The sequence below is a fragment of the Chroicocephalus ridibundus genome, chromosome 1 (genome assembly GCF_963924245.1).
Source record: "Chroicocephalus ridibundus chromosome 1, bChrRid1.1, whole genome shotgun sequence".
Lineage (NCBI taxonomy): Eukaryota > Metazoa > Chordata > Aves > Charadriiformes > Laridae > Chroicocephalus > Chroicocephalus ridibundus.
Genome location: NC_086284.1, coordinates 71,060,465 through 71,111,547, shown reverse-complemented (window position 1 = coordinate 71,111,547; position 51,083 = coordinate 71,060,465). Strand labels below are relative to the sequence as shown.

Genomic DNA, 51,083 nt, shown 5'->3' with positions numbered 1-51,083 from the left:
GTCCTATTGCTACACTCCCTGATAAAGAGTCCCTCCCCATCCTTCCTGTAGGCCCCCTTTAAGTACTGGAAGGCTGCTATAAGGTCTCCCCGGAGCCTTCTCTTCTCCAGGCTGAACAACCCCAACTCTCTCAGCCTGTCCTCATAGGAGAGGTGCTCTAGCCCTCTCATCATCTTTGAGGTCATCACTTAGGGCTGCACTGATGCCTGCACCAGGGCAGTAGCTGTTCCCAGATGTGAGACAGCTTCTTTTATCATGCCCTGTGCCACATGGGGCCAGGCGATGCTGCGCTGAAGCCTGAAGTGGCGCTGGAGTCTGTCTGCTCCACGGATGTGAAAACGTTTGTCCATTGGCACCTCTCAGTAGCAGTTGACAGGGGAGGAGTTGCTAAATTTGTGTCAAAACCCAACACTTTCATGCCTCCACAGGTTCTTGCAATGCTTAACTGCACTACCCTGCAGAAAAAAAGTTTCTCCGTGTTGTGTCTCATCCTCTGAAACAGATTTCCTCAGAAGATTAGCTTTTTTTTTTTCACCTTTTCATGTCTATTTGACTATGAAAAGCCCAAAAGGTTGAAGGAGACCTCAGAAGCCACTAATGAGTCCCTTGTGTGAAAGTAGACTCTCTCCTTGCAATGTGATCCACTTCTTGACCTTACGCTCACTGAAAAAAAGGGAACTTTGTGGTGCTGAGGAGCTGTGTATAGTTACTTACTATCATGGATTTCCTCTCTGGGCTCTGGATCAATGTAATGCCCTTCCCAGAGTCCTTCTGGTTTGAAAGTTCCCTGCTTATGTCTTGTTGTAACGTTGTTTTCTGCCATTCCTGTGTGTATCTGAAGGTTGCTAAATCTCTTTTAATTTTGGCTGTCTCCACACCTAAGAAGTTGATTTACTGAACTCAACAGTTAGCTTTTGAAAATAAACTAAATGGACTCCTTTGGCTGAATAATTGTGACAGCAGAGTGTGAAACAGAGAGTGTGGAAGTTGTGAACGTCTGGGACAGACACAGCTTGTTTAGCCCAGGATAGAGACTGGATATTAGGAAAATTTTTTACACTGAAAGGGTTATCAAGCATTGGAACAGGCTGCTCAGGGAAGCGGTTGAGGTACCATCCCTGGAGGTTTTTAAAAGACAGGTAGACATAGTGCTTAGAGATATGGTTTAGTGACGGTTCTTGTCAGAGTTAGGTTGATGGTTGGACTAGATGACCTGAAAGGTCCCTTCCAACCTAGGCCATTCTATGATTCTATGTATCCTCTACTCCAAGACAGAGAAAACAAGCTCATCAGGAGACCCTTCAGCTTATAAGTAACCATCAATAACAGCGGGGAAAGTGTCCTAATGTGAGTTATTATCAGGGGAAAAAGTGGTCTAAAGACAAAACTGGGTAGCGTACCTTCTATGGGAACCAACATAGGCTCCATGGTAGTCCGGGATGGATTTTGGCTTGTCCAGTGCTAAAATTGCGTGACCTCAACTCTTCCGCCAGTAAAGTGCTACAGCTCCAGGTCCTCCTCAGCTTCAACTACTGCAGAGCTGCAACAGCCATTATATATGGTGGGTCCTGTGCCTTTCCTTTTCGAAGTACTAAAACTGCCGTGTAAGGACTGCAGCCCCAGTTTTGTTCTGCTCTGCTGTGTGTTGGGTTCATAAGCTTTCAATGCTGTGAATACAGAAGCCTCGTCCTTACCTGCGTAGAAGCTCATAGGATCCACCAGCGTCCCCTCCCCGTTCCCTAAAACAAAGCCAGCACCAGGTGCCTGGCAGCATCTCGCAAAGCCAAGGGGCTTGCACGTGGTGAGCCCCCGTCTCTCAGGGCGTCAGGGTGATACACTGGCTGGCTAACTGCACACCCGCGGCGGGTCAAGGCGCAGTCACATTCTGAAGAACTAAAAGCATTTTGGTCATTTATTATCTGGACAGACCTGAAAACTAAACTTATCCAAAGTAAATGCAGCAAGCTGCCTTTAAACTGCTAACCCCAACGCAAAGACAACATCCTTCTTTTTCATGCGTGTTGGGACCCTGACGATTTTATTATTTTTTCTCAAGAAGGAAACGGGAAAAGGTCAGTGAAAAAGAGAAGCTGCTGTGTCAGTTGTGACGAGGCTGGCCAACGCTCCGTTGCCTACAGTTTTTCACCATTGCAGCCGTGCTTGATTTTCCACAGGCATATGTCTAGCCGTAACCCGCTGAGTTCCATCTGTTACCATACGCTTCTCCCCTTCGGGCACAGCATTTCCTACGGGAGCTGTGTCCAGTGCCTATTTCCAATTACTCTGTTTCGGTGGACTTGTCGGGTAGCGATGGAGCCGGCGGCCGGAGGCAAAGGTGGGACCCGGCGCCCCGGGCGGATGCTGCCGGGGGTCGCCTTCGCTGCTCGGCAGGCAGGAGAGCATCCCGCTCGCTCGGTCGCTTTGGCAGATGTGCATGATTAATGGATTATTTACTTTTTGCTGCCTGATTATTATTTTTTCTGCCTCTAACCTTTTCACTTTTACAAATTTATTTTGACTTTGAAATTCTGGGGATTCCACTTATAACCTTTATGTTTATTGGTGAAGTAGCTATTATTAGAGTGTTTTTCCCCCCCTCCCTCTTTCTAATTCTGGAGTTTAATTATATTTTTCCTTCTGCCTTTTGGTACAGGTGCAGTAATTAAATGGCATTAAGTCGGTTTCACGATCATTAAGTAGGCTCATTATTGTCCTTTTTGTATATATTTGAAGTTGTAAATAAGTCACCTTTCTAAAGAATCCGCCTGGTAAAACTTTGATGTATCGCCGAGCTAGCGCTGCTGTGGTTGTACAAAGAAATGTCTCGAGTTAGGTACAGTCCCTGGCCCTTTCCAGCAACAGAGAGGTCAGGGGGAAAAGAGAACCCCTGCATTTGAGAATGGGGCATAAGCCTCGCAGGCAGGATGAGCCGAGGCGAGGGAAGGAAGAGGGCAGCAGAACAGAGATTTCGTTTGACTATTCGGGGTAACATTCCCAAAGCCGCGAGAACGTGTGTGGGGGTCTCCAGCCAGAAAGGTAGTCCTAAAATCAGAGTGGGCGCTGGGGAATACCTCCATAATCTTATTTTTCCTCTCCCTTTCCTTTTCTTTCACCTTGGCTGTTGTTCCTTTCCCCATCCTGCCAGCCCCCTCCAGCCTTATCTCTGGATTTTTCACGCCATTTCTATAATTTATCTGCTAAGGCACATGATGCTGATTCCTTCCTTAGTTTTCCTTTGGAGTGTTTCTCCCTCTCCCTCCCTTTCTGATTGCTTGTACACACCAACCAGGCACAGACACGCCTGGGACTCCTGCTCTCTTGTAGCTGGTCTCTTGCATCAGCTCTGTAAAAGTGGAGCCGAACCATCCTGAACCTTAAATAATAAATATGAATATTTAAAACACTCAAATTATTCAGCAACAAGTTTGTTTTTAAACTCAGGCTTGTGAGCTCAGGCCACTTGGATGAGATCCCTGACATTTTCTGCGGGCACAGGGTTTTTTCAGTGTTTCTAAAGTACTATTAAGGGAAGAATGTAATGTGACCTTTTTTATAACACTATTTAAGGGGTGAAACACTAGATATCATATTGATGCAGAGTGCATAATTTCAGAAAGGGTGAATTAATCAGCTTTATGTGACGGGTGCGTGGGAGTGGAGCTTGCATGAATACAGACCACTCACTTTAAATACTGTAATGGAAGACGGCAAACATAATAGAAATGCCCCAAAGGTGAACTAGGGCGAGGAGCAGGGAGGAAGAAGAGGAGCTTCTTCATAGCATAACTCCACAGTGTTAGTGCTCTTCCCAGCACTAGCTAAGGCTGAAAATTTACTCTCCATGATTACACCAGAGGAAAAACATACCCATCTTTTGGAAGGCACATACACAGGTTTGAAAATTTTCTTGTAAGAAAGCACGTAGAGTGACAAGCATGGACCTGGATAAACGTTGCTTCCGTGTGCTACGCACCTCTTTATGCTGCAAAAGATAAAGCTGCCAGTCTTTTTTGAATTCATAGAATCGCCCAGGTTGGAAGGGACCGTTCAGATCATCGAGTCCAACCATCAACCTAACACTGACAAAAACCATCATTAAACCATATCTCTAAGCACTATGTCCACCCGTCTTTTAAATACCTCCAGGGATGGTGCCTCAACCCCTTCCCTGGGCAGCCTGTTCCAATGCTTAATAACCCTTTCAGTGTAAAAATTTTTCCAAATATCCAGTCTAAACCTCCCCTGGCGCAACCTGAGGCCGTTTCCTCTTGTCCTATCGCCTGTTACTTGGGAGAAGAGACCGACCCCCACCTGTCTACAGCCTCCTTTCAGGTAGTTGCAGAGAGCGATAAGGTCTCCCCTCAGCCTCCTGTTCTCCAGGCTGAACAACCCCAGCTCCCTCTATGTGGATTTGCTCAGTCACCTTTACAGGTGCCATCAGAACAAGCAGAAACCTGTTGCTCCTGAGGCCAGGGTGGGTAATTCGATGGAGCAAAGAAGCCAATTGCAAGAGCAGCTGGCTGTGGGCATCACCAGGTAGGCTGGATGCTGTGAGTCAATCTTTTTTTTAAATACACTATTGCTATTGTTCTTCCGTGGGGCACATGGGACTCTCAAGTTTGTATTGGTCTTTGGTGCGTCTCTTTGCCCGTGTGCTTCAAGAAGAGCAGCGTATTTGTTGTATGGGTCTCCCCATGGCTGCCCTGCTTCCCTGTGGGACTTGGCTGAAAGAAAACCTCCACTGGAAAAGACCAAGTGAAGGACAGCCTTGCAAACAGCACGTTTTGCTGTACAGCTGAGGACGTGGCCACGGTTGCCTCCAACTTATGTGCCCACCACAGAGAGCTGGTTCTCTCTCTCCGCAGCACCATGGACCCGCAGCTGGCAAAGTTATACTGGTGAGGACTTATGCTTGTACTGGTGCCTCCTGCTTTCATTACAGCCTGGTTACATTACCACATTACCTACTGGGAAGTACAGTCAGCACAAGCACAGTTTTAGCACCCCCACCATCACTTCGCTGGTAGAGCATGCCGGTGTTCAAGGATAAATGAGGTCCTCTTCTACCTTGGTTACAGTTTTCTTCTCCTCAAATGTTACAAAGAACAGGAAAAAAAAGCTCTTTGTATGCCAGAGCGTTCCCAGCGCTCCGATGGCAGGACAGTCGTGTAAAGCGACGGCAAGTAATGATGCATAAAATGAGCGTATCAAAGTTGCTGGTTTTTTTATGATTTCCATTGCCGGGACTACCTCAACAAGTCACTTTACAAGTTTTCTGTGATGGGTGTGACCCCATGCTGCAGGGAGCACACAACACTTAGGTGCCATGTTACAGCAGAACTACAGTATCTAGATAAGATGTGATGACATGATGGAAAAATATGGAGAGTGCTTAACTTTGCCTCCACCTCCCTCAGCTAACCTCTGCCACAGACACGCATCAGCCCAAATGGGCTGAGAAACCCACAGCCCACAAAATTTGTTGCCTGAAACGGGCATGAACTTCACCCTCAAAACATTAGGCTGAAAAAAGAAAAGGTTCTCTTATTTAGGAAAATATGAAATGAAAACAGAACCTCCCAAACAGGCTGAGTAGCTTTTGCGTTTTCAAAGAATCACAGGATGGTAGGGGTTGGCAGGGACCTCTGGAGATCATCTAGTTCAACCCCCCTGCCAGAGCAGGGTCACCTACAGCAGGTTGCACAGGAACGCGTCCAGGTGGGTTTGGAATGTCTCCAGAGACGGAGACTCCACCACCTCTCTGGGCAGCCTGTGCCAGGGCTCTGCCACCCTCAGGGTAAAGAAGTTCCTCCTCATGTTGAGACAGAATTTCCTGTGTTCCAGCTTGTGCCTGTTGCCTCTTGTCCTGTCACTAGGCACAACTGAGAAGAGCCTGGCCCCATCCTCTTGACACCCACCCTTTAGATGTTTATAAGCCTTGATAAGATCACAGAATGACAGGGGTTGGAAGGGACCTCTGGAGATCATCTAGTCCAACCCCCCCCCGCCACAGCAGGTTCACCTGTGTGATGACCCCCTCAGAGATCCCCTCTCAGTCTTCTCTTCCCCAGGCTAAACCAACCCAGATCTCTCAGCCTTTCCTCGTAAGAGAGGTGCTCCATTCCCTTGATCATTTCTGTAGCCCTCTGCTGGACTCTTCCCAGTAGTTCCCTGTCCTTCTTAAAACTGGACAGTTTTGATGTTGTGTGGGTGGCATGAAAGAAATGAGAAAGTTCAGATGCAGTTGTCACCTCTGTTACCAAATGTTACTACTCGCTACTCTGTCACCCCGCTGCCAGGGCCTCAGGCTAGATCCAGAGGAGCTTGGGCATAAGAAAAGAGGAACAGCCCAGCTCCCTGTGCATTTGCCAAATATCCAACGCGCTCTGGTGTGGAGGGGTCATCGGTTTGGGGTTTCAGAGACGAGGAAGAATGAAAATGAAGCTGAAAGTATGTCACAAATATTATTCCTGTAAGAACTGTTCAGCAATTAAGCACCGTCAGTCCTCACCCCACTCCTCTCAGCCCAAATCTTGCTACTAGAGAGTAAAATGAAGCAAAACTTATAGCAGGTTCAACTCCATTTCCTTCAGTTCGGAAGACAAGGATATCTTCAGGATTCACAATTTTTGATTCAGATGATCTTGTCTGTGACACTCGTTTTGCATGAAATCAGCGCTTGCGATTTATTGCATGCCATAAGCCCGCGTGCAGCAGGGCTGTCCCCTTGGCTTCCTCAGCCTTCTGCAGATACAGCTGGGCTGAATGTGGCAGGACTGCTTACCAATGCCTTCAGACTTCTTTCGGTATTAAGAGAGCAAGTTGACTTAATAGCCATTGTTTCCTTAGAAAAACCATTAAAGCTGACATTTCACCGTAGATACTTCATTAAAATAGCGGGTGTACGAAAACGTTTCAACACAAAAAGATATTGCTGCCTGGTCAAGAGACCTTGAATTCTTGTGCTAGAGCACAGCTTTGCTCTTTATTTAATGCGACACAGCTTAATAAAGTCAGGAACCTCTGTTTATTTTTATTTTCTAGCATTTTAGTGAAGCTTAACATCACACTGCGCAGAGTTTTGATACAAGTCTGGAGGGGAAAATGGTCAAACCTGGGCGGAGGGAGCCCTCCCGGGCAAGGCAGAGCCTGCACCACCCGGAGAGCCACGCAGCCCTTCAGCCAGGGCGGACGCCCGGGGGGACAAGGTGCACCCAAGCAAGGGAGGCAAGCGAACAAGCCGGCCAGGGACCGAGAGGAGCCAGCGGGCACAGGAGAGACCGGCAGCCCCTGAGAGCAGGAGCAGCAGGGCTCATCCCCAAGGGAGCGAGAAGGGGCTGGGTGGAGGGGGCTTTGCAATTTAGGAAGCCACCAAAGTCTGTTCTGAAGCCTAACGCAAAGTCAAAGCCTGACCTGACAAGACACAAGGTGGGGGATTTGTTTGCAAACCTTTAAAACTTCCTCCTCTACCCAAGCTTTTCCCATTTTAAAATTGTTCTAGCTCATGACTGCCCGAAGCCTGGCTTTTGCATTCAGAGCCCTCTTGGTGCTTTTGGGGGTATTCACTTTGAAAAAATGCCCTGGCAGATCTTTTTGGCTGCCTTCGAATCCTATGACGGCGTGGCTTCAATCAAGAAAGCCTTTCCATTTTTCCTCCCGCAGGCAGGTAAGTTATCAGCACGAGGGATTATTTGTACGAAACACTATGCACGCTTGTAAGTGACTTGGTATCAGGCAGGTGCAAAAACCAAAAGCGTAGGATATCGAGGTATCAATAATTCAAGAGAACAAGAGAATTCCTCCCTCCTCCAGGATTGAGAGTCCTTTAGGTTGTCGTTTTTAGTTTTGACCATCATATTCCTATGGCCATTGAGCATTACAGAATGAGCAAGTGCTGGCAGAAACATTGCTAGTCCTGGCACAGTCACCGGAGTATCCGGGGGTGATGTACTGAGCGGCTGTTATCCAGAACAAGAGCTTTCAGGAAGGTTTCAAGGGAGGACCACTAAACCTTCTGCTTGACAAATGAGCGTGTCACCACAAGCCACAGAGATGCTTTGAAATGAGATATGACAAGTTAAAACCTAAAGATGGATCAAACGAGTAGAGAATTGAAAACCTCCTCTCCTCTTCGCAACTATAAATCCCCAGTGCATAACATTAAAAAAAAAAAAAGCAGATACAAATCCATCCTCTGCTCCTCCCTCCCCACCTTCAACTGCTTGTGGTTCAAGTAGGAAAAAACCCACAGCTCTGTCAAACTCTGGCAGCTTTCTGGCATGACATGGCAGGGTAACTTTGTATGTCACAAGGACTAAAGGGATTGAATCATCTTTGCGCGCAGTCTGTGACTTTCAAACAGATATAAAGAACTTGCATTTTATTTGAATAGACTTCTCCAGGTCAGAGAAGCACCAAGCAGACACTCTTGAAGCTGTCATCAGTAGCTTGTTGTTTTCTAGAAATCCCCTGTTTATTCAGTCCTTCTGGAATATCTGAAAAAAGAAACCCCAAACAATTCCTCCAAGACAGACGCACCTTTTAGCCATTTACGCACCAGAGTCCTGCGGATGCTTAAGCAACACGTTCCTCTGGCAAAGAGCTGACCAGAAGACATTCGGACCCTTCCCAGTCTGGTTTCAAGCTTGTCAGCACCGGTCTAGAACAACACAACCAACCTGACACAGGCTGATCCTGTTTCGAGTTGGGCTTCTCTCTTCGGAGAACCTGGCCAGTCTAAATTTTCTAAGGATTTTAACACACACTGAGATGGTCAGGTCCCACTCCACGCGAGTACGATGTTGACAAGGCAGTATCTTCAGGGGGTTATTGGCAATTATAGGCAATGGTAATGTCGTTCGTGACCGCTATTGGGTTTTTAGGCACTATTATTATCAGCCTCATTACCTACTGAAAACCTGCTGTGTGTGCAGCCATCAACTTTCTGTTGGCAGCCCTGGCCTCTTTGACCCTGTGCTGTCCTGCAGCTACGGTTGTCGCAGTGAACTGGGCCTTTGGGGCTCATTTCTGCCAAAACTCAGCTATGCTCTATTGATTATTTGTCTTGGAGGGAGTTGCCATCTGGATGATTAGCGTGGACAATTTTCAAACCGCTGTCTAGAGGCAAAACTAGCTGAACTCCCACCGTGCCAAAGCCACAACTGCTTTTTTTTTTTTTTGGATGCTCTCTGCATTGCCTTTTCTCCACTGACTGGATGGATGGTTGGGGAAATGCAAATCAGGGCTCTCCAGGGTGCGCTTCCTGCTGGCTGAGCTAACGAAGCGATGCTTGTTGCGGTAACGTTTTTCATTCCTTTCAGCATCGGGCTGCACTCCAACCTGTGCATCCCAAACACCCTCTTGCAGGGGCATCCAGAGCATCCACCAACACTCCCACGGCCTTTTCTTCAGCCAAAGGAACAAAGTTGTCCTGATAGGGCTGTAGAAACCTTGTCAGGTGAACGTAGACCTGAGCTTCAAAACATGAGCCCTTCACCACAGTTCACGCTCTGTTGGATTTTTACCCTGCTGGCTCCCCAGCTGCGCAGTGCACAACCCGCCTTTCAGCATCCAGTAGATGCGTGCAGCGTCACCAGTGCCTACATGGCCTGGCTGAGGGCTGGCCCTGTCCTCTACTGCCTGAGCACCAAGATGCTTCAAAGGTTTGAGCTGAGCTGAGCTCAGGTGTTAAGACATCCAGGATTCTCCCCAAAGTGCCTGAATGAGGGAAAATAATACAACCTGTGCTTCGGATGAGTGCCACTCAACCGTCTAAGCAGCTGTTTCAGAGAAGTAGCTGAAGAATCAGGGAAGAACTAGCCAAACTCCACAAATTTTGCCTCTACATCTTTCTTTCTGACCATCCCATGAATTCTTAACGCACAAACCAAACTGGAGAATGAGCGCGTTCCCATTTATTATTTGGCTTTGAGACATCAAATAAAACCATAGCAGTGCAATACTGTCAAAGCCACGCTTGCAACTAAACCCAAGCTGACTGAACGGCACATAGCTACTGCTTAACAGTCTTTATGATATTACTTCTTTATATAAACTTACTTTTGACTAAAAAACGCATCAACAAAATATTGTGAGAATATTGTTTGCACAAACTTGAAACAAGCAGCAAGTCCTGGCTGTTAAACACCCTTTGCAAAGAGCCAAACGATTTTTAGCACAAGAGCAGTAAAATATTGAGGTGACAGATTCATTCACACCAAAGTTAAACCATGGTTTCAGTGACACCCAACCATTTTATAGTTTGCCAGGACAACCATCACATCCACAAACTGCACGTGAGAGGGACAGAGAGGGATGTGGCAGGCAAAGGACATACCACCCCCTCCGGATGCCAATACATAAACCTAGTAGCGACCACTTCTCCCCCTGCCTGGTTACTGCCACATTCTCTTAAATTCCTTCCGGTGATGGTTTTCCAGGGCTGAGAGACATTTCATCCAGTTTCTCTATATCTCATGACCCAAAGGCCACTACTTGCCTACGCTTCCCAGCCAGCACCCTCAGTACATTTAGGAGACGCACAGGATCTCCCCTGTATCACGGGCAGGGAAGACGCAGGGAGAAGAGACCCAAGCACGTGCAGAGTTGGGCTGGAGACCAGTTGAATTAGGTCGCACCTGCATGTCCTAAACAAGGATTCCTCCCTTTTCTGTACTTGTCCTTTGCTTTCCTCCCTCACTGCTCCCCCTTGGAGACAACACCAGTTTCCTTGGCTTACCACAGCCTCCTTACCACCCCTCCTTTCCTGGGATCTCCTCATCAGTGGGTCCTATAGTGCCAACTGTGGTGGCCCTGGTCGCTTCTGGTGGAAGCGGGGGACACGTGGCCCTTTGGCGCTGAAGCTTGCTCTGAGCCAGGGGCACTACTCCTGAGCAGGCAGGAGGCTCCCTGCCGTAGGGGTGTGCCGTAGACACACCAGCCACATTCCTACATTGCAGGGATATAATAATCCCTTTTTCCTGGGGACATGGGCCAGGCTCCGGCAGTGAATTTGATGGTGGCCCCTTAAGGTCAAATTAGGGATCCCTAGCAATTAAAAAAACCCCACATAAATCCAACCTTGGTAGCACTTACATCTTTGTTTTCCCTAAATTTGTGGTTTTACTAGAGTGCCCCAGTAGGGAAGCTGCAGGTTACAGTCACTTCCTACCTGGTCCCGGAGGTGCCTCTGCAAACAACATCCACTTCTACTGCTCTCAACCACCAGCTCCCAGATCAACACTGGCCCTGTTTCGAGGTCCTCCCCTCAAAACCTTTTAGTACTTCTGTTTGTATTGCTCCAGGATGTCCACGCACCCAGAACTGACCAGACCCCCCATGTAAACGCCAGCTTTAACCACGGAAGGGATTGCTTTGGCTACACAGAGGCAGAGCAAGATCTTTCAAATCTCTAATGGCAGTAGCCGCTTTTGTCTGAATCTGCAAAAACCCAGATTCAGTCAAGGAAGAGGTAAAAACAACGGCAAACTTCTTCCCAAAAGTAAAAGTCACCTGTTCATTAGCACCCTGCACTTGCTTAATTCAGCCTTTTCATCTGACCACCTCTGTCAGCCACCCAGATGAATCCTCTGTTTACCACTGAAGAATCTTTCTCCTTCACTTGGCCATTCACATCCCAGGGTTTATATATATATATCTAGGAACAAATGGCAGAAACATAATTAAAAGATTTTTTTATTAAAAATCAACAGATTTATACATTTGTACATTCCACATACTGCTGTGTATGTTCACCAACATAACCATTAAGTCAGAAAGCATGAACAGTACAGATCTCCATCTGAACAAATTTACTGCAGGGGAACTTCAGTTTTGTAATCAACCAGATATTACAGAATGTCATTAACTTCTTTTCTTCTTTTCCCTTTAAAAGTAGCAGCGCATTTAATTATCAGTGTTCGCAAGGCATATGCCCCAAAGTGTTGTACAGCAAGAGAAAAATTAATTAGTAAATACAGGCAATAGGAGAGCTCACAATGAAAATGTATTAGTTGCTGCCTGTTACAAACAGCAGGATGTTAATAAAACACTTAGAGCTCTGCCAAACAGAGACTGCAGCAAAATGGGAAGAGCAATAAAATGTTACTTCTTGATACAACTGTATAAAATAAAATATTTTTTAATGTCATTCAGGATGGGAGTCCTGCAAAGAACAGACATTGTTATAAAGATTCAGCAAAGTCCGGATAATGCTTGTGTGTTCAAACATGTAATAAAGGTCTCGGAAAACATACACGTACTCCACCCCTACCACCGCCTTTCCGCGATTGACATTCTTTGGGTTTCACGTGGTTGATGTAAGAAAGTGACATTTTATTGAACAAAGACAGCTGTGCTCAGGAGTCCACCCAGAACTCAAGATTTACACCCCTGTCAACTGAGTGCTATAGGAGAGTGATATTAATCAGGTAACAAAGGCTGGAAAGTTTTTGGAGACTGGGAGTGGGGGGAGCAAGTTCTCATGGTAACCCGGCCTCCCGTGCACGCCTGAGCCACCGCGGAGTGGGCTGCCTGCAGACCACACTTCCCAGGTACCCGTGGTGCACTCTGTGCAACAAACCAATTGCTTATTTTCTCCAGGTTTTGAGATCAGCATTCTTGTAATATTATCAATGTAGTAAGTTATCCCTTTAAAGCACAGAAAGATCTAACCGCATTCTTTCTCATAAATGTACAACCATAAAACTTATTTCAAACAAAGTGCCAGATTCTGGGCAATTTTTTCTCATTAGTATTTTTCTTCTCTTTTTGACTTAGAGAGGGGAAAAACTGCACATGATGACATAGACACATCATAGGTAATTTTTGTGAGGAAGCATGGAGATACAAAAGAGTAGAAAAGCATTTAGGGAGTGCTTTTTGTATGAAGCAGTGACTGTTAACAGAGGATGGCTAAAAACATGTCAGAGCTGCAATATTTCTGTAATTAGAAGCTACATGTTAGGCAAACGTGCCTCAATACCTGCAAAAGCATCTGTGAGAGGCTAATCTCATTTATTAAGTCCTGAATCACAAACGCACTGTCAGTTTAAAAAAAAAAAAAAAAAAAAAGAAGAGTGAGAGATGAGTTATAAACACAAATTTAGCAAGAGCCAAATTAAGAAGAACTATTCTGACAGAATCTCCTCTCTCCAAGGGCAGGTCTAAGCCACCACATTCCCTAACTGGAGAGAAAACAATTGCATCAAGCTTGAACTCCCCAAACCCGCTTAATTTCCAAACTAGAAGGATGGTCAAAGAAATATGCCACTTTCCTACCTTTCCTCCTTCACATATCCGTTAATAACCAGATCCCCATTCATTCCCTGCTTGCTGCTGCAGCCATACCAGAACTTCGCACAGTAGCAATGCTGTCCCAGGGCTTCAGGTACACAAGAGAGGAATGAGCAAACTGACAGTGCCAAAAGAAAAGGAGCGAACTCAGGTTCTCCAGTGTGAAGTTCTCTTACCCAAGGGGTGTTGCAGTTGTCCTGCCTAAGGGAATATGAATGCAGACCTGGTGATAAGGTACAGAATTACCACGCACCACTGTGACATAGGCTGTCATCTCCTCTGGTCGAGTGTTATCCCGACTGCTCAAGCGCTGTAGGCACACTGGAAGAGCATCCTCCACCTGCCACCTCCCCGATGAGCTCTTGTTCTACCTCAGCCCCACACTGGGGTTTTTTTTTGTTTGGCTTTTTTTTTTTTTTCTTTTTCTTGTTATCGTGAGACTTCCATATTAATTCATCCAAATGAGTTCTAGTATCAAATTTAACAAAGAAACAGGTAATAATGTATGAATCAAATGTCAGTATTTTTCCAGTCCACGTTTCAGGAGGTGAATCCCCCAACTTTAATATTAAATTACCATTTTGGTCATCTATGATTGCAAATATGCCACCTTGCGTTACTCCGATTCCTGTATTTGTCCTGTACGTACAATTACTGTTACTGCTGCATTTTAGCCAAAGTACAAATCTGAAACATATGAAGTATTAATAAAGAATTGTTTAATCTTTTATAGCCATACCTTTTCATGCAATAACGATTAAGAACTGTCTTGCGGTCTGGAATGAAATGATCCTCTATTCCATTGCAACACTAGTTGACAAGACTAAGTTCATCACTACCTAGTGGCTACTGATATTTGTTTTAGTTCCTCCTTATTAGATAGGAACAAAAGTATACTGAGGATGCTTGCAGCAAAAGAAAGTATTTCTTATGAATCACATGCTACTGTGCACAAAAGGCTTATTAGATCCTGGTAAACTCACTTCCTCTCTATCAGCAAGTATTTTGAGAACAGGGAACTACAAAGTTGTTGTTACCATTGCCAGTTGTATACATAATGTTTGAAAACCGTGAATGCAAGATACAGAAGAATCTGCTCATACCAGCACCAACACAGGAGAATCCCTCATGCCAGAATTAAGGCGTAAACACTCACATTTGTCTTTTTTGAAGGTGCCTTTCACGAAATGTGGCTTACATGTCTTAGTAGAAAGTGCTACAAAATTCCTTACTTGGATTTATTTTTCAAAACCCAACACAACAGCTGTACTTTTCTACTTTCGAACTCAGGAAACAGAAAAAGATCCAAAGGTCTTCTGCTTCAAAGACAAAGAAATGGCTATTTTTTTCACCCCCAGATGTAGTCTGGTTGCCCCTTCCTGGAGGCAGCACTACGCTTACAAGGCTGTTTCATAAGCCAGCCTTTCTGTAACAGAAGACCTCTTCTGAGACAGCACCTAGAAGATACCACGCAGGTATCCCACTTTTGCTGAAAGTCTCCAGTCTGATTTGGAATGCTAAAAGACTGAGCAGTCGTACTAACTCAATTGCATGCTGGTCAGTAAGCCTGTCATTTATTACAGCTTTACAGAATTAAAAGAAATGCTTTGACTTTGAAATACTTAACTTTTATTTAAAAAGTCATCATTTTTGAACATCTACTGTGGGAAGCTGCTGCTTTTAAACTAATTTGCTTGAAAATGGTTAAATAGCCATGTGAGTATTTATCAGGGCAGTTAAATAAAGGGGTTTTATTGTTATTTGAAAAACCTTAGTTTACAGAACGTTTTGCAGAATATAACAAAACCAGTAGCCCTGTAGTGCACCTTTGCAGATTTCTACCCAATTATACCTTCTTTCCATGATTTTGACTGCACAAAGTCATCCACAAGTACTAAAACCTGTTTTTGTGGAGTTCCAATCTGCCTAAGTTATGTTATAGCAAACATTTAGCACATAACCTGTACACTTATACATCAGCTACATCTTTATCCTCCCAAGAAACTCTAGAATGATATAAGATCAATTTATTCAATTGTATGTACAGTTATATTTGCATATTAATAAATAAATCAATATTAAAGTTAAGGTCTCTTCCTCCATATAAAAGTGACTACGGACTGACCAGACAATCGACTTTTTTTTCTTCCAAGCACAGCTGTGTGACTATCAGTTTCCACTCGGTTTATTACAGTAATTGTAGGAGTAGAAACCTAACGGACCAGTGCTTACATTTAAATTCTATATAGCGGGGGGGAGGAAATACTAAAAAGTGCATCAAAAGCCAACAATTTGTAGAGCAAAAACCAAGTTCATAATGTGATCCTGGGGAAGAGAATCCAGCTCAAAAGAGGACAATGCTGCAGCAAACATTATAACCAACACACATTTTTGTCTTGATAGTAAGCTGCATGATGCCAGTCTTGTCACGTAGTGTTCCAAGAATTCCAACTCCAATAGATGCCATGTCCAACCTCTACAAATTTATCAACACCGCATTCAGTGCAAAGTGACATTTCTTAAAGTAATTGTTTGCCTTGTCTCCATAACATTCATTCTTACTGTGAAGAAAAGGCTCATTTTCTTTAACTGTTTATTATTACTATATACAGAAGAGCCTATATTTGCACCTCTCCATTTCTGGTAGTGATTTTTCTTCTCTATATACATTCATTAGAAATGAAAAAGATAAGTGGCGGTATTTCATATTTACTGGAAGTCTTCCCATTAACCCAAAGACTAGCTGTTCATCTTGATTTATACCTAGAGTAGCTGCACTTTGTTCTTTTTTCCAGTCCACTTTCCACGGGGTATAAGCCATGGGAACCTGTGGGACCGGAACATACTTCAAGTCTGATTGCTGGAGCTGGAGGAGTGATGAGTTGTGTTTGAATTCAGATGTCTGTTTGCAGCACAGTGTGTGTGGACCATACCCCCATTTGGGTATCTTACAAATACAGGCTCGCAGAAAGGATTCTGGCACACCTGACAGACCATTTTGTCCGAAAGAAGAATTGGGGTTCCTTTTTGCTTAACCTAAAGAGAGGGGAAAAAAAATCCAAATATGAATCTAGGAAGAAAGGAAGGGAAATTATGGGGCTTACAATTTCAACCATATAAAATGGACAAACCTGGTCAATGACAGAGGCAGTAGGAATAGCCTGAACTATTTAACTTGAATTCAATTTCCACATTCATATTCATGCTGCTTCTTAAGTACTGCCTTTTTTTTTTTCCTCTCCTTTGTTTAATAAAGAAAAGCACTTACACATTTAATGCTAAAAATCCGATGCAACTTCCTAAACAAGGTCACAGGACAACTCCACAGCAAACTGAGCACTGATGCATTTTTATTTCAGATGGGTTCTGCTGGATATACTGTTGTTAGAACTAAACAGATTTAAGAATCTGCTGGGACCTTTAAGCAACACAGGTCTATCTAGGAATAGAAGAAAGCTTCACAAGTGAATTTACCACTGACAAAAGCTACTAACAAGCTTCAATTAACACTAAGTGCTGGGTAAACTTTTTTGCAAATTCTGACAGATCTCAATCATAGTGAAAAAATGCTAAGTCACATTTGTTAAAGTTTCTGCAAGAACTTCATTAATCTGTAAATCCCAGATTCACTTTCAGTCAGCCCAGACATTCACCAAAGTTGTTCCTGTTTCGAGGCCCCCACCTTCCCTTTTGTTTTACAGAAAAAGGGAAGGTTGAATCTAGCAACCATGGCAAAAACTTAATAAAAGCAGCAAGTAAAATTGCCAAGGACATAGAAGACAACTTTGTCCTAATTCTTCAAATTTCTTTTGATTATAATATATCAAAGGATGTAACTGTAAAGCTTCAAATTGCCTCTATTTAAAATAAAAAACAATCAACAACCAACCAACCTACCTTCTCGTATTTGTAGATTAAGTTTTCAGCTTGTGCTAACCCAAGTGCAACCTGCGTCATTCTTTTTGTATGAATGCTTTGCCTCACTGCTCCAGCCAGGAACGGGGAGAGGAGCTGCACTGACCAGCTGTCAGGCACTAGCTGCAAAACTACAGCCGCATCAAACTCAGCAGCATGGTTATTCAAGAGATCCACAGCAGCCATGACTAGTGCACAATCCGGAGCGCCTGGATTTAGATACACTGACAGCAGCATATGGAAAAGCCTCCGTCTGTACTGCATGTCTCTGTTCTCAGAGTTCCATATACAGTATTCTTCAGCAGCATGGAAGTCCTTTAATTCATGGACAAGGATATGCAAAGCCTTCTCATGTTCTTCTAGTTTTCCATATAAAATTGCACTTTCCATATGAAGGTCTGTGCCCTGGATTTTGTCTGTTAAATGAGAAATAATGCAATATTTGCTTAGTGGAGAAGACAACTATTTGCTCTCACAGCATCAATGCAAACAAGCCCAAAGAATTCAACTCCTGCTACTTTTGCAGGGGTGCTGGCAGCTATAAAGAGGACAGATATTTTTAAGTACAAGAATGCCTAGATGTATGGAAACACATCTCCAACAAAAATGCACCACAAAAAAAAAAGAAAAAAGAGATTACTGAATAACAGGTGATAAAACCAGCATCACTGACAATCTTAAATTCTAGCATGTCAGTCTTGCATGTTTCTGCGCACACTGCTACCATGTATGATAAACTGTAAGATGAAGCTGCAATATTTTTAACTTCTGCTTCTCCCAGCATTACAGAAAATTACAGAATAGTTTGAAGTCCGTAGAAGACGCTAAAGATCAAACAGTATTTCCCTTTTCTTAAAGGGCACTACAAACCCTTAACCCAGTCTGTAAGTTTAAAGTGTCGGCAACAGGCAGAAGGAATGGCAAGTTCATTTGGTATTTCAAGATAAAGTAGAAAATCCTCTACTGATTATAAAGGTGATAAAGATCGGGCATAGGCCCAATGCTCATATTTTTGCTTAGCATGAACCCCAGCTTTCGGGGTGAGAGTGTGTTACGGACAACAAACAAGTCCTTGGTACTCAGATTCCTCAAAGCTTTGCTTCAGTTCACTGAGAAAACAGACTGCTTAACAAATAAACTTGTAACTCTTCCCTTTGCAAACGACTGTCACAAGTTAAATGCTCATCATTAAATTGAAACTGACTACAAATTAAGGAGACAATTGTATGAAGATATTTTTTCTAGCTAATTACAGTATTCTGTCTTTGCTGCAGTGGCAAACATACCACTATACCTCATGAGCGAAGACAACACTAACAAATACGCTTTTTAAATTGACTTGTGTGCGTTAGAAATACAGATGGTAAGCTTATCAACCAAATACACCTAGAAACCTCAGATCTTTTAGTTTTCTATCCTTATGAAGCCTTTTTTCGGTTGTTTCCTGCTGGAACTGGCGTACAGCATTTGTAATAGACAACATGCACCTTACCCAAAATAAAGTGAATTCTGTAAAGATCAGATTTCTGAAGAAGACTGCGTAGTTTCAACAGCAGTTCAGTTGTTTCCGTACACTTATCCGTGGTCACAGATTTTAGCTGAAGTATTGCCTCCAAGTACAAGACAGCTAGATGAGTATGGTACTTTTCTTTCTACAGAGGAAAAGAACAACTTTAGATCAGTTTACAAAGATAACCCCTTCTCCCCAGCAAGAACAGTGATGAATATTTACATAATTACATAGAAATGTGTTTAAATTCATTTATCTAATTCAAATTAATTAGAAAGTCTTTTGTTCATGCAGAGAGACAACTTATTCAGACCAACTTCACAAGATATACTATACCTATCATATGGTATTCTCTATTTCATTAATACAGATATTTCCAAAATGTAAATATGAAACATCTTATTTCTGAACCCCTCTTTACCTTAAATAAGCAAGAACTAGAAATATTTTTTCTTGTGCAAAAATCATTTCCTTTTGAAAGTTCACCTAATGAAAGTCAATGCAGTAAAGCACATCTCTCTCCTTTGAATACAAGTATGATCCCCACTGTGTCCTCTCCTTTCATTTCCCTTGTAAAATGAGTAATTTTTATCTAATTCATTCTACTTCATATTCAGGTATGTTCTTTGACCTTTCCTATTTCTGCAATAAAATTTGAGAAAGCCACCAAAGGCCGACAGGCACTCTGAAGGCAAGTGCTTTTTCTGTTATCCACTATCCAATATTCATCAAAACAAGTTGATGATTTGACTGTTTGAAACACTCTCACTAAAGCATTTACAATAATGTAGTAGTTTCTAAAGAGCAAATCAATTTATAATCCAGCTTTTACTAGCAGGTAGGGCAGATTTAATTATACATTATTTTTGTTACAAGTATTCTACAAGGCACTATGCTTAACTCAAAAAGTTGGTTTGAAAATGTTAATGAGATCAGAAACTAGAATAGTATTCTGTTATGGTGTCACACACCTTGATGTGTTTGCGATAATGACAGAGAGAAACCATTGATCTAGCATGTGTATTCGAAGATTGTAAATTAGTGAACTGGTCAGCAGATCTACTGAGTTCTTTCAATATTCATTTATTTGCAGGTTAAAGTAACTTCTCCTGTGCTTAAAATAACTCACATCCAAGTATGATAATGTTTGGCTGCTTCTGTATTATGCTTGAAAACGCAAGGGTAGAATACACTGTCATTTATGACTTGTGAACATCTAGAGTGGTTTGGAATTCTACAGCAAGAGGTATATAGTTTAATTCTATCATTAATTGCTCAAATCTCTCCAGAAGGACAGAATAAAACATACCTACTTGTAAAACACTGAATTAGCAATTTTAGTAGCTGCCACAGTGCAACAGGATTAGCACTTGCTTAACCAGTTTTCTATAATCTTACCAGACAGATTTGAGCCTCACCAGTGAAACAGAAAAGCATGCAATAATCAGATGTAAAAGAAACCCCACAAAACTCTGAGGGGAGTAAGCAACTGTCTTGCTATCACAAGAGTTGAAAAGTTTAAAATAATGCAGATATCTGCTCCTCATCTTCTGCTTTAATCTTAAAACCACCCCTTCACTACTCTGAGTACATCTGAAAGCCTTTAAGTTATGTTCATTTCTTCTAGACTTTGGCTTTTTTCAGAGTTATTCATCATAGTCCACATTCTGAATCCTAGGCCTATTTTTAGTATTCTTGTAGGACTCACCTCTATTTTTCTTTCCAACACTAGATGTTCTAGGTATTTAACACGTGCTTTAGGATATTTGTTAAGGCAACTGATGATATCATCTGGATTAATGTTATTTTTCTCCTGTTCTTCCAAAGGCCTTTTGGTGAATATCTGTACGCCAACCTAGAAAGAGTTAATTGCATTTAGGAACTCAGTGGCAACCATTTTATTACATTTTTATTTTAAATACTTATTTAATAGCACTATCAGATTACTTAGTACAGTATTCAGGAAGATAAACACCACAAAACACTGCTCAACACCACTAAGATTACACTACTCAGTGCTTACCGTGATCTCACTCATTCCTATCTCCATCACCCCAATTTGTAGTTTATACATTGTCCAGCCTACAAACCTTGTGCTCTTGTGGAGCCACAACCTCCACAAAAAGATCTGCATGACAGCAGAACAAGATACTTCAGCCCTTTGCAGCAAGAAAGTATAAGTTAGAGATCAGAATGTTTACAGCCTTATCGCTGTGTATATCATCTCATTTAAGAGACTTCTATAACGACCAAAACAAAAACTTAGAAATCTGTCATTGCATGTAATAACCAAGCTTTAAATTAATACAAATTAGGCAGTGACAAGCTCCAACAGCACAGACCGTCTGATACAGTGTAAAGCATCCCATTTCACGGCACACCACATTAATGGTTGCTACAAAATTTTTTTTTTGTTTGTTTGTTTTAATTCTTGTGGATTAAGTTAATTCTAGCGATGAAGTTTTGTCTTGAACGAAGGCTATTTATTCCACATCCTAGCATACAGATATCACCCAACCCTGGAATCCTTTTAAAAAAAGAAAAAGTAGCAACAGTAAACTTTTTTTAAGATCTGAACATTATCTTGCTTAGTATGAAGAAAACCAAAACACATGTTGTATCTTTCATTGTACAGAATGACCTAAACTTTGTTTTCAGAAGCACTTTTTCAGTAGTACTTTTTAACAGAGGGACTTTAAAGAACTGAAAAACCTGGAAGTTTTCTTCGGTTGATCACTAGTTAACTGGCATTAAAATATTCTGCAAAAACGGTCCACTTAGTTAATCAAAATGGAACAACATTAATGAACAACCAAACACCACTGCAGGGAAATACTTTATATTTATGATGTTCTTGGAAAAGTACACCGATCACAAACCTCTTCATTTTTCTGTAAAACCCATTCAGAGTATTTCCACACTAGATCTTGGTCTGAGCAGAATATAAGGAAGTCTACTATATATTCATAGAGATCCGAACGTGTAGAATCTTGAATGTCTCCATCAACTATTTTCACCCATAACTGCAACAAAACCACACAAAGATTAAAGTGCTTAAAACATGTATTAGCTCTTCCAACTCAAAATTTACATGAGCTACTACAACACTTAGTATTAGTCATTGATACTTGCAGAATTAGAAAGAGCTCCCAGGACCTGCAATTGCAAGGGATCTCACTGGTCACTAAATTCATGCTTCCTCTCCATCATAGGCTTTTCTTGCACCTGCCATATTCAACTAATTCAGACTCTGTATCATGTGGGTTCTCGCACTCTGAGAGCGACTGGCCAAATACGTCAGGAGGAGGTACGCTAATCACAAAGAATGCTGTTGATAAAAGTCCTTTTTTTGCAGTGCGTGGTATAATTTTCATGTGTTCTGTGCATGCAAGATTAAAAGCAAATGATATAAACAAGTTAGAAGAAAACCTGATTTTTTTGCAGCTCTTTCATTTTGCCTGAAGAACTTAAAAGTACCATGTGAAATTATTTTTATATAAATTGTAATTGGGATTAAAAGGTGCCATATCTGGCAGACCAGTTTAGCAATAAACCTTGTTCCTTGAAACAAAGAAAAATATCTTGCACGTGACAAAGGTACATACTGCTTTTGTTGTCCTCACTGGTTTTCTGCTTGGGAAATTACTTTTTACGTAACTGACCTGAATGCATTCAACAGTGTTACTGTGATGAACGTACTCAAAAAGGCACACAGTACAGCAAACTACTTCAGGTATTGGATATGGTCTGAGACTTACATGCTATTTAGTGATTAAGAACATGCTAATTTTTCTACATGAAGCTTTGCGGACAGGAATAATATAATCATTAGTCTGCAGTCTACAGACCTCTGCTAGTCTTGGTGACATCAGAAGCGGGGGGTCCCCAAAGGGATTAACTAACCCAACTGAAACCCACAGATCTTGCAGAATGTGTTCACTGTCCACCATCAGATAAGGAAATAAACTCTCGGTTGCTGTCAGTGTCTGCCATGAGATTACAATACTGCTTTGCTGTGTGTATACAGACTAATTAGCACAAGATCTGTTCCTGAAGTCTCTCGAACTTTTAAAGTGATCTCTTGATCATTTTAGCACTCCTGTCCATCTTTTAAAAGTACAAACATACGTTCTGTTACGCACAGTTTTGATTAAAAAATAGCATACAAGCATCTAAATAGCTCATCTTCACTAAGCTCTTCAGGTTTTTCACATCCAGCATGTTAATTTATTCAAAGAAGTCTTAGCACAAGTTTTTCCTATATATACACATCACTACTTTTCAAACAGATAAATTTGCACCTCAGATATTTATCTCAGAGGTAAACTGGTATTTTGGAATCGTTTGCAGGTGATATTAAAAGCTTTATTCTAACCTGAAGTGCTGCAGCATCCTGACCATTGTAGTGATACAGGAGACCAAGAGCAAAATACCTGTATAGAAAGAGAAAATAATATTAAAATCACTAGATCTTTCCTACCAATTTCATTATGGTTTGATTAGCACAGAATACAACAAATAATTGCTTACAGTGACATGTAGACAGCCATATCTACACTAGAACAAATGTCTGTAGGCTCTTTTTCAGAATCATAGGAGAGAAGTTCTGTCCTAGAAACATATCTGTGTCTTTCCTGTCTCTAAGGCAGTTTCTAGTTACTAGATCCAACTTAAACAAAGTATGTGTCACATTAGAGATGATTCCCATGCCACTCGTTGAATTTTATATACAGACTTAACACACAGCTTAAAATAAGAAATATTCCTCCAATAGTTAATCAGGTATCATTAAATCAAATTTTTATGATGATTTTACTTAAAACTCTGTTTTACTGTCAAAAATATTTCTTTCTTTACTGCAGCATGAAATCAAGTCAGGCAAGGAAGAGTTCTGTACAATGCCATTACAGAGGGGTTTTTGTGTACTGTAATAAAAATACAGCCTAAATAAGCAACTACAATTTTAAAGCCACTTAAGTGGCTCTGAAGTTAATAGCTTCTACCTAAGATAGTACATGCTTTAAGGCATCTTTTCATTCTGTCTGAATACCACTACGGTGTCCATTCAACTCTCACATTGTCACAAGGGCAAATAAATCATGGTCTTTTTTCCCCCCCAAAAAAATCTGTACCAATCCTTTATTTTTTTGTGTTGGACACAGAAACTTTCAGGAAGAACTCTGTATTTACCAGCATAAGACAGAATGCATTTCCTTTACCTCAGACTGTCAATTAATACCTTTTCAACAACATTTTCAAGTTACAAGTCAGGCCAAGTTGTCTTTTGGACCTGAAAGCACAGAAACTACAAGGATTTGAACACACTGCTCTAGAAGCCAAGTGTATTTAAGACAATTTTCCCTCTGGTCTCAAAGGTGCAATACTCAAAAAATGCACTCACTTTTTGTGTTTTTCCAGCCAGGCGGCACTATCTGTTAAAAGACAAAAGTTCTCTGAAACCAGCAGATCCAGCAGACTTTCATGATTTGCCTCGGCATAGAGCTTGAGTAAAGCCGTGTCAATATCTTCCTTGTAGCCATTCGCAACCTCAGTGCTGCGGACTTCATTCAAGTAACTCATGAGGAATCGTTTGCACTTTGTCATCTTCTCCTGGTCCCCTTGGGTCAGCTGGTTTAAGTCCGCGTACTCATGCAGAGGGGGATGAGACCGTATAAATGAAGAGGAAGTAGGCAACAGGAAGGGGTAGAGAGAGATCAGCTCCCGGACATCAAGCTGGCCGCTTCTGCAATTACAGTGTCAAACTAGATGAAGCAAAAAGAAAGAAAAAGTATACATAGGCACAAAAAAATAACATACTGGGAATGTGTGCTCACATATGCTTAGAGTCAGGAAACTAATGGGTTGTCAGTTTCTGGAAGTTATTGCCTAGTTCCATGCTGGAGAAAATATATTCAGAACAAATCTGGATTATTTTTTTTTTTTGCTATTTCTGTCCAAACTTGTTTATCATTCTTTTTCCTCCTATAGACATTGAAAGCTCCGAGAACTTGGAGACTGGCCAGCCTTTTGCTTTTGACATCCCACAGCTTGTTCTGTGGCTTATACAAAAAATCAGCTGAATAGCCTCACTGCAGTTCCTAGGAATGTCCTAAACTTCATCCATGCATTATGGGAGCTACTCTTCTGATGGAGGTAAAAAAACAGAGCAAGTGAACCCTTTCAGGCAAGCCATTAAGACTGTGCCAGTCTAGTACTGTAGAAAACAGCAACTTCCTGTAGAACGCTAAAGCTTTCAGAACACTTATTTGGATGATGAAAACGTTTTTGCCCAACCCTGAAACGCACCAAATACCTCCTTTGGCTCACTTCTTAAGGAGGTTCTGAAAACAAACTGTGTAGACTGAATATGCGTCCAGCTAAACAATAAGTAGTAGTCTATTGTACAGACATAGGTCTTGGGTGTACATCTATGTTGGATACTATGGACGGTTCTTCCACTTCATATGTGAAGAGCATCTATACTTTATCCAGGAGCAAGTTGTAAGACCAATACATTACACAAGACATTTTTTCTTTCAGCTTAGATTGAAGAAATTTTTCAAGCATTTGAAGAACGTGTATTGTGACAGAAGAATAAAATGAGAAGTTATTTCACATACGGCGAACAACTCCCCAGTTTTCACAGCTAGAATCACTCCTCCTCCCAGGCCTTGCTTTGGAAGAACAGCAAGAAATCAGGATTTATATTTTATTTCACTATCAAAGTCATTATTCAGAATTCATCTTTAAAGACAAGCATTCCTGAAATGCAGGAGATGTTGCTGAAAAAAATCAAAATGAACTGACAGTTCTCTAAAAGAAACCCTGTTTAGTTACTATTTTGTTGCAAATAAAATTTTTAAAAAATAGTTCTTATATATCCAGTGATCAGCAATCTCAAAAAGACTTTTCCTTCACAACCCTGACTGGAAAGAATTCCAGGAAGAAACAAGTTATAGCCATGGAAGTAGACAAAGCAGATTTCTGCAGGCAATAAATTGTGAAAGATGCTTACAAGTAGGCTCACCCCTTCCCTACTGTTGTGAAGTAAAGCAGTGGGACATGCCTTGAATTGTTCACTTCTTGCCAGAGACACAGTTCCAAAACCATCTAGGAAATATGAACTAGTAGGAAGCATCACTGTGGCAACACCTATTCAGAACTTTTAAAAAAAGTAAATACTGTCCTTTGGCTACAACAATCTATACACCAGAAGAATTAAGTTCTGGGAGACAGCAGCAACAGCAAATTTAAAAGCAGCAAGTATCCTGTTCCAGAACCTAGTTTCGGCAAAGCATGGGAAGAGCAACACAAAAAATAGAGGAGCCACAACAAAGAAAAATCTGAACATGGGACGCCTTCCCATAAGAAGAGGTTTGAATAGCAAGATTTTCTGATTTGTACGCAGTGCTCCTACTGCCTAAGAAACACCTCTACGCTACAAAGGCCAGCCTCTAACCAAGAGTAAAGTGTTCATGCTTACTTTTAGATTTCTGCAGTTGAGATTTCCTTTTAATCCCTCTTTTATGACTTGATATTTGGTTTTGAAATTCTTAAATCTACATTATGATGGAACTCACAAGCAGATGATTTTTTTTTAAGAGGCAGAATAAACAAGTAGCAGCAAGTGGTGCGACCTGACAGTTTGAAGAGCATTGGGGGTTTCAATACAAACTCATTACAGTAATCTAACTGCAGCTTCAGCTAGCCCAACTACTCGTGAAAGTTTAAGACTTGAGGAGCATGAGATAAAATATATTATCTGAGATGTATTACACTAGAAAATTAACCCTATTTAAAGAAAGAATTTTTTTCCCCCTCCAAGGTTCTTCACTTATTTGTTTTAGAACAAAAGCTAACCTATAACTTAAAGAACACGAACAGTACGCTCAAAATTAGTGCAGAAGCAAAGAGTTGATAAATCTGCAGAAATTCAAGTATAAACATTGGTTCCCTTGCTGGCTATGCTGTCAACTATTTGGAGATGGCCTAAGCTGAGATGTAGACTATGACTATGGAGATGGATAAGAAGTTAAAAATGCTATATTTAACATGCCACTTTTAATAAGTTTTAAAACAACTTCCAACTTCTACAGTAGTTTCTGCGTCTTTTCATCTTACCATCCAACTTTTCCTAGATAAGGAAGTAGTCAGCTACTTCACATCTGAACTTCATGGAGTTTGGCCTTAATGACCATCCGTTTCCAAAAGAAGAAGCAAAACCAGCTTCCAACTCAGGCTAGCCCAAACCCTGGGCTGTGAATCACCAGTGGTTCTCTCAGGTCTGACTCAAACTCATGTTGTACAGTTTTGCTCTCCCCACTGCAATGGTAGTCAGGAATCAAGCAGCCTCCTTTAAAAGCACAGTATCATCCAGAACAAACTTCAGAAGAATACCAAATACTAAACAATGACCCCACCTGCACGAGTGGTTAATGTTTACCTCAAGGCTTATGGCTCCTGGGATCTGTGGATGCCTTTTGGCTTTGGCTCTTTTCATCGCATTTGGAGGAAACAGTTTAGGAGCAGTTACAAAGGACCTCATCTCCCTTGAAAAACACATTTGAGTCTTCACCTTCTAGTATCTTGGGTTTAGCAAAATATAGCTAGCAATTTACCCCGAAGTAGAAAACAGGCTCTTAAGTCAAGCTTGTCAATGATAAGAGGCAACTTCCCTTTGAGTAATTCTGCATTAGATTTTTTTGGGCTTCATATATACAAACAACGCAACAGGGAGAATCTACAAGTTTTCAAAAAACTTAGGTCTAAATTCACACCCCTGAATTTACAGATAGCAGAGACGTCAAAGAAGCCGACATGATTTAGCTGTTTTGCCTAGATCCCACTGGCTGCAATAGAAGCTTATATTCTTGAAACACATTTAAGAGGCAAATCTCACACAGAGTCCTACTTCTTATGTCTCCAAGTATAAGTATGAGCAATTTTTTAACCTTTCCAGTGTAGGAGAGACTTTAGCTTTAAGTCTCTCTATAGCCTTTTTGCACGTGAGACAACATTGTGAAAAGAGTTAACATTTTGATTTGTTAAAAAGAGCAAAGTTTAGAAAAGTTCCAGTATCTGGTGTGTCAGACTGGAAGCAACACCTAACCAGTGAAAGGACATAATCCAACACACTGGAGAGAAATGGTTTCACTGTGACAGCTACCAACATCTCGGCAGGACATTCAGAATTCAGCAAACGGCCTGCCAAATGCCACTATTTGGTTTAACTGCATGCAAGCCTCCAATGATAGCAATATGAAATAGCAAAAATGTAATACATAAATCACAACTATATAATACAATCACAACTCTGCTCGTGCTTACAACAGAATGTGTCAGACCAAAGAAGCCTCACTGTGACAGCTCACTCAGTTTAAGATGAACGGATCCAGCTGAAGAAAGTTGTCAATAAATCTACCACTTCCTTCCCTTTTGTCAGCCTTCTTCAGTATTCAGAAGTATCAGTATAATCAAGAGGAACTTAGCAGGAAAGTATTCCTCTTAAAAGTTTCAGTATTTAAGAAATATCAAGTTAAGCACAAGATATAACTATATCATGACAAGGTTATCCAAGAAGGATTACTGATGCAAGAAAACAACACCTTTAGTCCAATATAATGATTTTCCCTACTAGCCTGTAACTAAGAGATATTTTCTGAGGGTGAAACAATCTCACTTCGTACTTGGCCAGAAGTATGCCCACATCACACCAAGTTCTTGGAGGTACGGCTACCACTCTGTGTATCACTCTAAATCCATCTTTTCTCAGACAGGTACCAAGTCTTCCCTTGGCATGAAGGGAATGAAGTTATTTCTGACTAACACTAGCTTGAAACCCTGCAGAGCAACACATGGGGATGGGAGGAAGTGTTTCCATAGACTGCTGTTACCTTTCCCATTTTTCCTATGAGCATCAGTAAGTCTAAAATGACCAAGACTGTTTGAGTGTATATTGGGACGCAAACAGATATTACTCAAACTGGGTGTGTTTACTAGGGCTGAAAATCAGAGAATCTAGATTCCATGGAGAGTTTTTTTTTTTTCCCCTGGAGTCACCAAAATAATCTGAATAGCTTATGTATGGCTGGCCAGAAGAAAAGCACAGAAAGCTTATCTTTGCTTTCTCCCCCCAACAGACTTCATGAACAGTTGTTCTACTCTGGAGCTGCATCTTTTAGAGGGAGGGAACACCTCGGGATGCTTACTCAGCTCCAAAATTCATGCCTGGGCAGCACGTTTTCTCATGAAGCATGTTTCTTTCTGCAGAGGAGCTCCCAGAATTCTGTTTGTTACAGCTCATTTGTCAGACGGACTGCTAGTTGGATAGAGGCTGCATAACTGATCTTGGCTCCTTCCACAAGGTGCTGGAGCTCCCCACAGGATATATTTTCCCCATTTCACTGCTTTTAAAAGATCCCCAGGCCACTACCAGCAAAGCAGGGCCCCCACATTAGCCTCCACAAAGAATTATTGACAGGCAGGGTGGAATAAAGCTGAAAGAAGTTGAAGTGTCAGCCATAGTCAAGACAGCTGCAGAGCTATACAAGTCTGGCCACCTAACCACACCTAGACAATGAAGACACTTTGTAGCCAGTATAATCTCAACAAGCTATTTTACCAAAGCTGGCCACACTGAAAAAACTGAAAAAAGGGTCCATTGGAAAGCCACATGGAAGGGCTTTGTGGAATTGTTGTAAAGGATTCTTAACTCTGTACAGCTGGTGCTTCTACTTCAGATAAACAACACAGCAGCAATTCAGTCTAGTGTTTGGAAGATTACAGGAAGGAAGAAGATTGCAAATTGCTCACTTGCCAAAAATTACAAGGTGATACAGACAGTGGTTGTGGTCAAAACAAATTGCCCCTAAATGCTGTTTAGGCTGTTCCTGTCATACCCTAATCTTCACTCAGCGTACACTGCCCATTCAAGCCCAGTGTCTCCCATTATCCTGGTGAGCAGGAGGCAAAATGGCAGTGTCCCTCATCAGTAGTAACATTCCCAAAGCTCTACTTCCCTTAATACATTTCCATAAACCCAAGGACAACTTCTTTCCTATACTGTACACACATAAAATATATAGAAAATTGTCTAACCTTAATCCTATTCCATAGACTCTAAACTGATTTAAAGTGAATTTCAGCAGATAACATGGAGAGTTATTTTACGTGGTCAGCATGGATTACACTAACTCTAGACAGTGCCCCATCACAGAATGAGGCATGGCTAGCAGAAATGAAATTATCAGGTAAAGTAAAGATAACAAGCAGCATTTTTTGAATGGATGTGGAATACCAAGGTCAATTTGTAAACAAGTGACTGCTGAAACAGCTAAATTGGGAAGGTTAGTGCAGACTTCAAGGACAAATAATCTGTCTTCTGGAAAAGACCTAGCAGAGCTAGTGTTAAAACAAATTCACTAACAGCATCCTCCAAAAAAATAGTGCAATTGTGTCAATAATATTTAAATTGAAACTAACTTTTAAATTGTAACTTTTGCTAAAAGTTTTTTTTTTTTCTTAAAAAAAAAAGAAAAAAGAACCAGGCAATTTTCATGCTGGAAATCACAGCACAGGCTCAGTAATAAAGCTTTGACCTTCATGGGCATAAAGTTAAAAAATCTCCACATATACAACACTCAGATTACAGGATTACAGCCTTAATGCTACTGTATATTAGCATACCAAAAAAAAAGCAGTGGCATTAACTCTGCAGTTATAAAGTTGTTTCAATGTTACTGTTTTTACCCCCCAACAAAACCATTTTATCACAGTGAACTAACATCTGTATCAAAACACACTCAAACAACTAAGTTTTTAAAACGAAGAACACTAGCTCCTTATTTAAAGAAGATAAATTAATAAAGTTCTTGTCACACAATTACCTGAAAAGTTCTTTTGCTTCAAGGAACTGAAGCTGTGCAAACTGTATAAAACCTGCTTGCTGCAGGATTCGTTTGTACATTACCTATGAAAGAGAAGGGGGGAAAAAGGTTTATTATATTTGTAAGGAGTTATTTATGTAGTGCTAGTCACTACTGCAATAACTACCTACCCAAAACACTGAACATACGATATTTAACCAGCCTTGTCAAGTTACATGCAAAATAAAGCCTTGATCCTCTACATTTTAAATTGTATGTACCTGAATATACTGAATCTGCTGCCCAGACTCAGTATCTTACACAAAAGTGTGTGAAAGCAACACTGTTCACGAGGACTTACTAAAAGCAAAGTCAACAAATAGCAAGTTTAAGTTTTCTTACTCAAATAATGACTTATCTGAGATCAGTCTGACTTGCCTCAAGTTTTTGCTCACGGTATTTGCAAGCGTGAAAGCCAATGGCCATCTTTGAAGTGCCCCATGATTCACCAGGCACACAAAAAAAATAAAAATAATGATTTAACTCAAGGGTGGTCCCACTTGATCACACACAACCAACTTTCTCCCCGTCTCACCTCACTTCTGCGCCAACCTTGCTGTTGATTCTCATAGTCTCATCCCTAGCTGATGACTATATTTCTGACTGCCAGTTTGGGGTTTGTTTTGTTGGCTTTTTTGTTTGTTGTTGTTTTTGGTTTTGTTTTTTTTTTTTTTAACAAAAATACTTCCAAAGCAGTTCAACTTCTCCAACATCCAGTACATTATGGAATGTACGTAAAAATATAGATAAAAAGAGGAGCACAAGTAAACCATATGAGAAGATATGTGTTATGAAGTTTTACTGTTAAGGTCATGCCTAGACAGAAAAAAGCTTACAAGAAGTTCACTAGAAAAAGAACACAAAACTACTTTAAATGTTGGGTATTTATTTAATCTGAATGGTCAATTAGTTACCACAAGATTAAACGAAACCCTTGTGCCCAGAATATTTCCAATGGCAAAAGAGAATTACTAAAAGCAAGGAACCTAACCTGTGCTCTGCAAAGCATCCACCTTTTGTGAAAACACTGGTATTTTGCAAATACACTTAGCTACATCCACATGCCCTCAGTTTTTCCCTTCAACTTTCTCATGAATATACAGCACTCTAATGTTTAACAGCGTACATGAATGTTGTTACTAGTAACAGACTCCCCTTTTCAATGAAAATACACAGACAATCTGCAATACATTAGAAACATATTCCAGGCAGGAGGCCTGACACTCATTAGCAATTCAAGTAGGATAGACTGATATTCTAATTGGTGATTTTTCACCTTGATTAAAGATCGTGGATTTACCAAGAGAAAAGCCTGGCTTAAGTCCATTCAGTCTGTGCATGCTTTACTAATGGTTCATCTTAAAGAAATACTTAATCTTGATCATTAGCAAGCCATTAAAATGTATTGATTTGTAAGGTTGTGGGACTTCTCTTGCCTCCTCAGTGTAGGGGAGAGGAGAAACAGAGGGAAATGCTACCTGGCATACCTTTTCAGACAAACATAACAATATAAAAATAAACAAACAATACTTCATGACATCTTTATATTAATGTTACTATGCTTTACATCCAAGTGTACTAATTCAAAATACACTTAAGTAAAGCTAAAAGGGAATTTAATTGCAGTAATAAAGTAAAACTACCTCAAGTGATTAAGTCCCAAAATATCCAAAATATTTTGGATTTCTGATTGTATTATTACATCAATAAATGCTAATCTATGAACTGATGAACACCTGTCTTAAGGTGTTCTTAAGGATGTTGGTAAAAGATTTCCATCTGCAACTCTCTGCATCTTGTGGCACCAGAAAAACTTAAAAATCTGGCCTCAGACTTCCCAGGGAGGGTTGAAATAAAAAAATTTCTCACCCTGCTAACTAGTATCAAAATAAGTTGTCTATTTGTTGGTTGTTTTTTTTTTTTTTTAAAAAAAGTTTGTTTTCAATCTTTACAATGGAGTGACCACTAATATTTACATATTTAGTGAATTAGGATATTGGAATTACGTTTGAGTTGATCTAAGACACTGAAGATACTGCTTTAATTGGACAGCTTAGTCTATCAACTCGTCGATAGTGTAAGTAAGTATAGATGCAAGGAATCAGTTTTAAATTTGAACTAATTACATGGTATTCACTTTCTCATTTAAACGTTGCCATATCTTCACTTGTCCCTTAAAGCCACACAACAAAAAAAGCTGTAGAATGTCTACAGACAGATGCTTTCCCAAATTTTTAAAGATGCAGTGATGGGATAGGGGGCATCCAGGTTGACTTTTAGCTGACAAGATAAACACTAGACATTAAGACATCCTATGGTAAAGATTATGGAAGCAACAGACCAGACTGTCTGTGGAAAATTCAGTATTTCCTCTTTCTCACCGGGTTTTAAAAATGGGCTAGACCTATATGCCCACCACATACAGTTAAATTTTGTTTATGATAGAAAAAACATCTTGAGCTTTTCCAGACCCATTTGCCAGAATAGCACAACAGACTTCTTTTAAAAAGGTACTAAGTTACACCCAGTCAAAACTCAATGCACTGTGTATTCCCCTATCATTTTTGAAGAACCACAATAGAAATTGAAGTGCTTTAGGCAAATTCTATATTGTTGACTGAATTCATGCTAAAAAACTAGCTACAAAAACATGAAATATGATTTGTATTAATTTGCATCTGCAAAAGTGTTAGAAAACAGAAAGATGACTGCTGAAGCTGCGATAGCTATACTGAAGCCTTAATTCTCTCAACTGCTAGTAAAAAGTCTTTCTAAAATGGTCAGAATTACCAACTAGATTGCCAAAAAGACTTTTTCTAGAAAGTCACTTCAGCTCTTGATCAGGTTTGGGTGCAGTTAATGTTTTTTGAAACTAAAAAGAAATGAGGGAGGGGAAAAAGAAAAAAAAAAAGAAAAAAGAGAGATACCTATGCAAGATGTGTGTCAATCTAACCAAGGTCTTCACTACCATCAACCATGATTTCTGCAAACTTCAGCTGTCCTGAAAAATTAATAAGTAGTATTCAGTCATTTCATGGTAGCATGGTAGAAAGGCCTTTGTATTCTTCTACCAAAAACTACATCCAAAGCCATCTCCTTGCAACACCTTTGCTTAGCTTTTCTTACCTAGCACTAACTCTTGATGCGCAAAGGAGTTTTCATCTAATATGGCAGAAATAAATTTGCAGTCTGCAGTGACCATGGATTAAGTAACAGGTTAGAGCATAGAGCATCTAACGCATGATGTGCTTCTTTCCAATAACTAAATATTGTCTGTACTAATAATTATGAGTACAGGACTTTACTGTGTCAATCCCACTATCATTCTGTATTACCAGCATACATGTATATATATAAAAATATATATATATATTTATGCTGATATAATACTGCTGACATAAAAAAGAAAGCGTGCACCTGTGTATGCATGCAATGACAATGCAGTATTGAACTGCAGGAAAAAACCCCATGTCGTCAAGATCTGTCCTATAATGCCATGACTGAGTTCACGTCACATGTGAGATGGCAACACCCATTGCAAACTGCAGAAATAAAAGCAGCATGTGGAAAATGGGGCACTATACTACATATATCAGACAATTACTATCACTCTTCTGCATGGATAAATTACAGTTGCTGGATCAAGTGCCTTAACGCCAAACCTACACATTTCTGCCCCTGCTCATATAAAATGGCAAAATAAGGCCTTGAAAATGTTGGCTACTCAAGAATCAGTAAAGCTTGCAAAATAGATATCTGAATATATCTATTAGAAGATACCTATTATCTGTCTTAGAAGATACCTATTATCTATCTATCTATTTAATATCTATTATCTGAAGATCTCTCTTAAACAAGAGTTAGAAAGGAGTGACTATGTGATCTATTAAAGCATGCCAAAGAAATGTTGCAAAAGACATATGTAAGGCATGTAATTTGGTTGAACCCATCCAATTTATATTATGCTATACTACAGAAAAAGAAAGCCTGATGTGCTTGTAACAAACCTGTCATGACAGCATTAAGTATCAGAGGCACATCAGAAAGCAAGCTGAACATGTTACATTTTCAACTACAGATAAACTCTGAAAAATTGGACTAGAGTCTCAACACCTAAGCCAAGTTGAGTCATTTTAATATGAGTCAGTGGGAGACTCCATCAATTTAAGCTAGTTACTATCAGTTCGTACATACAGCCCAGAACTAGAAGAGGCTATTTCGCTTGCAAGCAATATGTTTTCTGTTTTTCAGCTGTAGCATGAACTGTAATTGAACACCCTTAAAAGCACATTAAGTTAGAAAGAACTTAAAATAATCTCGGAAACAGTAATTTCAGGAAGAGAGAGATTGTGCACACATGTGAACAGAAACTAACTTATCCTAAGGATAGAAAACTCCTAAATGCAAGAAAACTTAGGTTCTACATCACATATTTTGATAATGAATTGCAGTTCATCTTGGAGGGAAACACACAGAAAGACATCTCCCGCACTAAATCTACATAAACTGGAACAAAATAACTGGAGAATTAGAGGTCGCCTAAATACTTTTCAGCTTCAAGTACTTCCAGATAGTTGTACCTTAGCAAAAGGACGGAAATACTTTCCTAGCCAAGCTTTTCACTTCCAGCAGCCTCCAAGCTGTTCATTCAATGGAGGAGTTAAGGATCAAAATGAAAGCTGATACAAATTTAATTTACTTTAATGACTGCTTTTCAAGGGCCTTGACCACAATCTAAATGCCAAGGAATTAGAAGCTTCTTGAAATTAAAAAAAAAAAAAATCTGGACAGACAGCAATTCTGTAATTTCCACAATCATGTTCCAAACTTTCTATCTTCTTAAACAAACCAAAATAATGTAACAATTACTATTTTAATAGCAACAAAATGTTCCAAAGTATGTTTAAAAAAACAAACCAGGTTTTATACATGTTACAGATCAAATTTTGCTTTTAAAAAGGGAAAGAAACGAAATCAAATATTCATTCACCTATTTGGTGAGTAGAGATTTCAAGCTACTTTTTCCAAGTTTCAGTCTCTAAATGACAAATAGGAAGTAGAATATGTATTGTAATATAATGCAGAGGTAGAAGGAAATGAGTACAAATCTCTAATCAACACTGTAATCAAAGAGTTACTAAGATACTTTGCCACACAAAAATCTTAAATATTGTTACACACCAGTACAAGTACTACTTGTATGAGTTTGGAAGTAGGATGCACTTGCTTTAGATTTCCCATAACTTAACTTCAAAGTTGTACTACTGTGGAGTTTAGGATATGGTGAGAATCTCTGATAAAAAAACCTAAAACTTAAAAATTCTGATTTGAAATTCATACTTTTAACGACAGTAATAGCTGAACCTAGTAAGAAGGAAGCATTGCAGTGTATTCTCTATCACTAGTTTTTCAGGGTTTTTTTTGTTTTCAATTTTTTCAAGTTACACACTTGAAAAAAAAACCAACACCAAAACCCCAGCAGAACACAGCCTTTACAAACATATGCCAATTCAGCAGCACTTCTATTTCCTCAGGCTGAAACCATAAAAGGTATCAGTTTTCTCTTCAATGTAAATTCCTCCCCCACCCTCTCTAGTCACTTGACCATTGGCACACCTGGCCCCACTGTGAAATTTGCATTTTCATGAAAATTAAAAGAAGGACAGACCTGAAATTTCTCTTTTGGAATATTCCTTCGAGCTCCTTTTGCTAGAATAAGGGCTTCTTCCACTCTGTGGCTAGCTAGAAGATCTTGAATCTGTTTTTCCAAAGGTAGTGGCACCAAGATATACACACCCTTATTAGTAGCAACAATCACCTTTCCTGGACAGGGGAAACAGACATACTCAGTTTACACTCTCTACAGAAAAAACACATTTCAAAAATAAGCTTTAAGATTTACTATTTAAGATACAAGAACCTGAACAGTGTTAAAGTTCTAAAACTCATCTTTGTCATTGACATATTTACTAGATAGTACAGTTTACCTGTAAACTGTACCTCAGAAATACAGAGATAATGGTAAATTTATTTCTTTACAGCAGATTTTGTTCCACTATGAGTAAATTAAACTGGCTACAATCTCTCATGATTAATTAAGCTGTAAATGCCATGACTGACACTATTGCTCAGATTCCAGAGAACAGGGACTTTTAACTGCCAGATATTTCCACAGGCTTACATTACAAAATTGTAAGTCGTACATTGAAGGTAGCAAGTAACATACAATTCATAGTGCTAGAGTTTGGAGCTCTCCTGGAAAAAAATAGCAACACAATATATTGCACACTTAAGAGTTCTTAATGGAAGAATAGATGAAAATTTTTTGTATTTTCGGTTTAACTATTTTTTATGAAATATACCCTTTTAAATACCTCTTACAGAGGTATTTTAGAAAGGAATAAGAAAGAACAATTTTTAAGATGTTAGAACTTTGTCAGGATAGCCAATGGACAAATACCTGTGGCTCACAATTATTGACCTGCAGCTCACAATTATTGACCTGCAGCATTAAATAACATTGCTCCTTTGAAAGAAATAATTAAGTTACAAGAAAAAGCTCTAACCCCACAGACTCCTACCCAACAATTAATTTGACAATTAAAGCACATTTAATGAGCATATGTTTTGTTAGAAGTGTGGAATTTTGGATGACTGAAGTTTTCCTATCATAGCCTGGAAGAATCTAATCAGGAAAGCATTTGCAATAGAAGTTTCAACAATTAACATGCTTGCTAGATATTTTCTTTAAAAAAACCACCAAATTAAAGTGACTGTACCCACAGTGGTAGTTGTTCCAGAATTACTGATGCAAAAAAGCATCCTTTTTAATACCTTCAAAGTCCTGTAGAATGTGACCTTCTTTAAAAGGCAACGTTTGCTTTTGCTGCTGGTCCAGCATGCTGTGCACTGTAATGAACTCATCATCGAGAGCAACCACGTAAGGAAAGCACAAAGCTGCTCCAATCACGTTCTCTGACCAGTGCACAGGGGCACGCTGAGAAATGCCGTCTACAGTTGCAAACATGCCTACAAAAAGGGAAAAACAAAGCCTGAGGCTCATGCTAGTGGAAGACTATTGTTTTCCCAATACAAAGCACGAGTACCAAGGTACAGAAATAGTCTCAGAAGAACAGATGCAGTATCAGATGGCATCACAACAGCACATCACGCATTCATGGATTTTATAGACCTGTTGATTAGTTCAGTTCAAAAACAATTTTTTTTCTTCTTTCTCCTTCACCACAGAAACAGACAACACCAAAAACTGAAAAGAGAGGAATACTAAAAGAAACTAGAAAGAATTATTCAAGTTTAGTAAGTTTCAGATTTTTTTAAATAAGAATTATGCCAAGTAGTTTGAATTAATTTCAAAACTCTAATATTTAGTGAGACCTAGCATTCAAATGATACTGCCTTAGTAGGAGCTGCAGACTTATGCTGCCCAACCTATGTGGTAATATAGGCATATTTTTTCCTTGTAGTGTCAAATGTCTAAAGAGCATTTTAGTCAACAGACAATAACTTACTTATACTTCTTCACTTTTGCTACAGCAAAATTTTTACAGATGGAGGGTCTGGCTCCTTGGGACAAGTCACTTCCTGTGAGGCACCTGTGCTTGCAATCATTTGAAAAAATGCTGTCTTCTAAATAACCATATTAAATCTTCAGCTAATTTGTGTTTTTCTTTGCCACTATCTTTCCTTCTGTCTATTCTGTCCTCCTTCCTTCTTCTTGTTTAATAGAAGTTTGACTTCCTTTTGGATCACACACCACTGGTTCTATTTATGCTACTTGGTATTCCCTAATTCTTCTGAGACATTAATTGAAGAAAATACTCCAGTCAAAAGTTTTCAAACCTAGTTCAGTAACCCTTGGCCAGCTGAGCCCTACTGAAGCACTATGTAAACTTCTGTTCTAAACATGAATTCATACCCCTTAAAACCAGTATTCTCATGCCATTAGAAAGACAAGCACATGAAAATTGTTCTTCGGCAGGAATGAGCCACTTGACAGCTGGTAGAATAAGTCTGAGCTCTAAAGGACAGAGGAGATTAAAAGATTATGTTATTCAATTTACAGAAATCTCTTCCAAACAGGGGATAATGAGGTAAGGGTAGCTGGGTAGGGAAAAAAAAAAACAACAACAAAAAAAAGAAAAACAGAAGGTTGTACACTTTTACAGAACTACAGTGTAGAGACTAAGCTTCTGGATCCTTTGTAGCAGCTTTGAAATGATCAGCCCTTTTGCTTGACTAAGGGTGCAACACAAAATAAAACTTCCATATCTGACTATTAGCAAGTAATGCTATTTCCTTTTTCACTACAATGATCGTTACAGAAAATACTTTTTTTGGCGTAATATGTAATTCACCATTTCCTCTACAGATCTTGATGTTCTTATGTATCAGAAGTGGAATTTTATGCCAGGGAGACTGCACTATACATTTTTAGTGCCTTTGAGTTATTACTCTGTGCTATCATCCAATTTCAAAAAGTGGGAGAAAACTTCAGTTAAATACATACTAACCAGTAGCAAACTCAGGGCTAATTATATTTGAAATAGTCATTCTTAGAATTTTCTATTTCTCTGACACTCTTTAAAAATATTACAAAAACCTGATTTTAAAAATTTATTTTTTAAACTAAAGACCACTTTTTTAGGTAATTTAAAAAAATTCTTTATGGAAGTGAAAGGGTATGAAGAGCAATGCACAGTACTTTTCCAAGTCAATTTATCTCCACATCTGTCTACCCTCAATAGCTAGAGCTTCTGTGGTAGAATGATGCATCTTCTGTCTTCATCTAGCTCTCACCTAAGGATAACAATAAACATGACAACTACAATCAGACACCATGGCCTTTTTATAGTACTGGAAAGCGTTTGACAAAATTGAGATGAGGCCAGTAATCAATTCCATATTAAAAATGCATACGCTATCCAAAGGTTACAAGAGTTCCCCAAAACACAGCTACACTGTTTTCAGCACCAAAAGATCTAGAAATGTATAGAATCATAGAATAATTTAAGTCAGAAAGGGTTTCTGAAGGACATCCAGTCCAGCCTCCCCACCTCAAAGTGGGACCAACTTAGATCACGTTACTCAGGACTTTGTGGGTGAAAACAACAACGGAACATGCTGATTACTGTTGACCACCCTGATTTATTCAGTGTCATCAGCTATGAGAAAAGGCACTGCAAAATCTTCTATGAATCGTTCTGCTTAGCACCTGTGTGCTTGTTATAAATTTATAAAGCTCAGTTATCCAACTCCATTTGTAGTCTACTCAATCACTGTACAACTGTTCAAACCAAGCACCACTGAAATGAGCTTTTTCTGGAAAAGCAAAAGGAATAAAATAAAATTAGGTATTTGAAATTCCTATTTTTTGGATCTCTGGAGACTTCGTCTAGTCCAACTTCCCTGCTCTAAGCAGGGTCAATGAGAACATGTTGCTCAAGACCTCACCCAGTCAGGTTTTGAGTATCTTTAAGAACAGAGACTCCACATCCTTTCCAAGACCCATTTCCTGGTTTGACCATCATCACAATGAGGAATTTGTTTTCTCATGTTTACGTAGAACTTCCTGTATTTCAGTTTGTACTGACTGCCTCTCATCCTTTCACTGGATACAATACCACTGCGCAGTCATCTGTCTTCTTTACCCTCCCCATACACGTTGATAAGATCTCTGCAAGCATTTTCTTTTTCAGATTGAACAGTCACAGTGTTCTCAGCCTCTCCACAAATGAAGTGCTCCAATCACTCAGCTGTCTTTCTGGTCCTTCAGTGGATTTACTCCAGCATGTCCATGGTATTCTGGGGAGCCCAGAACTGCACCCAACACTCCAAATGCAGTCTCACTACAACTGAGGGGAAAAACTGCCTTTCTCAACCTGCTGGCAGCACTTTTCCTAATAGAATCATTTAGGTTGGAAAAGACCCTTAAGACCATTGAGTCCAACTGTTAACCTAACACTGCCAAGTCCACCATGAAATGTGGCCTAGTAGGCTTTTTGACTTCTTTGCCACAAGGGCACATTGTATGCTCATGGTCACTTTGCCCACTTGAGCCCCCAGGTCCCTCCCTGCAAAGCCAGTCAGCCCCCAGCCTGTACTGCTACCTGGGGCTGTCCCTCCCCAGGTGCAGGACTCGATGTTTCCCTTTGTTGAACTTCATGAGGTTCCTGTCAGTTCATTTCTCCAGCCTATCATTGTTCCTCTGAATGACAACACAACCCCCTAATGTATCAGCCACTCCTCCCACTTTTGTATCATTCGCAAACTTGCTGAGGGTGCACTCTGCCCCACCATCCATGTTATTAATGAAGATGTTAGTATGGGCCTCATTAATCGACACCCTGGGGGACATGACTAGCGACTGGCCTCCAGCTAGACTTGGTGCTGCTAACTACAAACCTTTGAGCCAGGCTTTTAATGCACCTGTTTCTGTAGTTCATTCTTCATCTGTTTGTCTACAAGGACGTTATGGGAGATAGCATCAAAAGTCTTGTTGAAATTCACAATGTCACTGCTCTCCCCTCATCCATCAAGCTAGGCATCTAATCACAGAAGACTATCAAGCTGGTCAGGAAACTTCCCTTTTTTAAATCCATGTTGATTGCTCCAAATCATATTCTTGTCCTTCATATATTTTGAAACAGCTTCCAGGATTTTCTTCATCATCTTTCTGCAGATCAAAGTAAAGCTGGCCAGCCTGTAGCTCCCTGGATCCCTTCTCTTGCTCATCTATGACAGGACCGAAGACACTTGTTTTCTTCCAGTCCTGAGGAACACTCCCCAGTCATCATCATGACCTTTCAAAGATAATCAAGAGTGGCCTTGCAATGACATTGATCACCACTCTCAAGCATTCATAGGTGCGTCCCTGTTAGGTCCCACGGATTTGTCTGTCCAGTTTATTTAAATGTTCCGCAGCCCGATCCTTCTCTGCTGAAGGTAGGTTTTTGTTGCTCCTCATTTTCCCACTGGTCCTAGGGGCTGAGGATTCCTGAAGGAAGGTCATACCAGTAACAACTGAGGTAAAGAAGGCATTAAGCACCTCAGCCTTTTCCAAGTCCTTTGCCATCAAGTCCCCCATCCCATTAATCAGTGGGCATTCATTAGCCTTCCTTTGCTAATGATAATGCTTGTAGAAGCTCTTTTTATTGCCCTTAATGGTGCTCAGCAGAGTCAATGCCAGATGGACTTTGGCCTCCTTAGCCCTGTCCCTACATGCTTGGACAGTGCCTCTATATCCCTCCCAGGTCATCTGGCCCTGCTATAACCTCATTTGCTTCCTTTTTTTATTTGAGTTTAATCAAGAGCTGCTTGTTCATTAATGCAGACCTCCTGCCACCTTTGCTTGTTTTCCTGCTCATTGGGATGGACCACTCTTGAACTTGGAGGAGGTAGTCCTTCTCTCCAGGACCATATCCTGTGGGATTCTTTTAAACAGGATCCCGAACAAACCAAAGTCTGCTGTCCAGGCTGTGATCTTTTTGCCTTGTTCCTTTCTCTCAAGATCCTGAACTTCACCATCTCATGGACACTGCAGCAAGGCTGCTCCCCTGTTGTTCACATCCCTAACCAGGTTCAACAGAACATATCCTTTCATCAGCTCCTCAGTCACCTGTGTCAAGAAACAAACACCAATACACTCCAGAAATCTCCCAGACTGCTTGTGCACCGCTGCACTGCCAGTCTAGCAGGTAACAGAGTGGTTCAAGTGCCCCATAAGAACCAGGCAAATACATGTTTCTTCCTGTTCTCTGAAGAAGGCCTCACTTATGTTTTCTTCCTGATAAGGTGGTCTGTAGCAGACACTCACCACAATGTCACCCGTGTTAGTCTGCCCTCTAACCCTAATCCATAAACTCTCAGCTGCCACCTCCTTCGTCCCAAGGCACAACATCACACCTTCCTCGTGCTCTCATGTAATGGGTAACCCCTACCTCAACTGTTAACACATAGCTGTGCTGATTTCCCAGAAAAAGTGAGAGCTTTCACTGTCATGTTGGTTTTGTACACACTTCTTTGTGTGCATATGCCTAAAGTAGGACCTCTTCATCCCTGTTTGTTTATTATTAACTTTTTCGTCCACATCATAGAAGCATAGAATTGCCTAGGTTGGAAGGGACCTTTCAGATCATCTAGTCCAACCATCAACCTAACTCTGACAAAAACCATCACTAAAACATCAACCTGAGCTGGCCAACTAAGCCTACAACCACCATTCCTACTTTAAATCCTCCTCACCAGGCTGGTCAGCCTGTTGGCAAAACCACTTTTGCCTCACCCGGCTTAGTGGATCCCATCTCTTCATTAAATAGGGATCCATAGTCATAAAAGCCAAATCCCTTGTCACCACAAGCTGTGCAACCAGTTGGTGACCTGCACGATCTACTCACTCCTCCTCAAGCTGTTCTTCCTCACTAGACGGATTGATGAGAAAACCTCCATCTCCAATATGAGGGAGCCTCCCACTAGTATTACTCACTAATTCTTCCTGCTGCTACTGGATTGTACAGGCTCAGATGATTTGTTGGACAGAGCTTCCAGCTCCTCATCTGTTACCAGAACACTGAACATATTCTACAGACGCAGATCTGCAGGCAGAGAAGAAGGGTTCTTCCTTTTACAAGAAGTCACAAGCTTCCAGCCTTTGCTTGTTCTGTGATGGCAGAGATTCAGCCTGCCTTCCCCTCAGTACAGCTCGGGGTTCAGGCTCATGCCTGGGTTCTGGAGAAGATTCAATTTCCTTTTTGTCATCTCTGATGCTGTGCACTCCGCTGACCTTCTCCTGCATCTCATTTACTTGGCAACACAAATCCTCAACCAGGCACTCATCTCCTGCAGGCAAAACTTCTTCCTGCCCCAGTCTCAGGAAGAGGCACCAGGCGCTCCTTTCAGCTCAAGACCTGAGGAACTGCACCATGCCTTGGAAGCTTGGTCTGAGTTGAGGCCTCTGATGTTTTGGGAAAGTTGCTCCAGCTGGTGGTAGAAAGCGTGCCCTGTGCCAATATGCAACAACTGTTCACTGAAATTTTAAAAACTTAAAGCTTCTGTACAACAGGAAATATGGTTAGAAACATGCAACAAGAGCTTCAAGAAATGAAAAAATGAATTTTGGTAAGCTTAGTTTCATACATAATCAGAAATAATTGATTTTCAATTCAGAATGAACTAATTACTGAACAGAATGAACGTGCATCAAAAATTAAGTTCCTCCTCCCTTTGAAAGAATGAGCTAACTAATTGCAAGTAGAGACAACAAAGTACCGAATGGCTAAGCCTATGGACCAACTATGAACAATTCTAACAATCAATTTTAAATGCAAAGAGTCCAGGTAACAATAAAGGTTACATACTCAAGAAACTCCAGATGTTTTACTTTATGATTACCATTTCAAGCAGTTGCTTTCTGCCACTCTAAATTACAGTTTTAACCTGAAAGCAAATTAATCTAGATAAATGTCACTTTAAACACTATAAAGCCAAATACATTAATGCAAAATACATCTACCTCAGAAAACAGGCTTAATTAGCATAGATGCTCTACCAAGTGCCAAACAAACATGTCTTAACCAATAAGATGTACAAAAGCAAACCAAAATTAGAAGTGAAGATTTACATCAAGCCTTTTACAGCAGAGGCCTACCTCAAATGCCAAGATACACAATGCTTAGATGTTATAAAGGTGCTCAACAACTTCACAATTTCAAAGACAAGTGTTAAAGACACTAAGAATTTTACCAAGGAAGAACAGTAAGATGGATAATACTAATCAAAACAACAGTGGGGAGGGAATAGAGAACAGATGATTAAAAAAACACCCACAAGCTGAATTAGGGAAGGAAAACCAATACATTTCATAGCAAGCAGTCTTTGTAAAGTGTCTGAGCTAGTACAAGGTAGACTTTGCCTGTATTATGGGGAAAAAGAGAAGTTTGTAGCATGTTTAGAGCTGCAGAAGTGCATTTGCTTAAGATATCATATATCTGATATTTTAACCATAGGACAATTACGTACACAAGGATGATGGATTTTACAAGTAAAGGTCTTATTGTATAGCTCTCTTCTAGGACACCAGATAAAAGCAAAAGTCAGACTAAATAAAATTCTGCTTTCTGACTAAATACAATCATGCTTTTGAAAGTGTACCTATTCTTCCTAAACCAAAAAAGAGATGAAACAGTTGAACAGAATCTGGTTTGACATTCCTAAAAAGATAAATAAAGATTAAATTATGAATGAGACCTCCTTAGGAACACGTCAAAAGGGAATACTTTCAGACAGTTAATGCACATATTTTAACTTTCACAGCACTACTAAAATGATTAATATCCACAAATACACATCCACATTTAAAGCAACTAACAGTTTGAATACGAAGTGGGCAGCCAAGATGATTTAGAAAAGCCCTGTGTCTGAAAAAACAAGTTCATTTTGGAATTTCTGTAATCTGCATAAACTGATATTCTAATGAGTCTCTACTTCTTTCAAGAAAAACTACTGAGTGGATGTACACCTCACATTCTAGTCACATGACAAAACTTCAATACAAACAACTGATTGTACTCTTGCTTTTCTTTGGAATTTATATTAAAAACCCAAACCCCATACAGATCCCTGAATTAAGGGCCTAAATATTTGTGACACTCATGCCATGCTGTTCCTAATATGTCAGGGAAGATACATAAACTGCATTTCCTTAATGGAGAGTCATATGTCAAACAGCATGAAAGCACTGTGCCTGTGGTCTGTCAGCTCTGGCATATTGCAGCTTTCCAAGAAAAGCTCAAGACTACTAACCTCACAGCATATTGTTGATTTAGACAGATTACAGCAGCAGTAGTCCATACAGTCATTTGTCTATTAGACAAGAGGATTATTTCACCTGATATAACTTTGGTTTTGCAATACTTAAACTATCATTTTCTGTAACACAGAGCTGAAAAATACTATTAAAAATTATGCAAATGGAAGCATAAAAACTGGGTCATGTCTGACAACATCTACAGTTAGGACAGAGTTCACTTCTACAGGAGCTAGGACACATTTTACTTCCACTGACATTTCTTACTAGCACTGTAGTACAACATACCTACTTGAATCTGTTACAATCTATAAAATGGACTTCGTATGAACTCTTAACAGCATGTGAGGAAAAAAATTAACTCATCTACACTAATTTAACAATTTCATAGCAACATGGGGCTCCTCAAACCCAGTCTGGCTAGTCACTACAGAGAGGCTATCAGCCTCTGAAGTTTCACTTGGTACCAAACAAGTTTTTTGTTACTCTGGGGTCCAAGATACTGCTACTGTTAGCTGTCTATACAGAAATGAAGCTTTCTACAGACAGGATTAAAATACAAACAACGAGATTTTTATGCATTCAAAAAGTAGGAGAGTTACAGTAATACTTAGTGACAAAAATTTACCATCTACCTTTTTATCTCAATGTTCCAGTATAGCCCTGTGAAGAAAATATCATTATTGTTCACAACACTTAATTATTTAAGCTTTGCTTCCCAAATTGAGAGAAATCAAGAGGGAAAAGTTAAAAAAAATTGCAAAAAAAAATTACAGTCCTTCATCTCACCTAGGCCTCCGGGGCCAGCCAACAGAAACTCTTGTCTGCCTATCCTTTTCACAATTGGTCGTTTCTCATCACTGCAGTAAGGAAATAGATCCTGGGAGACGCCAGTATTGTAATTTAAAATGATATACTGCGTAGTAAGTGCAAGACATAAGTAATAACCATCTACAGCCACAGCACAGGGTTGCTCTGGAGTAAACACTTCCTTCACTATCTGGACTCTGTCTTCAAACACCATGAACATTTGAATGGTCCGCCGCTTGACCGAGATAATGCAGACTTCAACGCAGAAAGGATCCCCGCTCACAGGGTTTTCATTTACTGCAAATGTCACAGCTCCTTTGATTTTAGCACCAGTGGGGACAGGTTCCAAGTTCATCATGTTAACTAGTGTTATTGTGTTGTCGCAAAGCACAAGAAGCCTGGTGAGGGCAGAGGCTGCTTTTAACTCACTCACGGGCTTCTTCAAGCCCAGGTATTTATGTAGTTGCTTAGTGGCAGCAAAAGTTATTTTTCCCGCTGTTGATATCTTTTCGTCCAACAGAAAGTGATAGATAAAGCAGTCGTTGGTTCCAACATAAAGGTTCTTTCCACAGCACTCAATGCATTCGATGTTGATGTAATTTTTGTCTCCCATTAACATCTCCCGCTCAACAGCAGAAACGAGCTTGAAAGCTTTAACACTCATTGTGTCTTCTAGGTGATCTGATTAAAGAGAAAAAGAACCACTATTTACCTCCACACACATAATCAAATATCAGAAGTAGCAATTTAACATTCACCAATACAAGAACTTCACTGTTACATTTTTTAATAGTCTGTGCTCTATTTCCAACCTGATTACACAAGCCAGAATGAGCACATTAATAACCACAGAAATGAATCAAATTGTATACTTCCACTTCAAGTCTATTCTGAAGCAGATTCACAACAGCACTCAGCTATTTTGAAGTGATGCTTTCTTCACAGGTAACCAGCATATTGCTGGCTCTCTCAGACACTCTGGTACTACAAGTGGTTCCTACTAGTACTTAGTGATTTATAAACCTGTCACATAAAAGTTTCTGTCACCTGTACATGAAAATATACACACTTCAGCTCTCAGATTTCTGAAGAAGCCATAAGGCATTTAGAGCTACAAGTTAACATGGTGCTTTACACTCAATCTAGGTCTATTAGTAGATAGTCTCCTAGCGAAATATCATAGGCATATTCCATTTTAACACATACTCTGCATTCCTTACTCTCCAGCAATCAGAAATATGTACCTTCCAAGCCACTTAAATAATCAGTTACGCAAGGTTATCATATAGCTCATAATAAAAGCTGTAGGTGTGGTCTGGTTTTGGTGGGGTGTGGGTTTTTTTGGGGGTGGGTTTTTTTAAATATTATTTGTTTATTCAGTGCTACTTACACATTCTCTGTATTGGACTTTATACACCAGCAATTATAAGACACATTCACACAGACAATTTGGAAGCATGGTCCATAAAGCATTCATTAAGCTCAAGATGGAATGTCATTGAACTTAAGAGTTTCTGTTCATTAACATCCCAAACATTCCAAAAGACTGTCTTCAAGTGCTAAGCAGCACTTCTGATCTTTGTATTCTGCAAACTATACCTACCCTTTTACAATCAAGCACTGTCAAGGGACAGATGCAATTTACAAAGCAGTTAACAGTGTTTTCAAAACTATCCATGTAATTTTACTGTAGTCCAGACTTGTGTTATTTTTATAAGAAGCCAGCGGACAACTGCCCTCAACACTCCAAAGAAGGGCAGATGAGAAACTGCTGACTTTGTTTAATCACCTTTTAGTTTGTCATGACTGGTCTGTAATGACCACTTAGCCAACACAGGCTGAAGATGCAACACTACACGTCTTGAACAGATTTGAGAAATAACATATGATTACTTCTAGTCCACGTGTACAGTGGAGATATAAAACATCAAATGAAATTTCTATGGACCAGAGAGACCAATATCAACAAAATGCTCCTGTGAACAAACCTGAAACTAAACATAGTCAAAAGGAATTTAGTTTCAAATTATTACATCTAAAAAACCCCTTTGCTTTTGCAAGAGAACACTGAAAACCATGGCAAAAATTTCCAAAACTGAGTGAGAAAAAGTAAGGCATGCAACTCACAAGTAAACACTAAATAAAACCATATCACACTAAGAATATAGCCAGAAGCAAACAATGCTACAAAGATATTGTAGTGGTCTTTTACGCCAAGAACTGCCTTTTTTTTTTCCAGAAGCTAAACAGATTTTAGTTTGGGCTTCCATGACATTTTCAAATTGCATCCTCACCTGGGGTGTGAATTAGTGTTCTGACCTTCAACAAAAAAACCCCAAACCCAGAAAGTACTAAAGAAATAGCCTAAGGTAAAATGATAATGCAAGTCTCCGGCAACACAGCCATGCTATCCTCCAACTTTATCAAAGGAAACACAGCACATTAAAGTTAAGAGGGCTGCCCAAAGGTTGACTGCCAAAAAAACCCCAATCACTTTTAGGAGCCTGTGTGTAGCCTAAACTGATAAGTTATCGGAGAGACTAGGCAGCTTTCACACCTGAAGTTGTCAACAACTTAACGTTCCTGTAGCTCAAGGTAAAAATGTTAATGCATGCCATTGGGAGAACTACTGAATTTTGTTCTTCACCAAAAAAACTTCCAAAATGAAAATACATAAGAAGTAAATGTATAAAAGAAATCAAAATAGATACACACTATGCCTAAGGCACTGAAGGAAAAAAATCCCATAGACATAAATCCCTGAGCAGAAAGAACAAAAAAATAGAACGTAGTGCTACATTAGCCTAGTAGCAAAGAGATTAAAACATTCACGCCAGACAAAAGCTGTGAAAAAGCTATTAAGAACAACCAATGTCAACGCACATCATCTGCGTACGATTATTTTTTTCAACATTTATTTTGTTCTCATTTATATTTTGTATTTTATTTGTATTCCTGTATTTCTGTATTTTATTTGTTCTCATTTATAAGAGCTCAGGGGCCTACACGCACTGCAAAGGAACAGGCTGTGCAGAACACGCTCTCCCTTTAAAGTGCAAGAGGCCGCCCCAGAGTTACAAACAGAAGTCAGTATGCCAGAAACGTACTGTAGATGTTTAGAACTCCGGAAAAACAAGATAATGGGGATGTCTGCTGTCCAAAAGAAAACATTAAAAAAAAAAAAAAAATCACCGACAGACAAGCAAATTCTCAACCGACTAAATTTTGTTTTCGTGGTCGCACTAATAACCCTGCACGCACTCATTTCCGGTAACAAGTGGCAACCCGCTCTGCCCCGCTGTTGTTCAGCGGTATCTCGCTTTGCCTTTACGTTTTGTCGGCTGCTGCCCTGCAAACCAGCACCCCATCCACCCACTCACCCAGACATGCCCCTACGTACACCCCACCCAATTAACTGCGCACGAGCCCTAATTAACCTCTGGATACGACTCCGCAGACCCGAAGTGCTGCCACCAGCTCCCCCGCCCCACGGGAGGACGGGGCCGCGCTTCAGCCCGCACCCTGCCTGGGGTGTGAGGGATTCATGAGGCAAACCAGGCAGCGACCGGCCCCCCGCGGCCCCCGGTCCACCCGCCTCCGCCCCGGCAGGCGATAGAGCCTCTCCCCCTGCTCGCCCTCTCCCAGCCACCTGCCAGTCGCCGCACCGGGAGCCGTGCCCGCCGCTTCCAGGCCTCGGTGTGGGCAGCCGGAGCCGGGCCGGGCGCCGCCTCAGGCCGCGCTGTCAGCGCCCAGGCCTCGCGGCGCGCGGGGCTCCGCCAGCGGGCGGGGAGGGGAATGGGGGACGGACGGGGACGCGCCGCTTCCGGTGTGGCGCAGGCCCCGCCCCGCCCCGAGCGTCACCGCTTCCCGGCGCTGACGGCGTCAGGGGGTGGAGCCTCTCCGGACCCCGCCCACCGAGGGAGGCGTGGCTGGGGCCGTGTGCAAACCCGACGGCGCGGACGGCAGACGTCACTCGTGAGCTGGGCGGGTCCGGAGAGGTCGTAGGTATGTTATAGTTAGTTAGGGACCGGCTCCAGGCGTGACGTACGGGAGATGAGAGTAGGCGGGAAAAGCGACTCTTCCGGGACGGCCCGAGGAGCAGCGGCCGGCTGGGGAGGAGGGGAAGTGGGGGAGCGGCGGGAAACAAATGGGTTTGATTGAGGGCGTCATCTGAAATAACACGAATACACAGGACCACAGAATCACAGAACGGTTCGGGTTGGAAGGGACCTTAAAGACCATCTAGTTCCAACCCCCTGCCATGGGCAGGGACACCTCCCACTAGACCAGGCTGCTCAAAGCCCCATCCAGCCTGGCCTTGAACACTTCCAGGGATGGGGCATCCACAGCTTCCCTGGGCAACCTGTGCCAGTGCCTTATCACCATCATGGTGAAAAATTTATTCCTGATATCTAATCAAAATCTCCCCTCTTTCAGTTTAAAACCGTCACCCCTCACCCTATCACTACACTCCCTGATAAAGAGTCCCTCCCCATCTCTCCTGCAGGCCCCCTTTAGGTACCGGAAGGCCTCTATAAGGTCTCCGCGGAGCCTTCTCTTCTCCAGGCTGAACAGCCCTAATTCTCTCAGCCTGTCCTCACAGAAGAGGTGCTACAGCACCTTCGTGGCCCTCGTCTGCACTCGCTCCAACAGGTCCATGTCCTTCTTGTACTGAGAACTCCAAAGCTGGATGCAGTGCTCTGGGTGGGGCGGAGCTCACCAGAGCGGGCACTCAAGACAATTTTTAAGTATTCAAAATTTGAATTCCTATTCTTAGAGGTGCTGCATATATTTAGCAATGACGTTACAT

The 51,083-nt window shown here is 40.8% G+C and overlaps 1 protein-coding gene across 2 annotated transcripts; it reads right to left on the bottom strand.

Annotated features, from left to right (window-relative positions):
- Nucleotides 1–11,676: 11,676 nt before the first annotated feature.
- Nucleotides 11,677–50,113, bottom strand: TGFBRAP1 (transforming growth factor beta receptor associated protein 1). 2 transcript variants are annotated; one of them, XM_063338891.1, is made up of 12 exons: nucleotides 49,923–50,113; nucleotides 46,253–46,954; nucleotides 37,477–37,671; nucleotides 36,311–36,465; nucleotides 30,604–30,686; nucleotides 24,120–24,461; nucleotides 23,094–23,151; nucleotides 21,598–21,741; nucleotides 20,427–20,573; nucleotides 18,701–18,860; nucleotides 17,191–17,624; nucleotides 11,677–16,329 (listed from the first exon to the last, which is right to left on the bottom strand). In XM_063338891.1, exons 2-12 carry the CDS (start codon nucleotides 46,935–46,937, stop codon nucleotides 16,141–16,143), a joined length of 2,592 nt encoding a protein of 863 aa, XP_063194961.1. In that variant the 5' UTR covers nucleotides 46,938–46,954; nucleotides 49,923–50,113; the 3' UTR covers nucleotides 11,677–16,140. The 2 variants fall into 2 exon arrangements, with proteins under 2 accessions (XP_063194961.1, XP_063194972.1); XM_063338902.1 differs by having other exon boundaries at nucleotides 49,939–50,113.
- Nucleotides 50,114–51,083: the final 970 nt, after the last annotated feature.

Coding starts and splice junctions, on each gene's coding strand:
- TGFBRAP1 (XM_063338891.1), bottom strand. CDS start 46,937: ATGAGTGTTAAAGCTTTCAAGCTCGTTTCTGCTGTTGAGCGGGAGATG. Junction 36,466..37,476: donor CATTCTACAGGACTTTGAAG/GTATTAAAAAGG, acceptor TCCCCTGTCCAG/GAAAGGTGATTGTTGCTACT. Junction 20,574..21,597: donor TTTTACAGAAAAATGAAGAG/GTTTGTGATCGG, acceptor AACTCTTTCTAG/GTTGGCGTACAGATATTCAC.